This window comes from Triticum urartu, chromosome 1 (assembly GCF_003073215.2).
Source record: "Triticum urartu cultivar G1812 chromosome 1, Tu2.1, whole genome shotgun sequence".
Taxonomy (NCBI): Eukaryota; Viridiplantae; Streptophyta; class Magnoliopsida; order Poales; family Poaceae; genus Triticum; species Triticum urartu.
This window is the reverse complement of record NC_053022.1, coordinates 400,533,782-400,605,870: the sequence shown is the minus strand read 5'-3', so window position 1 is coordinate 400,605,870 and position 72,089 is coordinate 400,533,782. Positions and strand designations below refer to the sequence as shown.

The 72,089-nt window shown below is 44.3% G+C and overlaps 1 protein-coding gene and 1 long non-coding RNA gene across 6 annotated transcripts; one reads left to right on the top strand and one right to left on the bottom strand.

Annotated features, from left to right (window-relative positions):
- Positions 1–35,167: 35,167 nt before the first annotated feature.
- On the top strand, positions 35,168–39,079 carry LOC125514678. Of its 5 annotated transcripts, XR_007286558.1 has the most exons (5): positions 35,168–35,675; positions 35,787–37,963; positions 38,275–38,406; positions 38,552–38,578; positions 38,694–39,079. It is a non-coding gene; the product is annotated as an uncharacterized LOC125514678 (long non-coding RNA). The 5 variants fall into 5 exon arrangements; XR_007286559.1 differs by having other exon boundaries at positions 35,787–35,967; positions 36,336–37,963; positions 38,275–39,079; XR_007286560.1 differs by having other exon boundaries at positions 35,787–37,575; positions 37,675–37,963; positions 38,275–39,079.
- Positions 39,080–40,557: 1,478 nt separating this feature from the next.
- Positions 40,558–64,555, bottom strand: LOC125514668 (kinesin-like protein KIN-7L). Its single transcript, XM_048680012.1, has 14 exons — positions 64,237–64,555; positions 63,921–64,129; positions 63,165–63,278; positions 63,006–63,087; positions 62,854–62,921; positions 62,690–62,752; positions 62,462–62,604; positions 61,652–61,754; positions 61,471–61,551; positions 47,454–47,522; positions 47,315–47,374; positions 47,045–47,194; positions 46,621–46,848; positions 40,558–41,252 (listed from the first exon to the last, which is right to left on the bottom strand). Exons 1-14 carry the CDS (start codon positions 64,415–64,417, stop codon positions 40,884–40,886), a joined length of 1,920 nt encoding a protein of 639 aa, XP_048535969.1. The 5' UTR covers positions 64,418–64,555; the 3' UTR covers positions 40,558–40,883.
- Between the last annotated feature and the right edge of the window lie 7,534 nt (positions 64,556–72,089).

The window sequence follows — 72,089 nt, the reverse complement described above, 5'->3', positions numbered from 1 at the left end:
GTGTTCCCGGCGAGGGATCGGCTTTTATAGCCGCGGCCGGGCGACGAGAGCCTGCATGCCAGGCGACACGTGGCGGGAGCGGGTGGGACGCGCGTTGGTGGCGCCTTCACTGCGCCGCCCGTGAGGCTTCAATGGAGGCTGACCGACGCGGCAACCTTGGCCAGCCTTCGCATTAATTCTCGCGAGAACCGAGGCGATGAGGACGACGAAGCGGCGTCTCGTTGACGAGGCGGGCAAATCCCTGTTCGCTCCAAAATCGCTTACCCCGGCACCCTCGGGCGTCCCCCAACGCGCCGGGTTCGGCCTGGGTCTGTCGGCGCCAGTTTTGGCCAAAACCGGCGAAAATCGGGCTCCTGGGGGCGCGACTGGGCCGATTTTCGGCCACCGGTGACAAAAAAAAGCATGGGGGCCTGTTGGGGGCGCGGCTGGAGATGCTCTAAGTTTATGAGAGCTCAAAAATAAAAATAAGTGGGTGTGCATCCAACTTGCTTACTCAGGAAGACCTAGGGAAATTTGAGGAAGCTCATCATTGGAATATACAAGCCAAGTTCTATAATGAAAGATTCCCACTAGTATATGAAAGTGATATCATAGGAGACTCTGTATCATGAAGATCATGGTGCTACTTTGAAGCACAAGTGTGGCAAAAAGGATAATAACGTTGTCCCTTCTCTTTTTTCTCTTTTTTTATTTAGGCCTTCTCTCATTTTTTGGCCTCTTTTTTTCGTCTGGAGTCTCATCCCGACTTGTGGGGGAATCATAGTCTCCATCATCCTTTCCTCACATGGGACAATGCTCTAATAATGAAGATCATCACACTTTTATTTACTTACAACTCAAGAATTACAACTCGGTACTTAGAACAAAATATGACTCTATGTGAATGCCTCCGGCGATGTACCGGGATGTGTAATGAAAAATCAAGAGCGACATGTATAAAAAATGATGAACGGTGGCTTTGCCACAAATACGATGTCAACTACATGATCATGCAAAGAAATATGACAATGATGGAGCGTGTCATAATAAACGGAATGGTGGAAAGTTGCATGGCAACATATCTCGGAATGACTATGGAAATGCTATAATAGGTAGGTATGGTGGCTGTTTTGAGGAAGGTATATGGTGCGTTTATGGTACCGGTGAAAGTTGCGCGGTACTAGAGAGGCTAGCAATCGCGGAAAGGTGAGAGTGCGTATAATCCATGGACTCAACATTAGTCATAAATAAGGATGGCAATTTTACCCATGGACATTGATACCCATGGATATCTGACCCGTATGGATAGGGTTTGGATATGCTTTTGCGCCCATGGGCGGTTCCCAAACCTGACCCGATTACTCATGGATAGGGCATGGACATAATCTTGTACCCATGGATATATCCAAGCCAGACCCAATAGTATGACTTAATGGTGATATTTTTCTATCCCTACCCCATAGTCACATGTCCCACTGTAATTTCACCCATTATAATCTAAAACATTCAAAGCAAATTGCACAATCTCCGTCATAACTTTTGTTAGTTGACATTCAATCCCCACCTTAATATTACTTCAGCCCCCTTCAGATTTTTCATGTTGTTGTTAAATGACTCATCATTAAGTATCAGCCCGGTCTCCTCTTCTTACTCCTCTTGCATCCCGAGAGATGGTAGACACTATCAGCCACTATCTCCATGTTGGAGCACTTCAACAGCCAGCACCACTGGCCTATGACAACACAACTAAGTATCCCCTCGACCCCTCCGTCTTTGCCTTTTCACATGTGCATTGATGCATGGGTGCAACATCTTATGTGCACGTTGTGTTGTGTCTTATGTATATGTCTTGAGAGGACCCCATGGATATCCAACGGATATGGATATCCATCGGGTTTGGACATGGACACAATTTTTTGCCCATGGATTTTTTCATGGGCGGGCAGAGACTGTCTTCATGGATATGGAAGTGGATTCGATATTGTTCAACCCGACCCATTGCCATCCATAGTCATAAAGAACTCACATACTTATTGCAAAGATCTATTAGTCATCGAAACAAAGTACTACGCGCATGCTCCCAGGGGGATAGATTGGTAGGAAAAGACCATCGCTCATCCCCGACCGCCACTCATAAGGAAGACAATCAAAAAAATCTCATGCTCCAACTTCGTTACATAACGGTTCACCATACGTGCAAGCTATGGGACTTACATACCTTAACACAAGTATTTCTAGAATTCACAACTACTCACTAGCATGACTCTAATATCACCATCTTCATATCTCAAAACAATAATAAGGAATCAAACTTCTCATTGTATTCAATGCACTTTATATGAAAGTTTTTATTATATCCCTCTTGGATGCCTATCATATTAGGACTAATTTTATAACCAAAGAAAATTACCATGTTGTTTAGAGACTCTCAAAATAATATAAGTGAAGTATGAGAGTTCATCAATTTCTATAAAATAAAACCACCGCCATGCTCTAAAAATATATAAGTGAAGCACTAGAGCAAATTTTGCCTAGCTCAAAAGATATAAGTGAAGCACATAGAGCATTCTAATAAATCATGATTCATGCGTGTCTCTCTAAAAGCTGTGTACATCAAGGATCATTGTGGCAAACTAAAAGGCAAAGAATCAAATCATACAATACGCTCCAAGCAAAACACATATCATGTGGTGAATAAAAATATAGCCTCAAGTAAAGTTACCGATAGACGAAGACGAAAGAGGGGATGCCTTCTCGGGGCATCCCCAAGCTTAGGCTTTTTGACATCCTTGAATATTACCTTGGGGTGCCTTGGGCATCCCCAAGCTTAGGCTCTTGCCACTCCTTATTTCATAGTCCATCAAATCCTTAACCAAAACTTTAAAACTTCTCATAGGTTTCTTAATAGTGGAATCCGCAAGATGCAAATTTAAGAAACAATCATCAAATTCACGGAAACCTAACACGTCACATAAAGTTTTCGGTATCGTGGAAACACTAGAACCCAAATCACACAAAGCATAGAATTTATAATCTTTAATTTTAATCTTAATAGTAGGTTCCCACTCATCATAAAGTTTTCTAGGCATAGAAACTTCCAAATTAAGCTTTTCCTCATAAGATTGCATCATAGCATCAATGATGTGTTTAGTAAAAGCTTTGTTTTGATTATAAGCATGAGGATAATTCAACATGGATTGCAACAAGGAAATATAATCTATCAAAGAGCAATTATCATAATTAAAATCCTTGAAATCCAAAATAGTGGGTTCATTGCTATCTAAAGTTTTGACCTCTTCAATCCCACTTTTATCAATTTTTGCATCAAGATCTAGAAACTCTGAATCATTGGGATGCCTTCTAACTAAAGTTGACTCATCTTCAGTCCCATCTTTATCAAGATTTACATTGGAAAATAAAGATTCAATAGGAGTCACATCAATCACTTTTAGAACTTCATCATTATTTTCACGGAAACTGGAAGAACACACTTTTATAAACCAATCTTTCTTAGCATGCATTTTAGCGGTTCTTTCTTTGCATTCATCGATGGAAATTCTCATGGCTTTGAGAGACTCATTGATATCATGCTTAGGGGGGATAGATCTAAGTTTCAAAGAATCAACATCAAGAGAAATTCTATCCACATTCCTAGCCGAATCATCAATCTTCAGCAATTTTTCTTCAATCAAAGCATTGAAATTCTTTTACGAACTAATAAATTATTTAACATTATTCTCAAATTCAGAGGGCATCTTATTATAATTTCCATAAGAATTGTTGTAGGAATTACCATAATTATTAGAGGAATTACTAGGAAACGGCCTAGGATTAACATTACCTCTATACGCGTTATTACCAAAATTGTTCCTACCAACAAAATTCACATTCATAGATTCATTATTATTTTCAATCAAAGTATACAAAAGAATATCATTAGGATCAATAGGATCACTCTTACTAGCAAACAATTTCATAAGTTCATCCATCTTTCTACTCAAAACATTTATTCTTTAATTGCATGCACTTTTTTACTAGTGGAAGATTTTTCGGTATGCCATTGAGAATAGTTAACCATAATATTATCTAGGAGTTAAGTAGCTTCTCCCAAAGTAATTTCCATAAAAGTGCCTCCCGCGGCCGAATCTAAAAAATTTGTAGAAGCAAAATTCAATCCGGCATAAAAAATTTGTATAATCATCCATAAATTCAAACCATGAGTAGGGCAATTTCTAATCATCAATTTCATCCACTCCCAAGATTGTGCAGCATGTTCATGATAAAGTTGCTTAAAATTCATAATATCGTTTCTAAGGGAGATGATCTTAGCGGGAGGAAAATACTTGAAAATAAAAGGATCTTTACACTTATTCCATGAATCAATACCATTTTTAGGCAAAGATGAAAACCAAGTTTTAGCGCAATCCCTAAGCGAGAACAGAAATAACTTCAACTTAACAATATCATTATCCACATCTTTTTTCTTTTTCATATCGCACAAATCAACGATATTATTAAGATGGGATGCGGCATCTTCATTGGGAAAGCCGGAAAATTAATCTTTCATAAAAAAGATTCAGCAAAGCAGTATTAATCTCACAAGATTTCGCGTTAGCATCGGGAGCAATCGAAGTACTAATAAAATCATTATTGTTGGTATTGGAAAAGTCACACAATTTGGTATTATTTTGAGCCATCGTGACAAAGCAAGCAATCCAACACACGAGCACAAAAGAAGAAAACGAAGAAGACGAACAGAAGAGGGGTGAAGAAAAGACGAATCTTCTTGAAAATCGTTTTAGAAGTGGGGGAGAGGAAGATGAGAGGCGAATGGCGAATAATGTAATGGAGAGATGAGAGTTTATGATGGGTACTTGGTATGTCTTGGCTTGGTGTAGATCTCCCCAGCAACGGCGCCAGAAATCCTTCTTGCTACCTCTTGAGCTTGCATTGGTTTTTCCTTGAAGAGGAAAGGGTGATGCAGCAAAGTAGCGTAAGTATTTCCCTCAATTTTGAGAACCAAGGTATCAATCCAGTAGGAGACTACGCAACAAGCCATCGAATACCTGCACAAACAAACACCAACTTGCAACCAACGCGACAAATGGGTTGTCAATCCCTTCACGGTTATTCACAAAGTGAGATCTGATAGAGATGGATAAACGATAAAGTAATATTTTTAGTTTATGGAACGGAAAGTAAAAGATTGCAAAGTAAGGGAACAGCGATAGAAATTGGCAAGTTGACGGGAAACTAATATGATGTAAAATAGACCCGGGGCCATAGGTTTCACTAGAGGCTCTCTCAAGATAGAAGTTATTAAGGTGGGTGAACAAATTACTGCCAAGCAATTGATAGAAAAGCGCAAAGTTATGACGATATCTAAGGCAATGATCATGAATATAGGCATCACGTCCGTGTCAAATAGACCGAAATGATTCTGCATCTACTACTATTACTCCACACATCGACCGACTCCTGCCTGCATCTAGAGTGTTAAGTTCATAAGAACAGAGTAACACATTAAGCAAGATGACATGATGTAGCGGGATTAACTCAAGCAATATGATGAAAACCCCATCTTGTTATCCTCGATGGCAACAATACAATATGTGCCTTGTTGTCCCTACTGTCACTGGGAAAGGACACCGCAAGATTGAACCCAAAGCTAAGCACTTCTCCCATTGCAAGAAAAACCTATCTAGTTGGCTAAACCAAATCAATAGTTCGAAGAGACTTGCAAAGATATCAAATCATGCATATAAGAATTCAGAGGAGATTCAAATAATATTCATAGATAAGCTGATCATAAATCCACAATTCATCGGATCTCGGCAAACACACCACAAAAGAGTATTACATCAAATAGATCTCCAAGAACATCGAGGAGAACTTTGTATTGAGAATCAAAGAGAGAGAAGAAGCCATCTAGCTACCAGCTATGGACCCATATGTCTGAAGTAAACTACTCATGCTTCATCGGAGAGGCAATGGTGTTGATGTAGAAGCCCTCTGTGATCGATTCCCCCTCTGGAGGGATGCCGGAAAAGGCCCCAAGATGGGATCTCACGGGTATAGAAGGTTGCAGCGGTGGAAAAGTGGTTTTGTAGCTCCCCTGGATGTTTTGGGGGTATAAGAGTATATATAGGAGGAAGAATTAGGCCAAGAGAGCTACAAGGGGCCCACAAGGTTGGGGGCGCGCCCTCCACCCTTGTGGCTGAAGGAAATATGCCCTAGAGGCAACAATAAAGTTATTATTTATTTCCTTATATCATGATAAATGTTTATTATTCATGCTAGAATTGTATTAACCAGAAACATAATACATGTGTGAATACATAGACAAATAGAGTGTCACTAGTATGCCTCTACTTGACTAGCTCGTTGATCAAAGATGGTTAAGTTTCCTAACCATTGACATGGGTTGTCATTTGATTAACGGGATCACATCATTAGGAGAATGATGTGATTGACTTGACCCATTCCGTTAGCTTAGCACTTGATCGTTTAGTTTGTTGCTATTGCTTTCTTCATGACTTATACATGTTCCTATGACTATGGGATTATGCAACTCCTGCTTACCAGAGGAACACTTTGTGTGCTACCAAACGTCACAACGTAGCTGGGTGATTATAAAGGTGCTCTACAGGTATCTCCAAAGGTACTTGTTGGGTTGGCGTATTTCGAGATTAGGATTTGTCACTTCGATTGTCAGAGAGTTATCTCTGGGCCCTCTCGGTAATGCACATCACTTAAGCCTTGCAAGCGTTGCAACTAATGAGTTAGTTGCGGGATGATGTATTACGGAACGAGTAAAGAGACTTGCCGGTAACGAGATTGAACTAGGTATTGAGATACCGATGATCAAATCTCGGGCAAGTAACATACCTATGACAAAGGGAACAACGTATGTTGTTATGCGGTTTGACCGATAAAGATCTCTGTAGAATATGTAGGAGCCAATATGAGCATCCAGGTTCCGCTATTGGTTATTGACCGGAGATGTGTCTCGGTCATGTCTACATAGTTCTCGAACCCGTAGGGTCCGCACGCTTAATGTTTCGATGACAGTTATATTATGAGTTTATGAGTTTTGATGTACCGAAGGTTGTTCGGAGTCCCGGATGTGATCACGGACATGACGAGGAGTCTCGAAATGGTCGAGACATGAAGATTGATATATTGGACGACTATATTCGGACACCGGAATGGTTCCGGGGGTTATCGGATAAATACCGGAGTACCGGGGGGTTACCGGAACCCCCCTCCCCCGGGGGGGGGGGGGGCTATTGGGCCTCATGGGCCCAAAGTGGTGGAAGAGGAGAGGCAGCAGGAGGTGGTGCGCGGCCCCCCTTGCCCCAATCCGAATTGGGAAAGGGGAGGGGGCGCGGCCCCCCTTCTCCTTCCTTCTCTCCACCTCCTCCTTCCCCCTTCTCCTAGTTGGAATAGGAAAGGGGGGCGAAACCTACTTGGAGTAGGATTGCCCCCCCTTGGGCGCGCCTCCTCCTCTTGGTCGGCCCCCTCCTCCTCCCCCCTTTATATACGGAGGAGGGGGCACCCCATAGACACAACAATTGATCAAGTTGATCTTTTAGCCGTGTGTGGTGCCCCCCTCCACCATAGTCCACCTCGACAATACTATAGCAGTGCTTAGGCAAAGCCCTGCGTTGGTAGAACATCAACATCGTCACCACGCCGTCGTGCTGACGAAACTCTCCCTCGACACTCGGCTGGATCGGAGTTCGAGGGACGTCATCGGGCTGAACGTGTGCTGAACTCGGAGCTGCCGTGCGTTCGGTACTTGATCGGTCAGATCGTGAAGACGTACGACTACATCAACCGCGTTGTGCTAATGCTTCCGCTTTCGGTCTACGAGGGTACGTAGACAACACTCTCCCCTCTTGTTGCTATGCATCACCATGATCTTGCGTGTGCATAGGAATTTTTTTGAAATTACTATGTTCCCCAACAGTGGCATCAGAGCCTGGTTTTATGCATAGATGTCATATGCACGAGTAGAACACAAGTGAGTTGTGGGCGATATAAGTCATACTGCTTACTAGCATGTCATACTTTGGTTCAGCAGTATTGTTGGATGAAGCGGCCCGGACCGACATTACGCGTACGCTTACGCGAAACTGGTTCTACCGACGTGCTTTGCACACAGGTGGCTGGCGGGTGTCAGTTTCTCCAACTTTAGTTGAACCGAGTGTGGCTACGCCCGGTCCTTGTGAAGGTTAAAACAGCACCAACTTGACAAACTATCGTTGTGGTTTTGATGCGTAGGTAAGAACGGTTCTTGCTAAGCCCGTAGCAGCCACGTAAAATTTGCAACAACAAAGTAGAGGACGTCTAACTTGTTTTTGCAGGGCATGTTGTGATGTGATATGGTCAAGACATGATGCTAAATTTTATTGTATGAGATGATCATGTTTTATAACCGATTTATCGGCAATTGGCAGGAGCCATATGGTTGTCGCTTTATTGTATGCAATGCAATCGCCCTGTAATGCTTTACTTTATCACTAAGCGGTAGTGATAGTCGTGGAAGCATAAGATTGGCGAGACGACAACGATGCTACGATTGAGATCAAGGTGTCGCGCCGGTAACGATGGTGATCCTGAAGGTGCTTCGGAGATGGAGATCACAAGCACAAGATGATGATGGCCATTGAAGGAAATATGCCCTAGAGGCAATAATAAAGTTATTATTTATTTCCTTATATCATGATAAATGTTTATTATTCATGCTAGAATTGTATTAACCGGAAACATAATACATGTGTGAATACATAGACAAACAGAGTGTCACTAGTATGCCTCTACTTGACTAGCTCGTTAATCAAAGATGGTTATGTTTCCTAACCATGGACAAAGAGTTGTTATTTGATTAACAGGATCACGTCATTAGGTGAATGATCTGATTGACATGAACCATTCCATTAGCTTAGCACCCGATCGTTTAGTATGTTGCTATTGCTTTCTTCATGACTTATACATGTTCCTATGACTATGAGATTATGCAACTCCCGTTTGCCAGAGGAACACTTTGTGTGCTACCAAACGTCACAATGTAACTGGGTGATTATAAAGGTGCTCTACAGGTGTCACCAAAGGTACATGTTGGGTTGGCGTATTTCGAGATTAGGATTTATCACTCCGATTGTCGGAGAGGTATCTCTGGGCCCTCTCGGTAATGCACATCACATAAGCCTTGCAAGCATTGCAACTAATGAGTTAGTTGTGAGATGATGTATTACGGAACGAGTAAAGAGACTTGCCGGTAATGAGATTGAACTAGGTATTGAGATACCGACGATCGAATCTTGGGCAAGTAACATACCGATGACAAAGGGAACAACGTATGTTGTTATGCGGTCTGACCGATAAAGATCTTTGTAGAATATGTAGGAACCAATATGAGCATCCAGGTTCCGCTATTGGTTATTGACCGGAGACGTGTCTCGATCATGTCTACATTGTTCTCGAACCGTAGGGTCTGCACGCTTAACGTTACGATGACAGTTTCATTACGAGTTTATGTATTTTGATGTACCGAAGGTTTTTCGGAGTCCCGGATGTGATCATGGACATGACGAGGAGTCTCGAAATGGTCGAGACATAAAGATCGATATATTGGAAGCCTATATTTGGATATCGGAATCGTTCCAGGTGAAATCGGGATTTTACCGGAGTACCGGGGGGTTACCGGAACCCCCCGGGGGTTATTGGGCCTACATGGGCCCTAAGGAAGAAGAGGAAAGGAGACAAGAGGTGGCCGCGCGCCCCTCCCCTCCCTAGTCCGAATAGGACAAGGAGAGGGGGGCGGCGCCCCCCCCCCCTTTCCTTTCCCTCTTCCTCCTCTTTCCCCCTTCTCCTTCTCCAACTAGGAAAGAAGGGAGTCCTACTCCCGATGGGAGTAGGACTCCCCCTTGGCACGCCCTCCTTGGCCGGCCGCCCCCTCCCCTTGGCTCCTTTATATACGGGGGCAAGGGGGCACCCTAGGACACACAAGTTGATCTTCGTGATCGTTCCTTAGTCGTGTGCGGTGCCCCCCTCCACCATATTCCACCTCGGTCATATTGTAGCAGTGCTTAGGCGAAGCCCTGCGACGGTTGAACATCAAGATCGTCACCACGCCGTCGTGCTGACGGAACTCCTCCCTGAAGCTTTGTTGGATCGGAGCCCGGGGAGCGTCATCGAGCTGAACGTGTGCCAAGAACTCGGAGGTGCCGGAGTAACGGTGCTTGGATCGGTTGGACCGGGAAGACGTACGACTACTTCCTCTACGTTGTGTCAATGCTTCCGCTTCGGTCTACGAGGGTACGTAGACAACACTCTCCCTTCTCGTTGCTATGCATCACCATGATCTTGCGTGTGCGTAGGAAATTTTTTGAAATTACTACGTTCCCCAACAGTGGCATCAGAGCCTAGGTTTTATGGTTTGATGTTATATGCACGAGTAGAACACAAGTGAGTTGTGGGCGATATAAGTCATACTGCTTACCAGCATGTCATACTTTGGTTCGGCGGTATTGTTGGATGAAGCGGCCCGGACCGACATTACGCGTACGCTTACGCGAGACTGGTTCTACCGCCGTGCTTTGCACACAGGTGGCTGGCGGGTGTCAGTTTCTCCAACTTTAGTTGAACCGAGTGTGGCTACGCCCGGTCCTTGCGAAGGTTAAAACAGTACCAACTTGACAAACTATCGTTGTGGTTTTGATGCGTAGGTAAGATTGGTTCTTGCTTAAGCCCGTAGCAGCCATGTAAAACTTGCGAAAAAAAAGTAGAGGACGTCTAAATTGTTTTTGCAGGGCATGTTGTGATGTGATATGGTCAAAGCATGATGCTAAATTTTATTGTATGAGATAATCATGTTTTGTAACCGAGTTATCGGCAACTGGCAGGAGCCATATGGTTGTCGCTTTATTGTATGCAATGCAATCGCCCTGTAATGCTTTAGTTTATCACTAAGCGGTAGCGATAGTCGTAGAAGCATAAGATTGGCGAGACGACAACGATGCTATGATGGAGATCAAGGTGTCGCGCCGGTGACGATGGTGATCATGACGGTGCTTCGGAGATGGAGATCACAAGCACAAGATGATGATGGCCATATCATATCACTTATATTGATTGCATGTGATGTTTATCTTTTATGCATCTTATCTTGCTTTGATTGACGGTAGCATTATAAGATGATCCCTCACTAAATTATCAAAGTATAAGTGTTCTCCCTGAGTATGCACCGTTGCGAAAGTTCTTCGTGCTGAGACACCACGTGATGATTGGGTATGATAGGCTCTACATTCAAATACAACGGGTGCAAAACAGTTACACACGCGGAATACTCAGGTTAAACTTGACGAGCCTAGCATATATGGCCTCGGAACACTGAGACCGAAAGGTCGAGCGTGAATCATATAGCAGATATGATCAACAAAGCGATGTTCACCATTGAAAACTACTCCATTTCACGTGATGATCGGTTATGGTTTAGTTGATTTGGATCACGTGATCACTTAGATGATTAGAGGGATGTCTATCTAAGTGGGAGTTCTTAAGTAATATGATTAATTGAACTTAAATTTATCATGAACTTAGTCCCTGATAGTATCTTGCTTGTTTATGTTTGATTGTAGATAGATGGCCCGTGCTGTTGTTCCGTTGAATTTTAATGCGTTCCTTGAGAAAGCAAAGTTGAAAGATGATGGTAGCAATTACACGGACTGGGTCCGTAACTTGAGGATTATCCTCATTGCAGCACAGAAGAGTTACGTCCTGGAAGCACCGCTGGGTGACAGGCCTGCTGATGATGCAACTGACGATGTTAAGAACGTCTGGCAGAGCAAAGCTGATGACTACTTGATAGTTCAATGTGCCATGCTTTACGGCTTAGAACCAGGACTTCAACGACGTTTTGAACGTCATGGGGCATATGAGATGTTCCAGGAGTTGAAGTTAATATTCAAGCAGAATGCCCGGATTGAGAGATATGAAGTCCCCAATAAATTCTATAGCTGCAAGATGGAGGAGAATAGTTCTGTCAGTGAACATATACTCAAGATGTCTGGGTATTGTAATCACTTGATTCAACTGGGAGTTAATCTTCCGTATGATAGCGTCATTGACAGAATTCTCCAATCACTTCCACCAAGCTACAAGAGCTTCGTGATGAACTATAATATGCAAGGGATGGATAAGACAATTCCCGAGCTCTTCGCAATGCTAAAGGCTACGGAGGTAGAAATCAAGAAGGAGCATCAAGTGTTGATGGTCAACAAGACCACTAGTTTCAAGAAAAAGGGCAAAGGGAAGAAGAAGGGGAACTTCAAGAAGAACAGCAAGCAAGTTGCTGCTCAGGAGAACAAACCCAAGTCTGGACCTAATCTTGAAACTGAGTGCTTCTACTGCAAGCAGACTGGTCACTAGAAGCGGAACTACCCCAAGTATTTGGCGGATAAGAAGGATGGCAAGGTGAACAAAGGTATATGTGATATACATGTTATTGATGTGTACCTTACTAGAGCTCGCAGTAGCACCTGGGTATTTGATACTGGTTCTGTTGCTAATATTTGCAACTCGAAACAGGGACTACGGATTAAGCGAACACTGGCAAAGGACGAGGTGACGATGCGCGTGGGAAATGGTTCCAAAGTCGATGTGATCGCGGTCGGCATGCTACCTCTACATCTACCTTCGAGATTAGTATTAGACCTAAATAATTGTTATTTGGTGCTAGCGTTGAGCATGAACATTATATCTGGATCTTGTTTAATGCGAGACGATTATTCATTTAATTCAGAGAATAATGGTTGTTCTATTTATATGAGTAATATCTTTTATGGTCATGCACCCTTGAAGAGTGGTCTATTTTTGATGAATCTCGATAGTAGTGATACACATATTCATAATGTTGAAGCCAAAAGATGCAGAGTTGATAATGATAGTGCAACTTATTTGTGGCACTACCGTTTAGGTCATATCGGTGTAAAGCGCATGAAGAAACTCCATACTGATGGACTTTTGGAACCACTTGATTATGAATCACCTGGTACTTGCGAACCGTGCCTCATGGGCAAGATGACTAAAATGCCGTTCTCCGGTACTATGGAGAGAGCAATAGATTTGTTGGAAATCATACATACAGATGTATGTGATCCGATGAATGTTGAGGCTCATGGCGGATATCGTTATTTTCTCACCTTCACAGATGATTTAAGTAGATATGGGTATATCTACTTAATGAAGCATAAGTCTGAAACATTTGAAAAGTTCAAAGAATTTCAGAGTGAAATTGAAAATCATTGTAACAAGAAAATAAAGTTTCTACGATCTGATCGTGGAGGAGAATATTTGAGTTACGAGTTTGGTCTACATTTGAAACAATGCGGAATAGTTTCGCAGCTCACGCCACCCGGAACACCACAGCGTAGTGGTGTGTTTGAACGCCATAATCGTACTTCACTTGATATGGTGTGATCTATGATGTCTCTTACAGATTTACCACTATCGTTTTGGGGTCATGCTTTAGAGACGGCTGCATTCACGTTAAATAGGGCACCATCAAAATCCGTTGAGACGACGCCTTATGAACTGTGGTTTGGCAAGAAACCAAAGTTGTCGTTTCTTAAAGTTTGGGGCTGTGATGCTTACGTGAAAAAGCTTCAACCTGATAAGCTCGAACCCAAATCGGAGAAATGTGTCTTCATAGGATACCCAAAGGAGACTGTTGGGTACACCTTCTATCACAGATCCGAAGGCAAGACATTCGTTGCTAAAACTGGATCCTTTCTAGAGAAGGAGTTTCTCTCGAAAGAAGTGAGTGGGAGGAAAGTAGAACTTGATGAGGTAACTGTACCTGCTCCCTTATTGGAAAGTAGTACATCACAGAAACCGGTTTCTGTGACACCTAAACCAATTAGTGAGGAAGTTAATGATGATGATCATAGAACTTCAGATCAAGTTGATACTGAACCTCCTAGATCAAACAGAGTAAGATCCGCACCAGAGTGGTATGGTAATCCTGTTCTGGAAGTCATGCTACTAGATCATGATGAACCTACGAACTATGAAGAAGCGATGGTGAGCCCAGATTCCGCGAAATGGCTTGAAGCCATGAAATCTGAGATGGGATCCATGTATGAGAACAAAGTGTGGACTTTGGTTGACTTGCCCGATGATCGGCAAGCAATTGAGAATAAATGGATCTTCAAGAAGAAGACTGACGCTGACGGTAATGTTACTGTCTACAAAGCTCGACTTGTTGCAAAAAGTTTTCGACAAGTTCAACGGGTTGACTACGATGAGACCTTCTCACCCGTAGCGATGCTTAAGTCTGTCCAAATCATGTTAGCAATTGTCGCATTTTATGATTATGAAATTTGGCAAATGGATGTCAAAACTGCATTCCTGAATGGATTTCTGGAAGAAGAGTTGTATATGATGCAACCAGAAGGTTTTGTCGATCCAAAGGGAGCTAACAAAGTGTGCAAGCTCCAGCGATCCATTTATGGACTGGTGCAAGCCTCTCGGAGTTGGAATAAACGCTTTGATAGTGTGATCAAAGCATTTGGTTTTATACAGACTTTTGGAGAAGCCTGCATTTACAAGAAAGTGAGTGGGAGGTCTGTAGCATTTCTGATATTATATGTGGATGACATATTACTAATTGGAAATGATATAGAATTTCTGGATAGCATAAAGGGATACTTGAATAAGAGTTTTTCAAATAAACACCTCGGTGAAGCTGCTTACATATTAGGCATTAAGATCTATAGAGTAGAACAAGACGCTTAATTGGACTTTCACAAAGCACATACCTTGAAAAAGTTTTGAAGAAGTTCAAAATGGATCAAGCAAAGAAAGGGTTCTTGCCTATGTTACAAGGTGTGAAGTTGAGTAAGACCCAATGCCCGACCACTGCAGAAGATAGAGAGAAAATGAAAGATGTTCCCTATGCTTCAGCCATAGGCTCTATCATGTATGCAATGCTGGGTACCAGACCTGATGTGTGCCTTGCTATAAGTCTAGCAGGGAGGTACCAAAGTAATCCAGGAGTGGATCACTAGACAGCGGTCAAGAACATCCTGAAATACCTAAAAAGGTCTAAGGATATGTTTCTCGTATATGGAGGTGACAAAGAGCTCATCGTAAACGGTTACGTTGATGCAAGCTTTGACACTGATCCGGATGATTCTAAATCGCAAACCGGATACGTGTTTACATTAAACGGTGGAGCTGTCAGTTGGTGCAGTTCTAAACAAAGCGTTGTGGCAGGATCTACATGTGAAGCGGAATACATAGCTGCTTCGGAAGCAGCAAATGAAGGAGTCTGGATGAAGGAGTTCATATCCGAACTAGGTGTCATACCTAGTGCATCGGGTCCAATGAAAATCTTTTGTGACAATACTGGTGCAATTGCCTTGGCAAAGGAATCCAGATTTCACAAGAGAACCAAGCACATCAAGAGACGCTTCAATTCCATCCGGGATCTAGTCCAGGTGGGAGACATAGAGATTTGCAAGATACATACGGATCTGAATGTAGCAGACCCGTTGACTAAGCCTCTTCCACGAGCAAAACATGATCAACACCAAGGCTCCATGGGTGTTAGAATCATTACTGTGTAATCTAGATTATTGACTCTAGTGCAAGTGGGAGACTGAAGGAAATATGCCCTAGAGGCAATAATAAAGTTATTATTTATTTCCTTATATCATGATAAATGTTTATTATTCATGCTAGAATTGTATTAACCGGAAACATAATACATGTGTGAATACATAGACAAACAGAGTGTCACTAGTATGCCTCTACTTGACTAGCTCGTTAATCAAAGATTGTTATGTTTCCTAACCATGGAACAAAGAGTTGTTATTTGATTAACGGGATCACATCATTAGTGAATGATCTGATTGACATGACCCATTCCATTAGCTTAGCACCCGATCGTTTAGTATGTTGCTATTGCTTTCTTCATGACTTATACATGTTCTATGACTATGAGATTATGCAACTCCCGTTTGCCGGAGGAACACTTTGTGTGCTACCAAACGTCACAATGTAACTGGGTGATTATAAAGGTGCTCTACATGTGTCACCAAAGGTACATGTTGGGTTGGCGTATTTCGAGATTAGGATTTATCACTCCGATTGTCGGAGAGGTATCTCTGGGCCCTCTCGGTAATGCACATCACATAAGCCTTGCAAGCATTGCAACTAATGAGTTAGTTGTGAGATGATGTATTATGGAACGAGTAAAGAGACTTGTCGGTAACGATATTGAACTAGGTATTGAGATACCGACGATCGAATCTCGGGCAAGTAACATACCGATGACAAAGGGAACAACGTATGTTGTTATGCGGTCTGACCGATAAAGATCTTCGTAGAATATGTAGGAACCAATATGAGCATCCAGGTTCCGCTATTGGTTATTGACCGGAGACGTGTCTCGGTCATGTCTACATTGTTCTCGAATCGTAGGGTCCGCACGCTTAACGTTACGATGACAGTTTCATTATGAGTTTATGTATTTTGATGTACCGAAGGTTGTTCGGAGTCCCGGATGTGATCATGGACGTGACGAGGAGTCTCGAAATGGTCGAGACATAAAGATCGATATATTGGAATCCTATATTTGGATTTCGGAATTGTTCCGGGTGAAATCGGGATTTTACCGGAGTACCGGGGGGGTTACCGGAACCCCCCGGGGGTTATTGGGCCTACATGGGCCCTAAGGGAGAAGAGGAAAGGAGACAAGAGGTGGCCGCGCGCCCCTCCCCTCCCTAGTCCGAATAGGACAAGGATAGGGGGGCGGCGCCCCCCCCCCCTTTCCTTTCCCTCTTCCTCCTCTTTCCCCCTTCTCCTTCTCCAACTAGGAAAGAAGGGAGTCCTACTCCCGATGGGAGTAGGACTCCCCCTTGGCGCGCCCTCCTTGGCCGGCCGCCCCCTCCCCTTGGCTCCTTTATATACAGGGGCAAGGGGGCACCCTAGGACACACAAGTTGATCTTCGTGATCGTTCCTTAGCCGTGTGCGGTGCCCCCCTCCACCATATTCCACCTCGGTCATATTGTAGCGGTGCTTAGGCGAAGCCCTGCGACGGTTGAACATCAAGATCGTCACCACGCCGTCGTGCTGACGGAACTCCTCCCTGAAGCTTTGTTGGATCGGAGCCCGGGGAGCGTCATCGAGCTGAACGTGTGCCAAGAACTCGGAGGTGCCGGAGTAACGGTGCTTGGATCGGTTGGACCGGGAAGACGTACGACTACTTCCTCTATGTTGCGTCAACGCTTCCGCTTCGGTCTACGAGGGTACGTAGACAACACTCTCCCCTCTTGTTGCTATGCATCACCATGATCTTGCGTGTGCGTAGGAAATTTTTTGAAATTACTACGTTCCCCAACAGCAATATCATATCACTTATATTGATTGCATGTGATGTTTATCTTTTATGCATCTTATCTTGCTTTGATTGACGGTAGCATTATAAGATGATCCCTCACTAAATTATCAAAGTATAAGTGTTCTCCCTGAGTATGCACCGTTGCGAAAGTTCTTCGTGCTGAGACACCACGTGATGATTGGGTATGATAGGCTCTACATTCAAATACAACGGGTGCAAAACAGTTACACACGCGGAATACTCAGGTTAAACTTGACGAGCCTAGCATATAACAGATATGGCCTAGGAACACGGAGACCGAAAGGTCGAGCGTGAATCATATAGTAGATATGATCAACATAGTGATGTTCACCGTTGATACTACTCCATCTCACGTGATGATCGGACATGGTTTAGTTGATATGGATCACGTGATCACTTAGAGGATTAGAGGGATGTCTATCTAAGTGGGAGTTCTTAAATAATATGATTAATTGAACTTAAATTTATCATGAACTTAGTACCTGATAGTATCTTGCTTGTCTATGTTGATTGTAGATAGATGGCATGTGCTGTTTGATGACCCACAAGTATAGGGGATCTATCGTAGTCCTTTCGATAAGTAAGAGTGTCGAACCCAACGAGGAGCAGAAGGAAATGATAAGCGGTTTTCAGCAAGGTATTCTCTGCAAGTACTGAAATAAGTGGTAACAGATAGTTTTGTGATAAGATAAATTGTAACGAGCAACAAGTAACAAAAGTAAATAAAGTGCAGCAAGGTGGCCCAATCCTTTTTGTAGCAAAGGACAAGCCGGAACAAACTCTTATATAAGGAAAAGCGCTCCCGAAGACAAGTGGGAATATCGTCAAGCTAGTTTTCATCATGTTCATATGATTCGTGTTCGATACTTTGATAATTTGATATGTGGGTGGACCGGTGCTTGGGTGCTATTCTTACTTGAACAAGCATCCACTTATGATTAACCTCTATTGCAAGCATCCGCAACTACAACAAAAGTATTAAGGTAAACCTAACCATAGCATGAAACATGTGGATCCAAATCAGCCCCTTACGAAGCAACGCATAAACTAGGGTTTAAGCTTCTGTCACTCTAGCAACCCATCATCTACTTATTACTTCCCAATGCCTTCCTCTAGGCCCAAATAATGGTGAAGTGTTATGTAGTCGATGTTCACATAACACCACTAGAGGCTAGACAACATACATCTTATCAAAATATCAAACAAATACCAAATTCACATGACTACTAATAGCAAGACTTCTCCCTTGTCCTCGGGAACAAACGTAATTACTCACAAAGCATATTCATGTTCATAATCAGAGGGGTAATAATATGCATATAGGATCTGAACATATGATCTTCCACCAAATAAACCAACTAGCATCAACTACAAGGAGTAATCAACAGTACTAGCAACCTACTAGCACCAATCCCAGACTTTGGGACAAGAATTGGATACAAGAGATGAACTAGGGTTTGGAGATGAGATGGTGCTGGTGAAGATGTTGATGGAGATTGCCCTCTCCCGATCAGAGGAGCGTTGGTGATGACGATGGTGATGATTTCCCCCTCCCGGAGGGAAGTATCCCCGACAAAACAGCTCTGCCGGAGCTCTAGATTGGTTCCGCCAAGGTTCCGCCTCGTGGCGGCGGAGTCTCGTCCCGAAAAGTTCCTTCTCGTTTTTTCTCATCGAAAGACTTCATATAGGAGAAGATGGACGTCGGAGAGCCACCGGGGGGGCCATGAGGTAGGGGGCGCGCCCTAGGAGGGGGGGCGCCCCCCACCCTCGTGAGCAGGGTATGGGCCCCCTGGCCTTCATCTTTGGCGAGGATTTTTCTTTATTTATTTTAAGATGTTCCGTGGAGTTTCAGGACTTTTGGAGTTGCGCAGAATAGGTCTCTAATATTTGCTCCTTTTCCAGCCCAGAATTCCAGCTGCTGGCATTCTCCCTCCTTATGTAAACCTTGTAAAATAAGAGAGAATAGCCATAAGTATTGTGACATAAAGTGAAATAATAGTCCATAATGCAATAAATATCGATATAAAAGCATGATGCAAAATGGACGTATCAACTCCCCCAAGCTTAGACCTCGCTTGTCCTCAAGCGAAAAGCCGATAACAATAAATATGTCCTCATGTTTAGAGGTAGAGGCGTCGATAAAAATAAAATACGAACATGAAGGCATCATGATTATTCTCATAACAGCAACATATATAGATTTTGTCATATGATTACTTATGTTCAAGTGATGATCTATTCACAATGCAAAAGTATAAATCATAAACCTTATTGGGCTCCGACAAACTATAATCTCAGTCATTGAAGCAATTGCAATTTGTCATAACATCGGAAAGAGTCTATGTCAGAGCTAAAAAGCAAGTCCACATACTCAACTATCATTTAGTCCTCCATAATTGCTAACACTCACGCAATACTTGTGGTTACAGAGTTTTAATCGGACACAGAGAAAGATAGGGGCTTATAGTTTTGCCCCACAACCTTTTACCTCAAGGGTAATGTCAACAATAATGGTTCATGCTCCCCTACATCCAATTAGATATATATATATATCATGTTCTTTCCAACATGGTGAGCTTGCCGAAGGATAAAATGAAAAAGGAAAGGTAAAGATCACCATGACTCTTGCATAAGGTAGAAGATAATAATAAAGGATAGGCCCTTCGCAGAGGGAAGCAGAGGTTGCCATGCGCTTTTATGGTTGGATGCACAAAATCTCAATGCGAAAGAACGTCACTTTATATTGCCCCTTGTGATATGAACCTTTATTATGCAGTCTGTCGCTTTTATTACTTCCACATCACAAGATTGTATAAAGCTTATTTCTCCCACACCAATCAATCATACATATTTAGAGCAATTTTTATTGCTTTGCACCGATGACAACTTACTTGAAGGATCTTACTCAATCCATAGGTAGATATGGTGGACTCTCATGGCAAAACTGGTATAAGGGTATTTGGAAGCACAAGTAGTATTTCTACTTGGTGCTGAGAATTTGGCTAGCATGAGGGGGAAAGGCAAGCTCAACAAGTTAGAGGATCCATGACAACATACTTTATCTCAGATATAAGAAAGACATAACTCATTACGTTGTCTTCCTTGTCCAACATCAACTCTTTAGCATATCATATTTTAATGAGTGCTCCCAATTATAAAAGATGTCAATGATAATATATCTATATGTGAAACCTCTCTTTCCTTATTACTTCCTATTAATTGCAACAATGACCAAAGCTATGTCTGCCAACTCCCAACAACTTTTAATCATCATACTCTTTCTATGTGAAGTCATTACTCTCAATAAGATCAATATGAACTTTTTGTTTCTTTTTATTCTTTTTCTCTTTTCTTTTATTCACCCAAGATCATGGCAAAATAATCAAGCCCTTGACTCAACACTAATCTTTATTATATATAACTCACGGACTCGATTACAAAGAAAGATCACAAAGCAAACTCAAAACTAGATCATGCCATAAATTTTATTCTACTAGATCAAGATACTACTAATAGGATCAAACTGAGAAAAAACGGTAAAGATAGGAGTTGTGATTGTGATACGATACCGGGGCACCTCCCCCAGGCTTGGCAGTTGCCAAGGGGAGTGCCCATACCCATGTGATTATATCTCCTTTATCGGTGAAGAAGGTGGAGGTAACGGATAATCGCACATCGAGCGTAAGAGGTCCTCCAGCTTGCGAATAATGCCCTTGAGTGCGACAATATGCTCCTTCAACAAAATATTTTCTTGTGTGAGATACTTGTTTTGTATACGAGCTAACTCAATCATCTTGAAAGCTTCGATCTCAGTTGGGGTAAGAAGGTTATGATCAATTTGAAGGATATCTTTTGCTGCTGGAGCTTGATCCTCCGTGGCCTTCTTGATCCTTTCATCCTTGTTGACCCTCGTGGGTTCTTCCCTCTTCAGATCTATCTTCATTAGCCAAGCATCGTTGTCACCATTGTTGGAGGAGGGAGACGACATGATGCCTAGCCTGGAAAACCCTGACAGAAAACAGCTCGAAACAAGAACAGAGGAGGTTTGCATGATACGGGAGTCAAAACCTTCGGGAGGTTATATAATGAATTTTTACCGAGCAAAATACGTATCGTGCAAGAAAACGGAGTCCGGAAGGCACACGGGATGCTCATGAGGTAGGGGGCGCGCCCACCACCCTCGTGGGGCCCTCGTGTCCTTCCCGGACTGCTACTTATTTTTCTATTTTTCTAAATATTCCAAAATGGAGAGATATTGCCTTAAAAATTGTTTTGGAGTCGGTTTACTTACCGTACCACATACCTATTCCTTTTCGGAGTCTGAAACGGTCTGGAAGGTGTCCCTTATGTATTCCTCTGGGGTTACGGTTTCAATAATATTGGTTTCAACATTTATGGGATTGCCTGAGATATAATGTTTGATTCTTTGACCGTTTACCACCTTCGGATTTGTGCCCTCGAAGTTGTTGTTTTTTATGGCACCGGAACGATAGACCTCTTCGATAACGTAGGGGCCCTCCCATTTAGAGAGAAGTTTTCCTGCAAAAAATCTTAAACGAGAGTTGTATAGCAATACATAATCACCTACATTAAACTCACGCTTTTGTATCCTTTTGTCATGCCATCTTTTAACTTTTTCTTTAAACAACTTGGCATTTTCATAAGCTTGGGTTCTCCATTCATCAAGTGAGCTAATATCAAATAACCTCTTCTCACCGGCAAGTTTAAAATCATAGTTGAGCCCTTTAATAGCCCAATACGCCTTATGTTCTAGTTCGAGAGGTAAGTGACATGCTTTTCCATAAACCATTTTATACGGAGACATACCCATAGGATTTTTGTATGCAGTTCTATAAGCCCATCATGCATCATCAAGTTTTTTGGACCAATTCTTTCTAGACCTATTAACAGTCTTTTGCAAAATTAATTTGAGCTCTCTATTTCTCAATTCTACTTGACCACTAGACTGTGGGTGATAAGGAGATGCAATTCTATGATTAACATCATACTTAGCAAGCATTTTACGGAAAGCACCATGAATAAAGTGTGAACCACCATCAGTCATTAAATATCTAGGGACTCCAAACCTCAGAAAAATAACTTCCTTAATCATTTTAATAGAAGTGTTATGATCAGCACTACTAGTTGGAATAGCTTCTACCCACTTAGTAACGTAATCAACATCAACTAAAATATGAGTATATCCATTAGAGGCAGGAAAAGGTCCCATATAATCAAAGCCCCAAACATCAAATGGTTCAATAACGAGTGAATAATTCATAGGCATTTCTTGACGTCTACTAATATTACCAATTCTTTGACATTCATCACAAGACAAAACAAACTTACGGGCATCCTTGAAGAGAGTAGGCCAATAAAACCAGATTGCAATACCTTATGTGCAGTTCTATCTCCAGCGTGGTGTCCTCCATAAGACTCGGAGTGACACTTGCGTAGGATCTGTTCCTGTTCATGCTCAGGTACACAACGTCTAATAACACCATCTACTCCTTTATAAAGATGTGGATCATCCCAAAAGTAATGTCTTAAATCATAGAAAAACTTTTTCTTTTGTTGGTATGTGAAGCTAGGTGGTATAAATTTAGCAACAATATAATTAGCATAATCAGCATACCAAGGAGTACTATGAGAGGTACTTATAACATTTAATTGTTCATCAGGAAAGCTATCATTAATAGGTAGTGGGTCATCAAGAACATTCTCTAACCTAGACAAGTTGTCTGCAACGGGGTTCTCAGCTCCCTTTCTATCAACAATATGCAAATCAAATTCTTGTAGCAAGAGAACCCATCTAATAAGTCTAGGTTTAGCATCTTTCTTTTCCATAAGGTATTTAATAGCAGCATGATCAGTGTGAATAGTTACTTTAGAATCAAGAATATAAGGTCTGAACTTATCACAAGCAAATACAACTGCTAAAAGCTCTTTTTCAGTAGTAGCATAATTTCTTTGAGCATTGTCTAGAGTCTTACTAGCATAATGAATAACATTTAATTTCTTATCAACTCTTTGCCCTAGAACAGCACCTACAGCATAATCACTAGCATCACACATAATTTCAAAGGGTAAATTCCAATCAGGTGGCTGAACAACAGGTGCAGAGACTAATGCTTTCTTAAGTATTTCAAATGCTTCTACACAATCATCATCTAAGACAAATGGTATATCTTTTTGCAATAAATTAGTCAGAGGCTGAGAAATTTTTGAGAAGTCCTTAATGAACCTCTTGTAAAATCCGGCGTGACCAAGGAAACTTCTTATACCTTTGGTGTCCTTGGGACATGGCATCTTTTCAATAGCATCAACCTTGGCTTTATCAACTTCAATACCTCTTTCAGAAACTTTGTGCCCTAAGACAATACCTTCATTAACCATAAAGTGGCACTTTTCCCAATTCAAGACAAGATTAGTTTCTTCACATCTCTGCAAAACTCGATCAAGATTGCTCAAGCAATCATCAAAAGAGGAACCATAGACAGAAAAATCGTCCATGAAAACCTCACAAATCTTTTCACAAAAGTCAGAAAATATAGCTATCATGCATCTTTGAAAGGCAGCGGGTGCATTACATAGACCAAAAGGCATACGCCTATAAGCAAAAGTACCAAAAGGGCATGTAAAAGTAGTTTTTGATTGATCTCTAGCCGACACAGGTATTTGAGAAAAACCAGAATAACCATCTAGAAAGCAATAGTGTGTATGTTTGCATAATCTTTCTAGCATTTGATCAATAAAAGGTAAGGGGTAATGATCTTTCTTAGTAGCCTTATTTAATTTACGGAAATCAATTACCATTCTATAACATGTGATAATTCTTTGTGGAATCAATTCATCTTTATCATTAGGAACAATAGTAATACCTCCCTTCTTAGGTACACAATGGACAGGACTTACCCACTGACTATCAGCAACGGGATAAATTATACCTGCCTCCAGAAGCTTGAGTATTTCTTTTCTTACCACTTCTTTCATTTTAGGATTCAGACGTCGTTGAGGATCACGAACTGGTTTGGCATATGCTTCCAAATTTATTTTATGTTGACATAGAGTGGGACTAATGCCCTTAAGATCATCAAGAGTATATCCAATAGCAGCACGATGCTTCCTCGGAGTTTTCAATAATCTTTCTTCTTCATGCTCTGAAAGGTTAGCACTAATAATAACGGGATATATCTTCTTTTCATCAAGATAAGCATATTTAAGATTATCAGGCAACGGTTTAAGCTCGAACACGGGATCACCCTTGGGTGGAGGAGGATCCCCTAAAATTTCAACAGGCAAATTGTGTTGCAGAATAGGTTCCTGTTTAAAGAATACTTCATCTATTTCCCTTCTTTCATTCATGAACATATCATTTTCATGGTCTAGCAAATAGTGTTCTAAAGGATCACTACGGCAATAGAGGCAAGACCAATAATCTCATCCTTACTAGGTAATTCTTCCTCACGATGTTGTTTACTAAATTTAGAGATATTAAACTCATGAACCATATCACCTAAGCCAATGGTAACAAGATTCTTTTTGCAATCTATCCTAGCATTAACAGTGTTCAAGAAGGGTCTACCAAATATAATGGGACAAAAGCTATCTTGCGGAGAAGTAAGAACAAGAAAATCAGCAGGATATTTAGTTTTCCCACACAAGACTTCAACATCTCTAACAATTCCAATTGGTGAAATAGTATCTCTATTGGGAAGTTTAATTGTGACATCAATACCTTCTAACTCAGCAGGTGCAATTTCATTCTTAATTTCTTCGTATAAAGTATGTGGTATAACACTAGCACTCGCACCCATATCACATAAGCCATGATAACAATGATCTCCTATTTTAACAGAAATAACAGGCACGCCTACCACAGGTCTATGTTTATCTTTAGCACAAGGTTTAGCAATTCTAGCAGTTTCACCTTCGAACTGAATAACATGCCCATCAATATTATCAGACAAGAGATCTTTAACAATAGCAATATTATGTTCTACTTTAACTTGCTCAGGGGGTGTATAAGTTCTAATATTGCTTTTACGAACAACAGTTGAAGCTTTAGCATGATCCTTTATTCTAACAGGGAAAGGTGGTTTCTCAACATAAGAAGTAGGAACAACAGGATCATTATAAGTGACAGTCTTTTCTTCAACTTTAATAGGTGCAGCTACTTTTACTTCTATGAGAGGATGATATTTAAACCACTTCTCCTTAGGGAGATCAACATAAGTAGCAAAAGATTCACAGAAAGAAGCTACCATCTCAGAGTCAAGTCCATATTTAGTGCTAAACTTACGAAAAATATTGGTGTCCATAAAAGATTTAACACAATCAAACTTAGGTGTCATACCTGACTCCTAACCTTCGTCGAGGTCCCAATCTTCAAAGTTGCGTTTAATTCTATCCAATAAATTCCATCTGAATTCAATAGTCTTCATCATAAAAGATCCAGCACAAGAAGTATTGAGCATGGTGCGATTGTTTTCAGAAAGCCAAGCATAAAAACTTTGCATAATTATTTCTCTCGAGAGCTCATGATTGGGGCATGAATATAAAATTGATTTAAGCCTCCCCCAAGCTTGAGTGATGCTTTCTCCTTCGCGAGGCCAGAAATTATATATATAATTGCGATCACGATGAACAAGATGCATAGGGTAATACTTTTGATGAAATTCCAATTTCAATCTTTTATAGTTCCATGATTTCATATCATCACATAGCCTATACCATATCAATGCGTCTCCCATAAAAGATAAAGGGAACACCTTCTTCTTAGCAACATCATCGGGTATACCTGCAAGCTTAAATAATCCACAAACTTCATCCACATACATTAAGTGCTCATCAGGATGTTTTGTTCCATCTCCAGTAAAAGGGTTAGCTAGCAGTTTTTCCATCATATCCGAAGGAAATTCAAAAGGAGTTTCATTTTCAATAGGTTCAGTAGGTTGAGGAGAAACTCTTTGCTCTACTGGACGGGGTGAAGATACCCCGAACAAACCCCTCAGAGAATTACTTTCCATAGTAGCAAGTGACAGTAAATTTCAGCACACTGTATAAATTTTTCCTTACCAAATTCCACCTACCAAAGGCGCTACACTCTCCGGCAACGGCGCCAGAAAAGAGTCTTGATGACCCACAAGTATAGGGGATCTGTCGTAGTCCTTTCGATAAGTAAGAGTGTCGAACCCAACGAGGAGCAGAAGGAAATGATAAGCGGTTTTCAGCAAGGTATTCTCTGCAAGTACTGAAATAAGTGGTAACAGATAGTTTTGTGATAAGATAAATTGTAACGAGCAACAAGTAACAAAAGTAAATAAAGTGCAGCAAGGAGGCCCAATCCTTTTTGTAGCAAAGGACAAGCCGGAACAAACTCTTATATAAGGAAAAGCGCTCCCGAGGACACGTGGGAATATCGTCAAGCTAGTTTTCATCACGTTCATATGATTCGCGTTCGATACTTTGATAATTTGATATGTGGGTGGACCGGTGCTTGGGTGCTATTCTTACTTGAACAAGCATCCCACTTATGATTAACCTCTATTGCAAGCATCCGCAACTACAACAAAAGTATTAAGGTAAACCTAACCATAGCATGAAACATGTGGATCCAAATCAGCCCCTTACGAAGCAACGCATAAACTAGGGTTTAAGCTTCTGTCACTCTAGCAACCCATCATCTACTTGTTACTTCCCAATGCCTTCCTCTAGGCCCAAATAATGGTGAAGTGTTATGTAGTCGACGTTCACATAACACCACTAGAGGCTAGACAACATACATCTTATCAAAATATCAAACGAATACCAAATTCACATGACTACTAATAGCAAGACTTCTCCCTTGTCCTCAGGAACAAACTTAATTACTCACAAAGCATATTCATGTTCATAATCAGAGGGGTAATAATATGCATATAGGATCTGAACATATGATCTTCCACCAAATAAACCAACTAGCATCAACTACAAGGAGTAATCAACACTACTAGCAACCTACTAGCACCAATCCCGGACTTTGGGACAAGAATTGGATACAAGAGATGAACTAGGGTTTGGAGATGAGATGGTGCTAGTGAAGATGTTGATGGAGATTGCCCTCTCCCGATAAGAGGAGCGTTGGTGATGACGATGGTGATGATTTTCCCCCTCCCGGAGGGAAGTATCCCCGGCAGAACAGCTCTGCCGAAACTCTAGATTGGTTCCGCCAAGGTTCCGCCTCGTGGCGGCGGAGTCTCGTCCCGAAAAGTTCCTTCTCGTTTTTTTCTCATTGAAAGACTTCATATAGGAGAAGATGGACGTCGAAGAGCCACCAGGGGGCCCACGAGGTAGGGGGCGCGCCCTAGGAGGGGGGGCGCGCCCCCCACCCTCGTGAGCAGGGTGTGGGCCCCCTGGCCTTCATCTTTGGCGAGGATTTTTCTTTATTTATTTTAAGATGTTCCGTGGAGTTTCAGGACTTTTGGAGTTGCGCAGAATAGGTCTCTAATATTTGCTCCTTTTCCAGCCCAGAATTCCAGTTGCCAGCATTCTCCCTTCTTATGTAAACCTTGTAAAATAAGATAGAATAGCCATAAGTATTGTGACATAAAGTGAAATAACAGTCCATAATGCAATAAATATCGATATAAAAGCATGATGCAAAATGGACGTATCACTGTTATTCCGTTGAATTTTAATGCTTTCCTTGAGAAAGCAAAGTTGAGAGATGATGGTAGCAATTACACGGACTGGGTCCGTAACTTGAGGATTATCCTCATTGCTGCACAAAAAAATTACGTCCTGGAAGCACCGCTAAGTGCCAAGCCTGCTGCACGAGCAACACCAGATGTTATGAACGTCTGGCAGAGCAAAGCTGATGACTACTTTATAGTTCAGTGTGCCATGCTTTACGGCTTAGAACCGGGTCTTCAACGACGTTTTGAACGTCATGGAGCATATGAGACGTTCCAGGAGTTGAAGTTAATATTTCAAGCAAATGCCCGGATTGAGAGATATGAAGTCTCCAATAAGTTCTATAGCTGCAAGATGGAGGAGAATAGTTCTAACAGTGAACATATACTCAAAATGTCTGGGTATCATAATCACTTGACTCAACTGGGAGTTAATCTTCCTGTTGATAGTGTCATTGACAGAGTTCTTCAATCACTGCCACCAAGCTACAAAAGCTTCGTGATGAACTATAATATGCAAGGGATGAATAAGACAATTCCCGAGCTCTTCGCGATGCTAAAGGCCGCGGAGGTAGAAATCAAGAAGGAGCATCCAGTGTTGATGGCCAATAAGACCACCAGTTTCAAGAAAAAGGGCAAAGGGAAAACGAAGGGGGACTTCAAGAAGAACAGCAAACAAGTTGCTGCTCAGGAGAAGAAACCCAAGTCTGGACCTAAGCCTGAGACTGAGTGCTTCTACTGCAAGCAGACTGGTCACTGGAAGCGGAACTGCCCCAAGTATTTGGCGGATAAGAAGGATGGCAAAGTGAACAAAGGTATATGTGATATACATGTTATTGACGTGTACCTTACTAATGCTCGCAGTAGCACCTGGGTATTTGATACTGGTTCTGTTGCTAATATTTGCAACTCGAAACAGGGACTACGGATTAAGCGAACACTGGCAAAGGACGAGGTGACGATGCGCGTGGGAAATGGTTCCAAAGTCGATGTGATCGCGGTCGGCATGCTACCTCTACATCTACCTTCGGGATTAGTATTAGACCTAAATAATTGTTATTTGGTGCCAGCGTTGAGCATGAACATTATATCTGGATCTTGTTTAATGCGAGACGGTTATTCATTTAAATCAGAGAATAATGGTTGTTCTATTTATATGAGTAATATCTTTTATGGTCATGCACCCTTGAAGAGTGGTCTATTTTTGATGAATCTCGATAGTAGTGATACACATATTCATAATGTTGAAGCCAAAAGATGCAGAGTTGATAATGATAGTGCAACTTATTTGTGGCACTGCCGTTTAGGTCATATCGGTGTAAAGCGCATGAAGAAACTCCATACTGATGGACTTTTGGAACCACTTGATTATGAATCACCTGGTACTTGCGAACCGTGCCTCATGGGCAAGATGACTAAAATGCCGTTCTCCGGTACTATGGAGAGAGCAATAGATTTGTTGGAAATCATACATACAGATGTATGTGGTCCGATGAATGTTGAGGCTCATGGCGGATATCATTATTTTCTCACCTTCACAGATGATTTAAGCAGATATGGGTATATATACTTAATGAAGCATAAGTCTGAAACATTTGAAAAGTTCAAAGAATTACAGAGTGAAGTTGAAAATCATCGTAACAAGAAAATAAAGTTTCTACGATCTGATCGTGGAGGAGAATATTTGAGTTACGAGTTTGGTCTACATTTGAAACAATGCGGAATAGTTTCGCAGCTCACACCACCCGGAACACCACAGCGTAATGGTGTGTCTGAACGCCATAATCGTACTTCACTTGATATGGTGTGATCTATGATGTCTCTTACAGATTTACCGCTATCGTTTTGGGGTCATGCTTTAGAGACGGCTGCATTCACGTTAAATAGGGCACCATCAAAATCTGTTGAGACGACGCCTTATGAACTGTGGTTTGGCAAGAAACCAAAGTTGTCGTTTCTTAAAGTTTGGGGCTGTGATGCTTACGTGAAAAAGCTTCAACCTGATAAGCTCGAACCCAAATCGGAGAAATGTGTCTTCATAGGATACCCAAAGGAGACTGTTGGGTACACCTTCTATCACAGATCCGAAGGCAAGACATTCGTTGCTAAAACTGGATCCTTTCTAGAGAAGGAGTTTCTCTCGAAAGAAGTGAGTGGGAGGAAAGTAGAACTTGATGAGGTAACTGTACCTGCTCCCTTATTGGAAAGTAGTTTCATCACAGAAACCAGTACCTGTGACGCCTACACCAATTAGTGAGGAAGTTAATGATGATGATCATGAAACTTTAGATCAAGTTACTACTGAATCTCGTAGATCAAACAGAGTAAGATCCACACCAGAGTGGTACGTAATCCTGTTCTGGAAGTCATGCTACTAGATCATGATGAACCTACGAATTATGAAGAAGCGATGGTGAGCCCAGATTCCGCAGAAATGGCTTGAAGCCATGAAATCTGAGATGGGATCCATGTATGAGAACAAAGTGTGGACTTTGGTTGACTTGCCCGATGATCGGCAAGCAATTGAGAATAAATGGATCTTCAAGAAGAAGACTGACGCTGACGGTAATGTTACTGTCTACAAAGCTCGACTTGTTGCAAAAAGTTTTCGACAAGTTCAACGGGTTGACTACGATGAGACCTTCTCACCCGTAGCGATGCTTAAGTCTGTCCGAATCATGTTAGCAATTGCCGCATTTTATGATTCTGAAATTTGGCAAATGGATGTCAAAACTGCATTCCTGAATGGATTTCTGGAAGAAGAGTTGTATATGATGCAACCAGAAGGTTTTGTCGATCCAAAGGGAGCTAACAAAGTGTGCAAGCTCCAGCGATCCATTTATGGACTGGTGCAAGCCTCTCGGAGTTGGAATAAACGCTTTGATAGTGTGATCAAAGCATTTGGTTTTATACAGACTTTTGGAGAAGCCTGTATTTACAAGAAAGTGAGTGGGAGCTCTGTAGCATTTCTGATATTATATGTGGATGACATATTGCTGATTGGAATTGATATAGAATTTGTGGATAGCATAAAGGGATACTTGAATAAGAGTTTTTCTATGAAAGACCTCGGTGAAGCTGCTTACATATTGGGCATCAAGATCTATAGAGATAGATCAAGACGCTTAATTGGACTTTCACAAAGCACATACCTTGACAAAGTTTTGAAAAAGTTCAAAATGGATCAAGCAAAGAAAGGGTTCTTGCCTGTGTTACAAGGTGTGAAGTTGAGTAAGACTCAATGCCCGACCACTGCAGAAGATAGAGAGAAGATGAAAGATGTTCCCTATGCTTCAGCCATAGGCTCTATCATGTATGCAATGCTGTGTACCAGACCTGATGTGTGCCTTGCTATAAGTCTAGCAGGGAGGTACCAAAGTAATCCAGGAGTGGATCACTGGACAGCGGTCAAGAACATCCTGAAATACCTGAAAAGGACTAAGGATATGTTTCTCGTTTATGGAGATGACAAAGAGCTCATCGTAAATGGTTACGTTGACACAAGCTTTGACACTGATCCGGACGATTCTAAATCGCAAACCGGATACGTGTTTATATTAAACGGTGGAGCTGTCAATTGGTGCAGTTCTAAACAAAGCGTCGTGGCGGGATCTACGTGTGAAGCGGAGTACATAGCTGCTTCGAAAGCAGCAAATGAAGGAGTCTGGATGAAGGAGTTCATATCCGAACTAGGTGTCATACCTAGTGCATCGGGTCCAATGAAAATCTTTTGTGACAATACTGGTGCAATTGCCTTGGCGAAGGAATCCAGATTTCACAAGAGAACCAAGCACATCAAGAGACGCTTCAATTCCATCCGGGATTTAGTCCAGGTGGGAGACATAGAAATTTGCAAGATACATACGGATCTGAATGTTGCAGACCCGTTGACTAAGCCTCTTCCACGAGCAAAACATGATCAGCACCAAGACTCCATGGGTGTTAGAATCATTACTGTGTAATCTAGATTATTGACTCTAGTGCAAGTGGGAGACTGAAGGAAATATACCCTAGAGGCAATAATAAAGTTATTATTTATTTCCTTATATCATGATAAATGTTTATTATTCATGCTAGAATTGTATTAACCGGAAACATAATTCATGTGTGAATACATAGACAAACAGTGTGTCACTAGTATGCCTCTACTTGACTAGCTCGTTGATCAAAGATGGTTAAGTTTCCTAACAATTGACATGGGTTGTCATTTGATTAACGGGATCACATCATTAGGAGAATGATGTGATTGACTTGACCCATTCTGTTAGCTTAGCACTTGATCGTTTAGTTTGTTGCTATTGCTTTCTTCATGACTTATACATGTTCCTATGACTATGGGATTATGCAACTCCCGTTTACCAGAGGAACACTTTCTGTGCTACCAAACGTCACAACATAACTGGGTGATTATAAAGGTGCTCTACAGGTATCTCCAAAGGTACTTGTTGGGTTGGCGTATTTCGAGATTAGGATTTGTCACTCCGATTGTCGGGGAGTTATCTCTGGGCCCTCTCGGTAATGCACATCACTTAAGCCTTGCAAGCATTGCAACTAATGAGTTAGTTGTGGGATGATGTATTACGGAACGAGTAAAGAGACTTGCCAGTAACGAGATTGAACTAGGTATTGAGATACCGACGATCGAATCTTGGTCAAGTAACATACCGATGACAAAGGGAACAACGTATGTTGTTATGCGGTTTGACCGATAAAGATCTCCGTAGAATTGTAGGAGCCAATATGAGCATCCAGGTTCCGCTATTGGTTATTGACCGGAGACGTGTCTCGGTCATGTTTACATAGTTCTCGAACCCGTAGGGTCCGCACGCTTAACGTTTCGATGGCAGTTATATTATGAGTTTATGAGTTTTGATGTACTGAAGGTTGTTCGGAGTCCCGGATGTGATTACGGACATGACGAGGAGTCTCGAAATGATCGAGACATGAAGATTGATATATTGGACGACTATATTCAGACACCAGAATGGTTCCGGGGGTTATCGGATAAATACCGGGGGGGGGGGGTTATTGGGCCTCATGGGCCCAAAGTGGTGGAAGAGGAGAGGCAGCAGGAGGTGGCGCGCGGCCCCCTTGCCCCAATCCGAATTGGGAAAGGGGAGGGGGCGCGGCCCCCCTTCTCCTTCCTTCTCTCCACCTCCTCCTTCCCCCTTCTCCTAGTTGGAATAGGAAAGTGGGGCAAAACCTACTTGGAGTAGGATTGCCCCCCCCCCTGGGCGCGCCTCCTCCTCTTGGCCGGCCCCCTCCTCCTCCCCCCCTTTATATACGGAGGGGGGGCACCCCATAGACACAACAATTGATCAAGTTGATCTTTTAGCCGTGTGCGGTGCCCCCCTCCACCATAGTCCACCTCGACAATACTATGGCAGTGCTTAGGCGAAGCCCTGCGTTGGTAGAACATCAACATCGTCATCACGCCGTCGTGCTGACGAAACTCTCCCTCAACACTTGGCTGGATCGGATTTCGAGGGACGTCATTGGGCTGAACGTGTGCTGAACTCGGAGGTGCCGTGCGTTCTGTATTTGATCGGTCGGGTCGTGAAGACGTACGACTACATCAACCGCGTTGTGCTAACGCTTCCGCTTTCAGTCTACGAGGGTACGTAGACAACACTCTCCCCTCTCGTTGCTATGCATCACCATGATCTTGCGTGTGCGTAGGAAATTTTTTGAAATTACTATGTTCCCCAACAGTGGCCGCCTCGAGGCTCCTCTGACTTGCACTCCAAGTCTCCTGGGTGTCTTCTGGTCCAAGAAAAATCATAGCGAAAGTTTTATTCCATTTGGACTCCGTTTGGTATTCCTTTTCTGTGAAACTCTAAAACAAGGGAAAAACAAAAACTAACACTGGGCTCTAGGTTAATAGGTTAGTCTCAAAAAACATATAAAATAGCATATTAATGCATATAAAACATCCAAAACAGATAATATAATAGCATGGAACAATCAAAAATTATAGATACGTTGGAGACGTATCAGAGACTCCTGACCTGAGTGACCGGAATACCCCGGGCGGAACCCCTAGAGCTGCCTACGCAGCTCGTCCTCGCGCCGTTGCACCGTCGGAGAGGGGACTCGGGTGTCCCGGCAGCGTCGAGGTTGTGCTTGGGCCGGCTGTCGTCGTCGCCCCATTCCCGAGGCATGGCCGGGGCGGGCGCCGAGGGGAGGCGGGCAGGTGGCGCGAGGTCTGGATAAGGACGCGGTCGTGCGAAAGGAGGGATTGTAGGAGGGGTGTGAGCGGAGGCGGCTCAGCCGAATCGAGGGAGTGGGAAACCCTTAGGCAGCCAGATGCTCCTGATCCTGAGGTGAGTGGTGGACCAATTGGGCCCCTCCAATGCCGATGCGAAGGCCACCGAGGGCCCATATGGTAGGCTAGGGGCCCGAGACATGGCCCAGCTAGAGGATGGCCGGAGCGGCCCCGGAGCAGTTATGTGGCCCGTTAGGGAGTGCCGAAGCCCATCCGAGCCACCCCGGTAACGACGGGGCCTAGGGTTGCAGGTGCTCCCTAGGATGGCGGTGTCGCAGCCGTCGTGTGGCGCCTATCAACGCGAGGGAAGGGAGTCGGAGGGGGCACGACGGCCGCACCGGGCAACGGGATGGGGCTAGGGCTTCGATGAACGGCCGGAACGGGGATCAATCCCAGGAACGACAGGCCGGGAGTCGAATCAGGGGCAAACAGATGGACGGAGGAAGTCGACGCGGGCGAGGAATCCGCGTGCCAGGAGATACGTGCAAGCTACATTATATACGCTTTCACCCTAAATGATACTTATTTGGAACTCAAGTACATTAGAGATAGGAAGCTAAGAAAATACAGTATATAACAACTTTAGACATACTACAATACATTCGTAAATAAATTCATCTTGTTTATCTTTCACTAATAATAATAATATAATAATAATAATTTAAAACGATTATCGCTTCTGCCCGCTCACCATCGCGGCGCTTTAGACTATCGCATCTGCTCGCTCACCATCGCGGCGCTTTTGCTAAAAAAAACCCTGTGTTTTTAGTTAGTAATACAACCCACGGTTCCTCTTTTACTGAGAACGGTTCGTTTTTTTTAAAAAACCTGCGTCTTATCACGCTCTCGCTTCCTTTCCGGACGCAGCAGAAAGGAGAAGGTGAGGTGCGGACGGCGGAGCAGCAGAAGTTCAGGGGCGGCGCGGCGGAGAGAAGTTGAGTGGCCGAGCCCTTGCCGCCGGACGGCTACAGCCGTCTCCTGCTTCCTTTCCAGCCGCGGCAGAGCAGGAGAAGTTGAGGGGCGGGCGGAGCAGGAGAGGTTCAGGCGCGGCGCGGCAGGCGGAGCAAGAGAGGTTCAGGCGCGGCGCGGCGGAGCAGGAGAGGTTCAGGGGCGGTGCCGACGGAGCAGCAGTGGTTCAGGGGCGGTGCCCTTGTCGACGGACGGCTACAGCCGTGGCGGAGCACAAGGCGGGAGAGGTTCAGGGGCGGGTCGGCACTGGCCTGGCCGGGAACGCGGGCTGCCTGGAGGTGCTCATCGCCTCGCCGTGGTCCTGAAGCCCCTCAAGCATCTCCTGCCCGCGTGGCCGCCATAGCACTGTTGTTGGATGTGAGTCTGCATCAAAATCGGAATCAGCATGCACGCTAATGTGGCATTTTCTCCCCTTTGCTATACTGTGATTCGACTGATGGTTGATGTTGCATTCTCATGATGTCTCAGGGGTGTGGCTTCTGCTGAATTTTCGTCACCCTGAGCTTCTGGCGAGTTTGCTCCCCTGAGCCATAACAGAGGGAGTGAGAAGGGAGAAGAGGAAAAAAGACCTTGCTGATCGAGACGATATTGACACCATTTTTTGTGTGTTGGAGCGATTTGAACCATGGCAACCAGAGTGATTTGTTAGGTGTGTATCTATATTGCATTCTGTACAACAAGAGATTTGGTTACTTCTCTTTTACAAAACTAGATTATGTGGGACGTTGCCATTTGCTGAAACAATTACGGTAGAGTATTACTGTACATCACTATCACTTTTAGTAACTTCATTCATGACACCTTTGAACCATTCAAATGAGCCTTGTTCCCTGGCTAATCCAATTGAAGTTTGGTCGGCTTGGCCCGTTGCTCTTGAAGGTGTTGCCAAACTCCTCTTCATGCATGCTTTACTGCTCCTGTTGAATCCAATTCATTTTGGACATTGTGCATCTATACTCATGTATGAGAAAGAGCTTTCAATGATTTAGTTACTTTATTGGACTTTATGTTGTTCAGGAGATCCTTCACTATGCTGATGAAAGAGTTGCACCAATTCCAAAGCTGATAAGCAAAAGGATGACATATTTTTTGCAATTTTGAGATGGTGCACTGAAAGGGCCATCAATAAAAATCTAGCAAATCTAAATGAAGACAGCCAAGTCACTTAGGTTAGTGAGGAGGTGCAACAGCATGAGTTCGGATTTTCTCCACTTGCATATGTTTTTCTATTGATTTATTGTATCAAAATTGTCAAGTAGTCAATTAGTGATGGCACATGTTTTCTGATTCTTGCATATTTGAGAGAGGCAAACTGCACGTGGGATTGATGATCAGGCATTAATTCAATGCCAGCCTCATTGCCATTAGTTTTGGGTAGAATTTTTATTAGCTGAACATTCCTTCTGATTAGGACCTGATGATGATCCAAGACGGTGTAACAAGATAATGTAGTACGAGAGTATTTCACAAATCACAATCTCTGAAGAAGACTATGCACTACTACACAGAATTATATAGACTGGCACTTGATCTATACAGTACTGAATAATTCATTCAGTTCAAGCTATGTATCTACGGAACAAGAATTATCTCGTAACAAAAAATAGTTGGTACAAAGTTGTCATCTTGGTTATTATTACCCTTAATGGCATTAACGATGTTAGTAGCTACAGCCTACATATGTGTGCCATAAGAGAGTGTAAGCCTCGTGGTGCGTTGATACTGTAGCTGCCACTCCAAAAGGTTCCATTGACCTTATACATCACTTCCATCTGTTTGATTCATTTTGGTTCATGACAACTGGCCTCTAAAGCTTGTGTCATGTAGTCCATCAACTAAATGTGCTGTATTAGGATGTCTAATTCTTAAGTGTAACCAGGGATCAGTTTTATTTGATTTGAATTAACAAGATGGCTTGTACATTATTTATAATGATTATAGATATTATGATCTCAGTCGCTTGATTTGAAGGCCGCAAATTTATTATCCCGTTGCAACGTACGGGCCATTTTGCTACTGTTTGCCGACGAGAATATGCCAGTCACAAGTTACATGTTGCTGCCGTCGGCTGGTGATTCTTTTGCTACTTCAGGGGCCACCAGCGGCACCTGCTGCGAACTATTGCATTGCTGGTTTGTGTCTCTGGGACTGTTTCGCAAATCATGTCAATGAGACTAGCAATTTGAAGAGACATGGTCTGAAGATATTTGCATATACAGTGCTGTAGATTCTCCCACTGAACATATCAAAATAGCAGGTTCCCTGATCTTATAAATAAACAATATTAGTTAATTGTTGATAATGTACTAATAACCTCATTTGCATGTGCCTAACGCCCTAATCTTTGATCCAGCAGCATTTTGGTAAGCATATCTTTGGCCCAAGTAAAAAAGAAGAGTTGAGCTTTCACTCTCTCTGGTTGGCTGAAGGTATCTGGAGTTTAGCCCTGCTGCAGTGTAAGGAAAGCCATGACCTCCAAATAGACTGTGCATATGAACCAAGGATAACAGAAACAAGCTATGCTTGCAACTCAGTTTTCAGGTATCTTCCCCAACGAATATTGCCCTGGTACTGACAGGTTGTCAGTACATATCTTGGTGTGGACTTCACCAGCCGTTCAACTTTTCACTCCATTATATATTCAGGTATGTTTTTTTCCTCCTGATTAATTACCTAGCGATTATAAAATTAAAATCCTCAAGGTATTGAATCCTCAAACTGGTCGCTCTACGCGCTGACGCTTCTTGCTTCGGTTATGGATTGCCTGAAGCTTCTGAACAATTTTCAGTTATTTCTCTCTTATATATTTCACTTTCAGCACTAATTCATTGCCTGAAGCTTGCAGAGTATTACTAATTACTTGCTATTCATTATTGCCTGAAGCTTCTGAATAATTTAGTTATTTCTCTGGTAATGGAAAGTTGTTATATATGTTCTTGTGTTTTCTTTACTGCAGAGACCACTGATTACTCACCCCAGCCAATATATGGTTCACTGGATCATTGATAGGTCACGATTGACAAAGATCAAACATTTTGTGGAGAACTAGGGAAGAGAGAAATGTTGCACTGTAGTTTGATTGACACAGGTTCGCACATATACAACTTCGCTTATAGCTTTGATACTACTCAAATATTCATGAATGATTTGCTTTCATTTATTTCTGTCGGGTTGAATGTGAGGAACTTGATTTATTGATAATTTGATGTATGTGTGTTTACATTGCAATGAAGGCCATGATAGGCATGTCATATGTTCAGGTATGCGTAATGAAAACTATTTTTGTAGCAAGTTTCTATGGATGATTACGAGCAATCTTATTCAAAATCAAATGTTCTCATGTATCATTTTTGTTGTTATGCATGTATATTGCAGAGTATGGCGGCCCCTATTTTCAAGAATTCATACCTGAGAGCAGATGTGTTAGTTACTACTGTAGTATTTAAATTCTTCAAATTTAAAGGTGGATATCTAGCGGAAGGACGAGACATTGCCGGTGGAGAGTATTGTCAGGCCAAAGACCCATATATCGTGGCATTAGTTGTCGATTAGGAAGTTTAGTATGCAGGTGGAGATGACATGATTTTTTTTCTTCTTTATATTGAAATCGTCTAGCGGCATTTTACATGTTAACCATGTTTTTTTGCTGAATCTGTTCAAATCTTCGATCAGAATTTTGTGGAAAGAAAAGGTGAACCATTATTCCATCTATATAGGATTGTAGAATGTTGTTCAGTTAATAATATTTCATTGTTGTTGTAGCAAGGCTGGTTAAACCTTCACTGATTTAGTTTCAAATTCTTCATATATTTTACATTTGGCATATGTGGTTGAGGATGGTAACTATAGCTGCACTGCATATACAGATGAAGATCATAATGCCAAGGTAATGTACATGTGTAATTTGACGTATCCCTCTTGCCTACGATAGATAGAATGTATATTCTTAGAGCCTGTTCGGTAATCCACCGGCTCCCCAAAATCCTACGCTTCGGCTCCTCCATCAATCGTGAGAGCGAGGAAACTGTTCGGCTTGATCACTCCACTCTGGTTCATGAGATGGGCCAAAAGCTCAATCTGGCCCGGGGCCCATACGGAGGGGAGGTGGTAGGATAGAAAAGGCACCAGAGACAGAATGCGACCGAATCAGTATGCCACTTATCGGTGGCAGTCTGCCATAAATTTGATGAACTCCTTCATTTTTAGGATATGCGGAGCACCTCATTCCTCGCTCTATGATTTTCATCCGCAGATCGCTCTGCTCCGCTCTCTTGACTCCACGGAGTTGCAGCGTTCGGGTCGGCTCCGCCCACTCCCGGAGCAGAGTTGTGGAGTGGAGTGGATCCGAACAGGCCCTTAGTTTGATTAAGAGCACATATAGAGGTGTCTTTTCCCATAATTTACTTGTGTGTAGAGTGCCTTTGAAGCTTACATGTAATTTTATTTTTTTTTGCTTACACGGTTCCCTTTCAGAAACTAAGCAACCACATTACATGTATCAAAAAGCATTGACAAATTCCCTCAGAAAAATAATCACTGACAAATTGCCTTTGGATCATTCCAAATTTTAGTGGCCATATCGCTTTTCACACTCTGGCTTTATTTCTTGGTATATTTTCATATTTCTCTTGCTTTGTCAGTGTCTTACATAAATTCATACAAATCATTGATCGTGATTTGCACCACTTATGTATGACATTCTCTATACGTCCTTTTCATTATATATTATAGTATTTCTGCATAAGAAAAGCTTACTTTATATTACTCAATATGTTTGACCCGGTCTTGATTGTTTGCATGAATAGAAATGAACATATCTATTAGTAATATTTTTGAAGACTACCCATTATAGATAGCTAGGAGTGACATTGATTGACGGGAAATTGTTAAAACTTGATATATTTGGAAATTAAAGACTATAGTTTCTTGATATTTCAGAATATAATAATGAAAATTATTGTGTCAATGTAAAGCCTCATGTTAAGAATATATATTTATTCTGTATAGTTCATGTTTCATGCTCCATGTTTGAAAGCAAAGTGACAACAGAGTTCTCAAAATACTTAATTTGGATATTTATTTTTAAAATTATTGAAACGCCTGCCCCATGTGGCATGTCGAGTTGGTCAACACAGGTCTATATAGTTTGTTTTTTAGGAAAAAACGTGAAGAAAAAAGCTGAATAGTACTAAATGGCTGCTTTGGTGATGTTATGCTTCACATCAGCAAAGAGAAGTGATACGACAGCACGTAAGCATTTGTTTCTTCCGTAGTAACGCAGGGGCACATTTGCTAGTTACATTAACTAACATAGGACAATCATGTGTCAACTACATTTGACACTTTTCAGATTCCTAATGACAAATAAAACCGATGCCCTTTTCCTAGGTATACCCACACCGGTTTCCAGATCTTGCTTCCACACACTTAATGATAACGACTGAATTAGAAAACCCAGCACACTGCACACACACGACACGCACACTTGTATTACAAGCACCACGAAATCTACAGTAAAGCAGTGTTGCAGAAATGGGAAAACTTCCACAGCAGCTGAGGCTCTCATCAGGGCAATGCCACCCGAGAGGCCTTGCAGTTCTCCACTATGGCCTTGGATTTGGTGTGCAGGGACGTCAGATGACCCTGCCTCTGTGAGAAGGCCTGGCTAAAGAGCCTGATATCCTGCTTGAGCTCCTCCATCTTGGACCTCTCGGTCTCCAGCTCCTTAATCAGTCCCTCTTTCTCATGATCTGTGTCGTGCTTCGACTTGGAGAGCTCTTGTCGCAAGGATGAGTTTTCCTCCTTGAGCAGCTCAAGCTCCTTCTCGAGAGTTGTGCATCTTGCTTTTGAATCCTCGAGCTGTTGCCTATCGGAGCTGCATGCAGTTTCTAGCCTAAGGCATCTCACGTCAATAGGCTCCTCTAATGGCACAACCTGTGCGGACAAGACAAGTGTTGGCAGCAACAAAAGTGTTACTCTGGTGGCCAAATTTAGCAGCTCAATGAAAAATTATCATTTGCAATCAAAAAACAAAAACTAGCAAAGGCCAATGGAGTTCATCAGTCTTCAGTTTGGACACTAGGGAAACCTGAGTCAATTTGATACTTGAGGATGATTTTAACACTTTTTTTGGAGAATTCAGAATATACCACCTGCTAGATGGAGAAATTACACCTTCTATAAATCAGGCACCTGCATTAGTACAATCAAATCTTTAAATGGCATCACCGAGTAACTTGCTCTGGAGTTGAACCTGTGCCTTGATTCAAACCTGTGGTTGGATGGTTAGGAAGGTGGTTGTACCCCAGCCCACCATGGATAAAACCCCAAGTTTGACACTTGTGTCTCATAAATGCAGAATATTCTTTGTGCGAGGCAACATTCCTGTCTATAGCAAGGTGCATGTGGTGACTTCGTCAATGTCAAGACCCGCCGGCTAAGTCTCTTGAAGGTGCTCATAGGGGAAGGGTGTCGGTGTGTGCCCTTCATAAGGGTGAATGTATGTGCGTGCATGTAAGCGTCTGCCTCTCTGTTGTGTTTCTCAAAGAAAAAAGGCAGTCTTTGGTTGTGTGAGTGCTACACATGTTGAGTAAGAAATTCTTAGAGCATGGAAAAAAATGGGCCCCGACCACTTTTTTATCGCCAGCTCAAAGAAAAATGGCCCAGTTAAGGCCGAAATTGGCGCCGGTGGACCTAGCGCGCTGGGGGCCGACCGGGGGCGCCGGGGGAAAGAAAAATGGTGCCAAAACTTCCCGCGCCAGATTCCCACCCCGTGGGCCCGCCGAGTCAGCGACTAGGCATCATCGTCCTCATCTCATTGCCTCGGCTCCCGTGCGAATCAATGCCAAGGCTGCCGCCGGTCGGCCTTCCATTGATCACAGGCGGCGTAGTGAAGGCGAGCCGTCGCGTGTCCTGCCCTTTCCCGCCACGCGTCCGCACTGCTGCCGCCCCCTCGCCGCTATAAAAGTCGCCTTCGTCGCCACTGGCCGCACACTCGCCACGCCACATCCATCTCCCTCTCTCGCTGCCGACCACCTTCTCTCCTTCGCCGTCCTTGCTCTCGCCCTCTCTCCTTCACCGTCAAGCCCGAGCCCATGGCGAAGAGGTTCCTCGGTGACGGAGCGGCGGCCAATGACTTCGGCTGCCGTCATCTGCAAGAGTGGGAGGCACGCGTTCTCCAGGAGGTCAACTACCCGGCGCCACCCAACATGCGCGTGTTGGACGCTTGGAGGCTCAGCGCCGGAGGCGTCCCCATGCCCCCACTGCCCTCCAACGCGGAACGCGCGGCGAGATCGCGCAGATCCGGGCGTCCTTGCCGGAGGAAGCGCGGCAGCATCCGAGTATGCTGCTGACAACCACCCTATGCGGACGGTGTATTTCCAGCGCCGCCACGCCGACCAGCTCGCTTCCACCAACGGCGCTCCGGCGCCAAGGGGGCGCCACAACTCCGACGGCCATCGTCAGTGGTGGGGCGTCCCCGGGCACACGCTCCGCGCCATCCTCGAGCACATCGAGGGCAGCAACGAGCCGCCGTTGAAGTACCCGGCGCGGTCGTTCTCGCACCGGAGCGGGAGCTCGTGGCTGTCGAGGTGCATCATGGGGTCGTCCTCCGACTCCCGCTCCCCCCGCACGACGCCGCTCGCCGCCGTCAAGCCCGAGCCCCAGGAGACGCCGGAGCGCCAACGCAGCCGCGGCGGCAACCTCGTCATAAACGAGGGCCGCCGCCAACCTTCACCTCCCCGCGGCCATCTTCGCTTGGTCAGGCCGAAGGAGCCGGTGACGCCCGTGGTCGTCAAACAAGAACACGTGGAGATGGCCGCCGACCTCGACACCAACCTGAAATGGTCACGCAACGACTATGTGCGGGAGAAGATGGAGCGATAGCGCCGCGCTTTGGAGGAGACCGCCGAGCGACGCCGCGGCCACGACGAGGATGGCGTCATCGTCCTCTACAGCGACGACGAGGCGCCGACACCGACCAACCCCGTCCGCAGCGGTGATCCAGGGCAGGGTTGTGGCAAGGATGGCAGCATGCAGGACGATGACGGCGGCGACTACACTGCCTTCTACAAACTCATCGGCATGAACTAGGCTCGGGGCGGCGGCGTAGTTTTTTTAAGTTTTTATGTATGTCTTTAAATTTGTACAAATATGAATGAAACCGCCTAAATTTTGTCCAAAATCGAGTCATTTTCTTTGAATTTGAGCCCAGTTTGCATTTGAAAAACGGTGTTTGGGTGCCAACTTGGGGCGGTGGTTGGGAATCTGAGCGCCCCCATGGCGAAAATATCGCCGGTTAGCCCCGATGAGGCGCTATTTCAGTGTCCCTTGGGGGACTGAACGGCTGGAGATGCGCAAACATCAAACAGCCAGTCCAATCAAGTATGTGTGCTAATAGTTCCCTAAAAAAAGTGTGTCAACAGCTGTAACTTACTTTACTATTGTTTCCCTTTTACTGTTTTCTGCAACAAAATCCAGAACATTTCTTTGTTAAGGAGTATCAGTATTGGTCTAAAAGTCAGTATTAGTCTATAATTCCTTTCTTGTACCTCATGTCTTGTGTAATATGCTCCTTGGGCTATATAATAGAGATATGTTGCACATTCCTAACATGGTATCATGAGCCCTTTGAAGTTGAGGAGGTGGGGACTAGCTACCCAGGATACTCCGCTGTGAGAGCAGAGGCTCAACGCGGTGATAGCGGTGATGCGTGCGGCAACCACAGGGCACGACGACAGACACACTTATGATTAGACATGTGGGGTCATGCAAAGTGCGAAGAAGGTGCTAAAGCAGTGCTGGCGAGTATTAGATTCATGTTAGTGTGGCGCATCAAATAGATTAGTGATGGAAAGTCTGAAATGTCAAAAAGCTAGAAGAGTACATGGTCGTATATTCTATGGTATTCGGTGCACATGGCAAAGTGTGGATGACAAGTACAGAAGGAGGTGGAGTGCTATAGCTATGGGGCATGTAAAAAGACTATCAGGTAAAGAAGGTGAGACAACTACGAGGTTGACCTACGGTGACAATGAAATTCCTTCCAGTGTCCGACAACAATAAAGAAAGAGCAACTATAGTGAGTTTAGGTAACTCTTAAATGTGGCGTCAAATATTGAGTTGTTCATTTTTACGCATATCAGGGAATAAGCTGCCAAGATGATAACAATACAACAATACTGTCAGATATGATGACTCAATGATCAACGAGTAATGGCATTAAAAGGATACTCCACAAATTGGGAGCACAACTAAAGTGAAGAACTTTATTTCGCTAGAGCATTGACTATGAAGAAGCAAGTACACTTGCAAGTGGACTCACGTGGAGTATGGTAGTAGTAGCGGTACTCCTAGTATAACCTCAAGTCCAAGGTAGGGTTTGTTATGTGTCGAATATTTCATACAAGGTAGGTTACAATTGCACTTGGAGTCACATGATGTGTAGACAGGTACGAAGTAGTGTTTGAGTAGGATACTTGTATCTCGGGCCTCCATATAATGTGGGAGTTGACACATGATGTAATATATGCCAACATAATAGCACATGCACACAGGGAGAGCTGGCGACATGTTCCGATGCCCGAGTGGCCGGTGTGCAGTATTGTAGCGGTATCAAGGGGGGGGAGCGTCCGCAGTCATGTCTCCGGGATTAGCCAATGTTCGTTGAACATTGCTAGCAAATCTCGGTGCCATGCCTCGTGTGTTGCTTGGTCCTCCATAGATCGACTATGCGCCTTGGATTATTCTAACACCGACTATCAGATTTGATTCCGGTTTATGTCGCCATCGGCTTGGGTCCGCAACGCCAGCAGCAGTTCCCCACCCGCCACCAGTCCCAGCAACAGCCTATTACTATAGCTGTCTGCTCCCACGCAAGCTTGCAGGCCTGCTCATTGTGGCAGTTTGTGCGGCTTGCTTCCCCCCTTGCATGATGCCCCTGCTCTGTTGTTGCCTGCGGTTGCTGCTTACTCGCCCACGTTATTGTTGTTGTGCCACTACTCTACCTGGGTCTCGGTGTTGCGCGGGTGCTCCTGTTAACTTTTAACATGATGTGTGATGAATATCTACTAGCATGATGCTTGCCTCCTGCTGTTGCTAGTGCGCTACTCTCGGAGGTTCGCTTCTCTGGTTGCTGCTGTGAGCCACACAGTTCAGGGCCCTGTCAGCGCCTCATCTATCCATGTCATTGACTGTCTGTGTGTTCGGTTTATCGAGAGAAAAACAAATCAAAAAATACAGTGTCATCCGGTATCATTTCTCTTGTTGTCCGGTGATTTTGACGGGGTTCCCTCCGCCGACTCTGTCTTGCACATGCGCTTTCCATCAGTGTTGTCGATCAGCCGTTAGTTCCTATTCCTCGTTGCTCCTCGCTGGCATTCCACCTGCATGGCCTCCTCTGTGCTTCTCATGCGTACATGATGGCTCTTGCATCTTTGTCTTGTGTGCTTCTAGCATTATATTTTCCGTTGTGTCCACCAAATCTGTTGCTCTTTCATGTTTCTCATGCCATGTGAGTCCACCAAACCTTTATCCGCAGCATTGATAATTTCTATGCAGCTTTTGTGGCCTTTCTGGACCGTGTTGTTTTCTACAGGATATTGGTGACCTCCTTTTGCATTATCGTTCATCTACGTCCATTCTCTTATTCCCGAGCTTCTTTCACCTTTGTTTTCTTGGGCTACAATCTTTTGGGCAATGTCTCGTTCTCTTGATATGCCATCTTCTTTTGACAACCAATCTTCTCTACTTATCTTGTATCTTCTACTAATGTGGTGTCTTCCTCTGACGCGTCACAAGTTTTGAAGATTGTCCATGCTACGACGACACTCTCAAGATGCAGATTTTTTATCATTATTTTTTTCTCTAGTGTTACACTTCTTGAAATGCAATGTTATTGCATACACTTAGCATTTGAGGGGGCTGTTGAGGAGTATTATTATTGGTCTAGGAATCTGTATTAGTCTGTATTTCCTTTCTTATACCCCCAAGGCTTGTGTAAAATTCCCTTGGGCTATTCAATATAAAAATGTCACACATACCTAACATTCTAATCTTACAAGTTTTTAAGCTCCCTAAGGATAGAACCCCATGGCAGCTTTGATGTATTTTAAGCCTTATAATTGTTGGTTATTCCACACCAGTTCCAAAAAATCATATGGATCTTCACAAATTTACAAGAAAAATGATTTGGCGCAGCAAAGCGCACGTTTGCTTCTAGTCTATAAACATATACCACCTAAAATACCTGTAGACAAACATGTTTGCTGAATCATCAAAGAAAAATAATTGAAACTGGACTTACCGCTGTCGTATCTTCTGGGAACGGAGGACATTTAAAATCAGATGTCATTTCAAGCATATCAAGATCAGTGATGCATCCTTTATTCAATTGCATCCAGAGATCCTCATCAGCTACAGAACCTAAATTTTCAGGTATTGGGCTGAACTCTGCATCCTTCAAATAGCGTGAGCGGCTAGCAACAAATCCATCTGGTGTCCGCTTAGAATCTGGAGTTTTTAATACGTCTAGCTGCAAAAGGTCAACCGATAGTTGTGAATTTCACCAACATCTGGTCTTGAGTATTAACAAGCAGGTTGAAAGGAAGAATGTGATGTGGTTCCAGAGGACCAGGACGAAGATGTGCAAAAATTGAAAATATGAAACTTGAATTGACTACACGTTGAACTAACAAAAGTTTTACATGTTGCTGCCTCACCAAGCATACCTGGCTAGAATCAGCAAATTGCTCTACTGATATGTCAGTATCGTTGTGGTTCTGTGACATCTTTTGCTCAGCCAACCGGTGCTCTAATGTCTCCCTTAACCTCCTTTCCTCTTCAAGTTCCATTGCTAGACGATCACGCTCGAGTTCAGACTGCAAGAGATAATCAGCATAACTTTATATGTTAAAAACAGTTGTACAATGCATCCATAAGAGGAAGTTCATAATGAATAGGAAACACCTGTTCTACTGGAAATGTTAGTCTTTACATACCTTATGCATGTCATTGCGTTGCTTTAGGATAAGCTGCTCCAAGACTTCAGAATGGGAACCCTGAAATTTAAACAAAAAACTTGAAGTAACAGTAACACACGTCACATACGGAGAGCAACATCAAACAAGCAGGACAAACCTGCAGCTTTTTGCGAAGTTCCTCTATTTCCAGTTTTTGCCTCTTCAGCAGAGCAGCATCTGTTAGAATCTGAAATACCAACATTCATAATTAGGTTCTCAGATTGTCGCTACTTATAGACAAACTGAGCTCAAATAAATGATACTTATGCTGAAGATGCAAGTACATATAAACACCAGACCATTGTCATAGACATATTCTAGCAATTTGTGCCAAATATTTTCATGCATAAAGAAATAACAGAACATGAATGTTGTTGCCATAAAAACAATGAATCATTAAGGAGTGTCATTAGTAACGTGGTCAAGACAAAGCTTAGCGGGGGTGTGTGCCTTGTCCGACAAAAGTGACACAAAGATATATTTGTGAATAGGTCCAGTCACCTTAAGGAGCGCGACCCAGTCCTATGTTAGGAACGCATCAAAAGGGAGGTTTGGTCGCAGGCCCGAGTCGTTCACGTTTCCTGGGAACCCTCTCCAAACCTCTCCTTCTCGATACATGAGAGCCATCCGTAACTCCTCAGACTCAACACTAGAGCTCCTCGGTCTTTACCTAGGAGAGCAAGTGCCCTTCCTTTGAGTTTATTCAAATGAGAGCTAACGGAGTACATGGCCATGGGGGACTTATATAGGTGAGAGTCCTTACAAATGAGCAAGGTTAACCATGGTGGTGGTAGGTAGGTAGGAGGGGTAGGATGGTAAAACTTGGTCCAAGGGTCCATGGTCCATACTCGATAGCCACCATTCCTTCTCTGTTGGAATTATTGGCCTTTAGCCCATTTATTTTATCCAATAATTCCTAGGAAAATCACAGAGGTCCATATAGCCAATCCATGCATGACAAGGGATGTGGAAAGTTTAGTCCCACCATGCTAGTGGAGGGTGTGGGAGACCAACTTATAAGGTGAGTTGTTCCACACACCACTAAGAGCATCTCCAGCAGTTGGCCCCTCCAGGAGGCTTAAAAATCGCCGCCTGGGGGCGAGCCGGCGCTAGAATTGGCTCTGGGGGCGATTGGGTTCCCAGCCGCCGCCCCCAGGTCACCCCGAGGCACCGATATCGGCCCATTTTTGGCGCAAATGTGCCCGCTTTTCGGCCCACTTTCGGCCAAAAATCGGCCCGATATCGGCGCAAATCGGCCCATATTCGCCGTGGTTCGGCGCAAATTCAACAAAAGTAAAAAAAATTATCACATAGTTCATCACAGAAAATCAATAGAAATCAAAAGTTCAACAAATAGGTCAACAACAAATAGTTCAATACAAATTATATAGTTCAACAAATAAAAACTCATATTTCATCACACGTCAAGCTAGGCGTTGCCCTTGAGCCTCCATAGGTGCTCCACCAGATCCTGCTGCAGTTGTTGATGCACCTGTAGGTCTCAGATCTCCTGACGCATATTGAGAAAGGCAGTCCAGGTTGCCGGTAGCTGATGATCAACTTGCGCAAGAGGACCCTGCCTGTAATATGGTTCAGTGTCAAACACTGGCTCTTTTTGCTCGCTCTCAATGATCATGTTGTGCAAGATGACACAACAAGTCATGATCACCCACATTTGATCTTTCGACCAGGTCTGAGCAGGGTACCGGACAACATCAAATCGAGATTGGAGCACACCAAATGCCCGCTCGACATCCTTCCTGCAAGCCTCCTGAACCTTCGCAAAGTGGGAGTTCTTGCCTCCTGGCACAGGGTTTGAGATAGTCTTCACAAATGTAGACCATCTTAAATAGATGCCATCAGCTAGGTAGTACCCCTTGTTGTAGTGCCGCCCATTGACCTCAAAGTTCACCGGAGAATGACCTTCAACAAGCTTGGCAAAGACAGGGAGCATTGCAGCACGTTGATGTCATTGTGAGTTCCTGGCATACCAAAGGAGTGCCAAATCCAGAGGTCCTGTGTGGCCACTGCCTCAAGTACCACACTGCAACCGCCTTTGGCGCCTTTGTACATCCCCTGCCAAACAAATGGACAGTTCTTCCATTTCCAATGCATGCAGTCGATGCTTCCAAGCATCCCAGGAAATCCTCTTGCTGCATTTTGTGCTAGGATCCGAGCAGTGTCTTCAGCATTGGGTGATCGCAAGTATTGCGGTCCAAACACTGCCACCACTGCCCTGCAGAACTTATAGAAACACTCAATGGTCGTGGACTCGACCACGCGCCCATAGTCGTCGAGTGAATCACCGGGAGCTCCGTATGCAAGCATCCTTATAGCTGCCGTGCACTTCTGGATTGAGGTGAATCCAAGTTTGTCGGTGCAATCCTTCTTGCACTTGAAGTAGCTGTCGAACTCCCGGATGGAATTCACAATCCTGAGGAAAAGCTTTCGGCTCATCCGATAACGGCACCAAAATAATGTCGCCGTGCAATGGAGCGTCGGCGAAGTAGTCAGAGTAGAGCATGCAATAGCCTTCCAGACGATGCCGGTTCTTTGCTTTCAGCCGCCCCGGCGCCGAGCCACCTCGCCGCGGCTTTTCATTGCTCGCGAGCAAGCCGGCGAGGGCGGCGAGGACCATGAGATGCTCCTCGTCCTGGACGTAGACATCGGCTTCCTCCTCCAGCAACGCCCGAGCACCTCCTCGTCGTCCGAATCCATCGCCGCACAGACAAATCGCCGAACACCTGGCGGGCGCGGTGGGCGCAGAGCCATCGGTATACCGCCCTACACGGCGCCGGAAAACTTGCTCAGAAGGTGGTGGAGAGGTTGCCGCGGCGAAACCTTCTCTCTTTTCCGACGGGGAATGGCCTATCTAGCGGTGTTGGGCGGTGGGATCGGCCGGGTGGTGGCCGAGCGCGCGGGGGTGGGGGCGAATCTGGACGATTGCCTTGACTTTTCGCCTGACAATGTGGCCCAGGCATGTTTTCCCCTTCCGCCGGAGCCCCCGAGCGCCCCCCAGTGCGCTGGGTTCGGCCTGGGATCACCGGGCCCAAAAACAGGCCGAGCCGGCGGATTTTGGTGTCTTGGGGGTGGGGGGGGGGGGGGGGGGGGGGGGGGGTTCGGTGCCGGCGCGAAAAAAGTCACCCTGGGGGGCCTGTTGGGGGCACGGCTGGAGATGCTCTAAGAGTTTGAGAAGAGAGCACTTCTCCCCGCCTCGCCACGCCTCACACGCGTGTCGTGTTTCGTGATCGAGCCAATCCAAGCCATGCTAGGACCTTTGAAACGTGTCTGCTCTACCTTAACTTTTTATTCCTCTCCCTAGTGGGTCAGTTCGAGACTTATATAAGAGGTCGCTCCTCTTCCACCAAACAAAATACACAACTCCCTCACCTTGTTCCAAAACCTTGCACCTCCTACTGCTGCCTCTTGCGATCCTATATGGAGAGAGGCAATCAGGTTTTTGGGGAGCACTCTAGCACGACTGTTGGATCTTCATCGTGGCTGACAACGACAACTTCTTCCCCGACGTTGACCACCTCCTCAATGACATGACAAACTTCGCACATGCATCTTCTTCCAGAGCACCGCACGTCTTCTCTCTTCTGTTAGGGTTTGCGTCCAGTCTACTGCTTTTACCTATCGATGTGGATATGATGTTTGTCTGTTATGTACCCAATTGCATGACAATTACATCACTTTGCTACTTGATTCATTATCATCTCTATTATGATTATCACGTTTTATCTACCATCTTTCTAGAATAAACTTAATGGAAAATTGCTCAAATATTCAACAGACCAAAAACCTGATATGTGTAGGCAATTTTCTCTAATTGCTTTTGGTACGACCCTCAAGCCTCCTCCGTTTGAGGATGTGTACTATAAGACGTGGCATGCAAGTTCTTTTGGTTGTGTCATGCTAAGGGCCAGTTCTTTTGGTTGCATGACGCGGCCAACAAATTTGAGTTTAATCCTGAAATTCACAATTGTCAAAGGTTCTAAGTGTGTGTGCAAGCAAAGCAACCTCGCAAGTCTCATACGACAGTTGAGTCGAGATATTTGGCACCATTAGAACTCATACATTCATATCTTTGTGAGATCAATGGTGTGTTGACAGAGGGTGGAAAAAGATATTTCATGACTTTGATCGATGACTACTAGATATTGCATGATACATCTGTTGAAAACAAAAGATGAGGCTTTGCACTACTTTAAAATATATAAAGCCGAAGCAGAGAATAAACTTGATCGAAAGATCAAGAGGCTTAGATCAGATCGTGGTGGAGAGTATTTTTTTCAACGAGTTCAATTTATTATGAGAGGAACATAGTATAATCCATGAGAGGACGCCTCCCTACTCGCCCCAGTCAAACGGGTTGCCGAACGGAAAAATCACACTAACTGATTTGGTTAACACCATGTTAGACACAATGGGATTTTCCAATGAATGATGGGGGTAGGCTTTGATGACTGCAAGTCATGTCCTAAACAGAGTTCCCACGATGAATAAAGAGATTAACACATTAGAGGAATACAAAAGGGAAAGGCTTGAACTCTCTTATTTATGAACTTGGGGTTGCTTGGCGAAAATCAACGTGCCAATTCCCAAGCGTCAACTTGGACCAAAGCCGTTGATTGTGTTTTTCTGGGCTATGCTTTCCATAGCATTGGCTACATATCTCTAGTGGTCAAATCTAAGGTTCCCTAACATGAATGTTGGTACAATTATGGAGTCGAATGATGCGAGCTTCTTTGAGGATATTTTCCTATGAAAATATGTGTAGCTCATCTAGTCGGAGGTTAGAGGCAACTCCTACACCTTTTGTTCCATTGGAACATTCTAAGCGGAAACACACTGAGATTCCTAAGGAGGATGACAATGAAGCTCCTAGAAAGAGCAACAGACAAAGGACGGCAAAGTCATTTGGTGAAGATTTCATTGTGTACCTCATGAATGACACTCCCATTTCTATTTCAAAAGCTTATGCATCTCTTGATGTTAAATACTGAAAAGAAGTTGTATGTAGCGAAAGGGATTCCGTCATGGCTAACAGGACATGGGAGGTCACTGATCGTCCTTATGGGTGTAAACCTGTAGGATGTAAGTGGGTGCTCAAGAATGTTAAGAGTATTATATATATAGCCATGTAACCTTTCGTATTTACCCTATTGTATAAGGGGTTTCCTGCATATATTCCACACTTTATATGTATATATACTGGCCTATGGCCTTTTGGAAATACAAGTTGCATATTTCCTAACATGGTATTAGAGCTAGGTCAATTTTTTGCACGCTGCAACTCGTGTTATTGATCTCCGTGGCCGTCACCGCTGCCTTTTTTTTCTCTCCATCATAGCAGCCGGTCAACCCAAGGCCGCTCCTCTCCTTCCCTGCTGCCGTTCAACTCCCTCCCGTCCAGATCACGCCAGCTCCAGGTCCTACCCGCGATCGATCCAAATCAAGTCAGCACAGGAGCCTCCGCCCGCGATCGATCTTCCGCAGCCGGCCTGGTTTTTCGCTGCCCCTCGTCGGATCCGGCCGCCAATCGCTGGTCTTCGTCACCCTCGTCCGGTCCGGCCGCCTCTCGCCGGAACCGGCCGCCAGTTGCCGATCTTCGTCGCCCGCGTCCGATCCGGCCGTCCCTTGCCGGATTTCGCCCCTGCTGCTGGCTCCCGTCCCATCCATCTGCTGCCGCCGCGAGCACTGACTGCGGCTGATCGTCAGGAGCCTCTGTCTGTACTGCTGTCTGCCCGGTGATTGCAAAAAAAAAATGTCTACACCGTCAGGCTATGTCGCAATTCCTCATTGTCTGGTGATCTTTGATGGCACTAACTATATCGAGTTTGTTGGCTTCATGCGCATTCATATGCGTGGCATTCGTCTTTGGGGCATTCTTTCTGGCGAGGTCTGTTGTCCGCCGTGTCCGGTTCCACCTGTGGCCCCTACTCCGTCGACGCCACCGGTTCTTGCTACTGATGCTGATCAAACTGCGAAGGATGTAGCTAAGCTTGCAGATGACATTGTCGTCCATGCTTATGATGCGCAAGTTTTGACTTATGAGGCTCTTCAGACTTATCATGAGGCTCTTTTTGCTTACACTCAGTGGCTTGATGAGGATGCCCGTGCATAGCTGTTCTCACTGCTAGTGTTCTGCCTCAATTTGCCTCTGAGTTCTTGGGGCTCCCTACCGTATCTGAGACGTGGACCCGTCTCCGTCAGCGCTATCAGCCCTCTAGTGATGCCTTATATCTGTTTGTGGTCCGGCAGGAACATGCTCTTCAGCAGGGTGACTCCAGTGTTGACGATTTCTATGCTCAGAGTTCTGCTATCTGGCGTCAGCTTGATTCTCTCCGCACTGCTGGTTGCCGTACTTGTCAGTGTTGCCAGGCTGTGCGGGCTGATTTGGAGTTTCATCGTGTCTATGAGTTCTTATCTCGACTCCGTAAGGAGTTTAGCCCCGGCGTGCTCAGTTGTTTGCTCGTGGTCGTATCTCCCTCATGGAGGCGCTTTCTGAGATTCGTGATGAGGAGACTCGCCTACGTGGTGCTTGTCTACTTGAGGTTCCCTCTGTGCTCGCTGCTCGAGTTCCTGTTATATCGCCTGCTGCACCAACTCCATCCCGCTCTAGTGCTCCTCCGCTCTTGCCTACTCCTACGGGCGGCCAGGGTCGGTCTCGTCCTCACTGCGGCTACTGCAATATGGATGGTCATGTTGAGTCTCAGTGCTTCCAGAAGAAGAAACACCTGCGTAAGGCGCAATCATCAGCTCCAGGGACTTCTTCTACTTCGACATCTTCAGCCACCGCCTTGATTGAGCAGGATATTCTGCGACTTAAGCGTCTGCTTGCCGCTTCAGGTTCTCCTTCGACGGGTACTGCAGGTTCTATGACTGATGCTTCCCGCACTGAGCAACCACCCTCTACACAGTCAGGTACATCCTCGTGGGTTCTGGACTCCGGAGCTTCTTTTCATATGTCTTCTCATTCTTCAAATTTGTCCTCTCTTAAATCGCTTGATTTTCCTGTTCACGTACTCACTGCCGATGGTACTCCTCTTTCTGTTGCTAGTCAAGGCAATCTTACCAGACCTTCTTACTCTGTTTCTGATGTTGCTCATGTTCCTCGACCTACCATGATCTTTTTTCTGTTGGTCAACTTACTGATTCTGGTTGTCGCGACATCCTTGACATTGACTCTTGTTTTGTTCAGGATCGTCGAACGCACACTTTGGTTGGGGCTGGCCCTCGCCGCCGTGACTCTCAGGGTCTTTGGGAGCTAGACTGGCTTCATGTTCCTTCCGCTACCACCACTATCGCCAGTCCATCCGCTTCTGTCGCTTCAGCTACCGGCTCCTTCCAGCAGTGGCATCATCAATTTGGTCATCTTTGTGGGTCTCGCTTGTCGTCATTAGTTCGTCGAGGTCTCCTGGGGTCTGTCTCAGGAGATGTCTCTTTAGAGTGTCAGGGTTGTAGACTAGGAAAACAGATTCAATTACCTTATCCTACTAGTGAGTCGGTGTCTCGGCGTCCTTTTGACTTAGTCCATTCTGATGTATGGGGTCCGGCTCTCTCGTTACACTTGGCTTTATTTTATGACTTCTCGCAGTGAGGTTCTTTCCATCTATAACTGTTTTGTTGCCATGGTTCACACTCAGTTCTCTTCGCCTATTCGTGTGTTCCGTGCTAACTCTGCTGGCGAGTATATTTCCAAGATGTTGCGTGGTGTTCTTGCTGAGCAGGGCACTCTTCCTCAGTTCTATTGTCCTGGTGCTCATGCTCAGAATGGCGTGGCTGAGCGAAAGCATCACCACCTTCTTGAGACGGCTCGTGCGTTGATGATCGCTGCTTCTCTTCCACCTCATTTTTTGGGCCGGGGCTATCTTCACCTCCACCTATCTCATCAACCTTCAGCCGTCCGCTGCTCTCCAGGGTGGTGTTCCTTTCGAGCGTCTTTTTTATCGTTCTCCTGATTATTCAACGCTTCGCTTGTTTGTGTTTGTTATGTTCTTCTTGCCCCTCGTGAACACACCAAACTTACCGCTCAGTCTGTTGAGTGTGTTTTCTTAGGCTATAGTGATGAGCATAAGGGCTATCGTTGTTGGGATCCTATCGGTCGTCGGATGCGTATTTCTCGGGATGTGACTTTTGATGAGTCTCGTCCCTTCTACCCGCGTCCATCTTCCTCGACCTTTTCAGTGGAGGATATCTCTTTCCTCACTTTTCCCGACACACCTATCACTCTAGTTGAACCCTTGTCTCTCTGTCCTGCTCACTCTACTTCTTCACCGCTTGCCGATTTGCCGCCACCATCTCCCACGGTTTCCTTACCTCGCATGTCACCGGATAGGCGGATACTGCACCTTCATCCCCGGTGATTTCTTCGTCTCCACCTCCTGGTTCTACCTCGGCTATTCCTCCTCGTATGCTTCCATATTTTCCTCAGTACTACACTCGTCGTTCACGTACTGTGGATGCGTCTGCTGATGTGCCATCCTCGTCTCAGCCTACCTATGGCTTGCGTCCTCGTCCGCTTCCGCTTGTTGATCGCCTTGGTTTTCCAACCGCTGGTGCTGCTGTTCTTGAGCCGACTTCTTATCATGAGGCTGGTGTTCATCCTGAATGGCAGTTTGCGATGGCAGAGGAGATTGCTGCTCTTGAACGCACTGGTACATGGGATCTTGTTTCTCTTCCTCCAAGTGTCTGTCCCATCACTTGTAAGTGGGTCTACAAGGTTAAGACTCACTCCGATGGTTCTCTTGAGCGTTACAAAGCTCGTCTTGTGGCTCATGGCTTTCAGCAGGAGCATGGTCGTGATTACAACGAGACTTTTGCTCCTGTGGCCCATATGACCACTATTAGTACACTTCTTGCCGTGGCCTCTGCACGCCACTGGTTTGTATCTCAGCTTGATGTTAAGAATGCCTTTCTTAATGGTGAGTTGCGTGAGGAGGTATACATGCAGCCACCACCTGGGTATTTGTTCCTGATGGCATGGTATGTCATCTTCGTCGCTCTCTCTATGGCCTTAAGCAAGCCCCCCACGCCTGGTTTGAGCGTTTTGCCTCTGTGGTGACTGTCGCTGGTTTTTCAACGAGTGCTCATGATCCAGCATTGTTTGTCCACCTTTCTCCTCGTGGTCGGACTCTTCTTCTTCTCTATGTTGATGACATGATCATCACCGGCGACAACCCCGAGTATATTGCCTTTGTAAAGGCCCGTCTTAGTGAGCAATTTCTTATGTCCGATCTTGGACCTCTTCGCTACTTTCTTGGGATTGAAGTCTCTTCTACCTCTGATGGCATTTTTATATCCGAGGAAAAGTATATACAGGATCTTGCTCGTGCTGCTCTTACTGATGAGCGCATTGTTGAGACTCCCATGGAGCTCAATGTTCACCTCCGTGATATTGATGGTGACCCCTTGCCTGACCCGACGCGTTATCATCATCTTGTTGGGAGTCTTGTCTATCTAGTTGTCACTCGTCCGGATATCTCTCATCCGGTTCATATTCTGAGTCAGTTTGTCTCCGCTCCCACTTCGGTTCATTATAGTCACCTCCTTCGTGTTCTCCGATCTTCGGGGCACGATCTCTCACCGTCTATTCTTTCCTCGCACCAGTTCTTTACAGCTTCAGGCCTATTCGGATGCTACGTGGGCTAGTGATCCCTCCGGTCGCCGTTCACTTTCTGCTTACTGTGTTTTTCTTGGTGGTTCTCTCATTGCCTGGAAGACAAAGAAACAGACTACAGTTTCCTGTTCGAGTGCAGAGGCCGAGTTACGAGCTATGGCTCTTTTGACGGCAGAGGAGACTTGGTTACGGTGGTTACTTCAGGATTTTGGTGTTTCTGTTACTACACCTACTCTGCTCTTATCTAACAGTACAGATGCTTTCTATGTGCGCGCTGGTGTGCAGGATCAAGTTATTGCTCTTCAGTATGTGCCTTTCGAGTTACAGTTGGCGGATTTTTTTATGAAGGCCCAGACTAGAGCGCAGCATGGCTTCTATCTCTCCAAACTCAGTGTTGTTAATCCACCATGAGTTTGAGGGGGGTGTTAGAGTATTATATATATAGCCATGTAACCTTTCGTATTTACCCTATTGTATAAGGGGTTTCCTGCATATATTCCACACCTGTATATATATATATACTGGACTATGGCCTCCTGGAAATACAAGTTGCATACTTCCTAACAAAGAAAAAGCTTAGGCCTGATGGTACAATTGAAAAGTACAAGGCACGACTTATAGCCAAGGGTTATACAAAAAAGAAGGTGAAGATTTCTTTGATACTTATGAGCATGTGGCCAAATTGACCACCATTCGAGTACTACTCTCATTGGCTGCCTCACACAATCTTCTCGTTCATCAAATGGACAAGACAGTTTTCCTAGATGGAGAGTTGGAAGAGGAAATATACATGGAACATCCTGATTGTTTGTAGTAGATGGTCATGAAGGAGAGGTGTGTAAGTTGGCGAAATCTTTGTATGGCTTGAAACAAGCACCTAAGCAATGGCACGAGAAGTTTGAAAGACCTTGGTGCAAATGAAGCCGACAAACGTGTGTACTATCGCCATGGTGGGGGCGAGGGAGTTATGTTGTGTTTGTATGTTGATGGCATACTTATATTGGACAAATTTCAAGGTCACTGAGGAAGTGAAATATTTTCTATCTCATAACTTTGAGATGAAAGACCTGGAGTAGTTGATGTTACATTGAACATCAAGCTTTTGAGAGGTGATGGTGGTGGGATCACTTTGTTACAGTCCCACTATGTGGAGAAGGTTCTGGGTCTCTTTGGATATTCAGATTGTAAACCTTCTGGAACACCTTAAGATTCAAGTTTGTTGATTCGAAAGAATGAAGGAGAAACCAAGGATCAATTGAGATATTCTCAAATCATCAGCTCGCTTATGTATCTAGCTAGCGCTATGAGGCTTGACATCTCGTTTGTTGTGAGCAACCTAAGCCGGTTTGTATCTAACCTGGGAGATGTTCATTGGCATGCTCAACAAAGGATAACGCGCCATCTAAAAGGTACTGTGATTAATGGACTTCACTTGATTGGCCGTTAGTGCAAGAGATAATCTTCAGAATGTGTTACAAGTTGGCTCTTTTAGCTTTGAGATTCCACCAACTAAACCGAAGAAAGATGAAGTTAAGCCAACCTTCAGAACTCCATGTGTTGACACGTTATGGTAGGAAATATACCAGTCAATTTTGATTCGGTTTGGCAACCTACTGTGAACATAGTATATCATGTTACATGAATCAAGTCTATTTCTTTTTGTCTAGTATACTAGTGAAGTTGTCAAATAGTTTCCTAGGTGATCAAGGTGGTTGGATATTTAATTAGGTAAATCTAGCTTAGTTTGAATAGGAGAGAGAGAGTCCGTACCAACTATGTTTGCTTGTGAGTCGGTTCCGATCGAATGTGGATACCTATATAAAAGGCTAACGACCGATCTAAGTCAGATTGGTTTGATCGTGACTTCAATAAAATTACAAAAGCGTCCCATGTCGGGAGACACCAAATATTGTCTTCGTTGCTGATCCATGGGGATTTAGTTGCAATTGCGCGTGGAGTCGATCTAATCTACTCGATGCAAGTTTTTGATTTTACATCTTGCACCTTTGCTAGATCGGAATTTCTTATTGCTACTGCTAGTACCATGAAAGATCGGACAGCAACTCGCGCAATTTATCATCTCACTATTTTGTGCCTCATCATCACTATATCGGGTACCCAAGGGTACTGGAGGGATATAACGATGCAAATTGGATATATGATCCTGATGGGCTTAAAGCCACAAGTGCTTATGTGTTTACACTTGGTGCTGGTGTTGTTTCCTAGAAGTCTTGCAAGCGGACCATCTTAACAAGACACAAGCACGATTGAAGTAGAGTGGCTTCCTGAGCTTTTGATGAACTTGTCGGTAGTTGAAAAAACAACACCGGCTATCCTATTGAACTGTGATAATCAAACAGTGATCATCAAGGTAAACAGTTCTAAGGATAATAAGAAGTCATCAAGACATGTGAGGAGACTGAAATCTATCAGATTTAAGGGAAACTCTAGAGTTATATCATTGGACTATATAAACACATCGAAGAATCTGGCTAATCCCTTCACAAAGGGTTTATCACGAAATGTGATAGACAATGCATCAAGGGAGATGGGATTGAGACCCACTACATAAGTTAGCCGTGGTGATCGGAGATCCCATTAATTAGAATTGGCAACACTATTGGGTAACTGAGAGGAGAATGTTTAATTTGTAAAGATCCACTCCGTTATGATGCAATTCCCTCCTAATCTATAAGGTAGGTTGATATTTATCTTAATGTGTTTTGAGTGGCTTGGGTAGGCAAAGATGTTGTCCTACAGAACATCTTGAAAGGACAGACCTATATAAGTTAGACTGTTAAACTTGCACTCTGTGAGAGTTGGGTGCTCTCTAGTAAACTCATGAAAAGGTCCCCGGAGTATGATATATACGCTTCTACCTGCGGGAAAGCTTTTCAGCGGTCCAGTATCGGTCAAGGCTTTACGTAAAACTTTTTTGCACAAAACTTGCAGTTCAAGGTCCACTGTCCAAGTTGTGAATGGGTGTAGCGTGGAGTTCTAGGTGGAAGTTCAACTTAACTGTTTCCAACTAAATACCGGTATATAAACAATGGTTTCGAACCATAGGCAAATTCTATGTGCCTCTGGGATCTAGTGGGATCTGGTGGGGGATTGTTGGAATTATTGGGCTTTAGCCCATTTATTTTATCCAATAATTCCTAGGAAAATCACATAGGCCCATATGACCCATTCATGCATGACAAGGGGTGTGGAAAGTTTAGCCCCACCACGCAAGTGAAGGGTGTGGGAGACCAACTTATAAGGTGAGTTGTTCCACACACCACTAAGAGCTTGAGAATAGAGCACATGCACGCGTGCTCCGCCCCGCCGCGCCATGCCTCACCTCACACGCGAGCGTGTTTCATGATCAAGCCGAGCCTCACTAGGATCTATGCAACGTGTGCTTGTTGCCTTAATTTTTGCCACGCAAGAAAAAGTTGAAACTTTTTGCCTCCAGTGGGAGACGAATCTCAACAGTCGCACGGACCGTTTCTCTTCCTCTCCCTAGTGGATCAATTTGAGGCTTATATAAGAGGTCGCTCTTCTTCCACCAAACAGAATACACAACTCCCTCACCTCTTCCAGAACCTTGTGCCACCTACTGCTTTTCCATCTCACTTCTCCGCGTGCACCGAGACATGAGACAGCAGGCCTCTGAAGCCCTGCATCTTGCAATCCTGTACGGGAGAGAGGCAATCAGGTTTTTGGTGAGCGCGACTGCTGGATCTTCCTCCATTGTGGCTACAACGACGACTTCTCGGACGACGACTTCTCGGACGATGACTTCTTTTCCTACATTGATCACCTGTCAGCGAAATGACGAACATCACACCTACATCTTCTTCCACCACACCGTATGTCTTCTTCTCTCTTTTGTTAGGGTTTGCGTCCGGTTTACATCTTTTATCTATCAGTGTGGATATGATGTCCGTCTGTTATGTACCCAATTGCATGACTACTTACATCACTTTGCTACTTGTTTCGATTATCATCTCTATGATGGTTATCATGTTTTATCTATCATCTTTCTAGATTAAACTTTATGGAAAATTGCTCAAATATTCACAACACTCATCACTCCACCATAATGGGCATTGGCTACTTGGGCCGTTGGGCCTCTTCTAGAGTTGGGCTGCTTTGTTGATTCCCTTCTGTGTTGACTTTATCTTTTAATTTTCTCTTCTCCTTTGACTTGTTGACCATGACAATTTGCTTGGATTTTTGTTGACTCCCTTAGACCTTGTTTACTGTCTTGGACTCTGTTGACCGCCTTGGACTTTTCGTTGACCACCTCAGACTTTCATTAGCCGTCCATGCAGTATTAGGTGGGTCCTCTGGGTATGATTATTTATTCCCAGTTTCCCACAACAGTAAATACAACAGAATAAGATAAAAATACATAGTTTCAGCTGCACTATTTCATATTTCTGCTTCCGAAATTAATGTGTCAGAGGTACTAACATCTGAAACTAAAACTCATCTGTTGCAATATAAAAGTTTCAATACTCACCTCATTTACTTGAGCACAATTGCTGACACATTTTGCTCTACTTGCAAATTGAAGAGTTCCTCTAGTTTCCTCAATATGAATCTGTAGTTAATTTTTTAGAAGATGTGATAGCAATGGTGGTAAGTGCATGAGAGTTTAAAACCATATAATTTACTTGGAAAACAATGTAAACATAACACACCTCTTCAGGTGCAGCCGTGCAAATGATTGATGTCTTTGCATTGCCTCCAAGTGCAGACTGGAGGATGCGAGTCAACTTACTATCACGATAAGGGATGTGCCCTCTGCATCAAAATAATTAACCACTTTAGTGCATCAACCAATCCTGGATCTTAGGAAACTTTTCACATAATTCAATAAGTAGGCCCAAGGAGTTCACAATAGATTTTATTTCCCTTGCATAAGGTTACCTTTTTATTAGGGATGAGCCCATGATTTTATAGGTTAAGGCTACAACATCTGTGGTGCCATAATCATTGGGCCTACCAAATTAGCCAAATAGGCAATAACAGGGCGATTCCATGATTGAATAAAATAAAATAATTTGGTTGTAGACTCAGATATTTCTTTCGCTCGAGTAAGTGTCTTTCTTTTCATTTGGTATATTACCATGACTTGGAACACTTGAAAGGATGGAAAGGGAAGCTCAAATAACTTCTGGGTGCCACATTCTTGGATAATAGATTAGCTATTACGTATAACCTAGTGATAGGATAAATGGTGATAAAGTATTAATAAAACCCATGTTTAATTTTCCATTAAAATTGGTGCTTGCAATTTGTTATCCATGTTCTAAACTAAATGAATAGCACTGCAAGCTGTTTATGATTGTTGGGCACTTGGGATAACTAACATATAATAATCAGCGCTATCGCATGCACCTATATTTTTGTTAGATTACTGTCATCTCGTGCTATATGTCAAAGCTTGCTACAGTTTAGTTAGAGAAAGTTACAGATTATTAAGTCAGGGTAATGCTCCATAGAAATACCTTTGCTTTCCATTCTCACTCAACTTATTGATGACATTACCGAGAATCATCAAGCTCTTATTAATATGCTTCCCTTCCTTAAGCCGCACACCATCAGCTCCTGTCTTGGCGATTCTTTCTGACCCAGCTAAATCGACCAAGTTCTACATGTAAAAAAGCAGTGTCAAAGCATTCTTTTTCTTGACACATTTACTTTATTTTGTAAGAGGGGGAGTCAAAAGCAGATACCAAAATAGACACACGGATTGCATCTTCAGAGTTCGTCTGGTGCTTAGCACTGCTTTCAATTACCTGAAACCAGCAGAACAACACAACTGAGTATTTTAGTTACCATGCCCATTCTATGTAAATGGACTGAAACCAGCTACAATCACTTGTGGCTTGCAATGTACCATCCGAAAAATAGTATGGGACCGGCTGCTCCGGACATTCATGTTTGTTTCTCCGAAATGTCTATTTGCTGAGAAAAAAGGAAGCTTATGAATTGGTGAAAATGAAAATATGCATTTGAACAAGTACGACGATAAATGGACAGAAATGGAACCTTCTCCAAGCTCAAGGAGTTGTAGCACTTGTTCAGCATTGTTAACAATTTCTTCCCGCAGACCCGACACATATACACCACGCTGTAGAAACAACACAAATCCTTACACAGTGTAACAGCAAGTAGAAGAAAGTTACTACAACCATTCCTAGCATTTACCTCGAGGCTCTCATGAATTGGCAGCTTCTCGCTCCCGAGTGTCAGGAGGTCATTGATCTCCTCATTATAAATCTCCATGTACGAGACCCTGATCAGGAACTCCCTGTCTGCAGCCTGTCCCAAAACAAGAATCAAACTGACAGCGCGTTTGGCAATATTTGGGAAGGGGATTGGGAGTTTAGTGTAGGGACTTGTATTGAGATTAGACATGTGATGAGTCGTTTTATTCCCTTGTTTGGTTCATGTGAATTGACGAGGGACTAGACCAGGGAAGTGAACATAAGTTATGATGAAGGGTTAAGATTGACTCACTAAAACAATTCCCTCCTAACTCCCACCCCCTCCCCTGCTAATAAAACCGTGGGAGTTGGAGTCTCACGTCTCATGCCTATTCCTTTATAAATTCCCAATCCCCCTAACCAAACAATAGATTTAAAGTCTTGTACCCCTTTAATTATCATTCCTTGACTCTAATTACTCCCAACCAAACACGCTGTGAGGACTCGACCAAATAAAAATCGTGTGCCCAAGTGGCTTGCCTCGGAAGTCAGAACACCTGATAAGGTACGGTCACCTTTGTGAATTTTTTCTACTAAAGCCTACTCCACCTAATGTACTAAACCTTGACATTTACTTGTAGCACGACCGGTCTTGATGTTCGAGTGTTTTTCCATGATGTTAACATACATAGTAAGGTGGGGAATTCAGACAACTGGCGCTCAAAAAGGAAATTGATCTAGTTGAGTAAGCAATTACCTCGGCCGCCGTGTCAAAGATGTCGCGAACAGCGAGCGGGATGATCCCAGGGTCAGCACCGGAGCCGTTCATGGTAAACGTCTTGCCACTGCTGGTCTGGCCGTAGGCGAAGGCAGTGCCGTTGAAGCCATCTACGGCACCACGGATGAGGGAGCGGACGAGCAGGCCGTAGATCCGCGCGTTGGTCACAGACTCGTTGAACACGTGGTCTTCGTGTGGGCAAGGAACCGACCAGCAAAACAGGAGAGCGCGCGCGAGTTAGAAATGGAGGGACAAAAGGTGGGAGGAGAGTGAGATAGAGGAAGGATCCTGGTACCGAAGACGAAGGAGGTGCCGGGGACGGGGACGGCGCGGTGGAGGAGGGAGATTCCGGAGTCGTCGATGCGCCACTCGCGGTTCCCGACAGCGCCGCCGCCCGAGAAGGAGGGCGAGTCGGCGTCGGCGTCGACCGAAGGCTTGGGCGGGCGGAAGCGGACGGCGACGGAGATCTTCTCCATGAGCGGATGGACGGCGAGTCGGCCGCTGCAATGGTTGGGGCAAAGAAGAGCGGATCTGAAATTTCGGCCTCAGGAGAGTTGTCTTCTTTCTTTTGAAATGAAATGCGGCCTCATGAGAGTTGGAGCCAAACCTGGCGGGCTCGGCCCCGCCGGGGTGGGGCACGCAAATTGGGGGGGAAGCATGATAAGTGCGACGCATGTGAGCATGTATCTGGAAACGTATCTGATGCATTAAGGTAATTGATGTTACCGGTGCACCGGATCTGATTGCATATTCAAAAATGTTCAAATAAATCTGAAAAAAAATCAATATATCTACACAACATCAATGTCGGTCAAACCACACGTCCTTTCAGCCACGAGGGAATTGCACAAACCACCACATATTTGAGCTAGTGTTGCACAAAACATCTATTCTACGGGTTTATTGCGGAGAACACCACATATTGATGTAATACATTACAGTTAGGTCTAATCTAGTGTTTGAATACATTGACATAATTTCGGACAAATGGTTCCCGCATGTAAATGCACATGTAACAATAAAAACCAGTCACATCAACCAACACATGTCAAAATTGGGCGCAAAACCTAAGTAATAACAATACAAACGCCCAAAAAATAGGATACTGAACAAAAATACGTTGATTGACGGCAAAATTTCTACCCCAAAGTGTATGGTTTCATGGGGAAAGAAGACCACAAAATTTCTGCCCCAGAGTGTACGGCAAAAATACGTCGATTGACGGCAAAATTTCTGTCCCGAAATGTATGGGAAAATTTCTGCCACAGAGTGTACCACAACAGTCAGAGGTAGGGGAGAGGAGAGAGCTTGGGTGGGCGAGGGGTGGGGCGCGCTTACCCGACAAAGGGAACGGCTGGCTCGACTCCATTGCTGGCGACCACTTCGCCAGTGATGACACGGTCGCTACCGCTTGCTCTTCCTATGTGGAGGCTCCGGTATGAGGCCTTACCTCTGCTCGATAGACTGAGATGGACTGTTTTTTTGGTGAGTCAGCTTTCAAGCCCACTTGTTCAACTATTTGTTTTTCACTCTGGTCCTCTTTTTCTCAGTCTAATATGTTGACTAATGTGGCCAATTTTATTGCCACGTCTTCACTTACAAGCGGGACACATATGTCTGGAATCATGTCAATAAACACTAAATTAGACCTAGTTGCAATTTATTACATCAATATGTGGTGTTTTTTGCAACAAACTTGTATTGTAGGTGTTTTGTGCAACACTAGCCCCAATAAGTGATGGTTTGTGCAATTCCCTCTTCTAGCCACCCATTATGACACGTTAACCTTTTTGTTTTCGGATTCTATCTAATGTTTCATGCCGAACGTTGTGTATGTCGTTTGATTAAATAGCACGAATCTTGACCCTAGTGTAGGTGGACTTCATCTTTCCATCTCATTTGGGATTTGCGCGACCGAAACGAACACTCGAGTCTTGTCCTTATCCTCTATCTCTCCCCTACTGCACCCCACTCTCCCCATGTATATGGCCAGGGGAACCAAACAAACCGGTTGATAAGAAGGTCGACCACACCCCATGGTACATGACTTAAACCATCGGAATTGGGGACTCCTGCTTCGAACAACTAAGGCGACTAAGAACCATACGGGCAGGTCATAGAACCCAAATTGTTGGGAAACATAGCATGCAATTTCAAAAAAAAAATCCTACGCTCACGCAAGATCTATCTAGGAGATGCATATCAACGAGAGGGGGAGAGTATGTCTACGTACCCTTGTAGACCGAAAGCGGAAGCGTTTGACAACGCGGTTGATGTAATTGAACTTCTTCTCGCCCTGACCGATCAAGCACCGAACGTACGGCACCTCCGAGTTCTGCACACGTTCAGCTCGATGACGTCCCTCGAACTCTTGATCCAGCAAAGTGTCGAGGAAGTAGTTGAGTTCCGTCAGCACGACGGCGTGGTGACGGTGATGGTGATGTGATCCATGCAGGACTTCGCCTAAGCACTACGAGAATGTGACCGAGGGTGTAATCTGTGGAGGGAGGCTCCGCACACAGCTAATAGAAGTTGATCCGTCTTCTAGGCACCTCCCCCCTCATATATATAGGTGGGAGGGAGAGGGGGCAGCCAAGGGGGCGCCCCAAGTAGGAAGAATCCTACTTGGGGGCCTTGTCCGGTTCGCCCCCCCCCCCTTTCCTTTTTCACCGGAGGGGGGAGGAAATAGGAGGGGGGAGGCCGAATCCTTCCCCTCCTTCTCTCTTTCCCCCTTTCCTTTCCCCTCTGGTGCGGCCCATATGAGGGGCGCAGCAGCCCCTGCTAGCTGTTGTGTTTCCCCGCTTGGCCCATTAGGCCCATATCTTTGTCGGGGGTGCCCGGAACCCCTTTCTGGTGACCTGATATATACCCGGTACCCCCGAAACACTTCCGGTGCCCGAATACCATCGTCCTATGTATCAATCTGTGTCTCTCGACCATTTCAAGACTCCTCGTCATGTCCGTGATCTCATCCTGGACTCCGAACAACATTCGGTCACCAAAACACATAACTCATATAATACAAAATTGTCATCGAACGTTAAGCGTGCGGACCCTACGGGTTCGAAAACTATGTGGACATGACCGAGACACCTCTCCGGTCAATAACCAATAGCGGAAACTGGATGCTCATATTGGCTCCTACATATTCTACGAAGATCTTTATCGGTCGAACCGTAATGACAACATACGTTATTCCCTTTGTCATCAGTACGTTATGATACATCTTCAACATATCTGTTATATTATCATTCTTGGATGTTTTAAAATCATTTTATAGTCATTTTATATCATTTTTTGGTACTAACTGCTACCTCTTGAGAATGCGTTGGTTTTTCCTTGAAGAGGAAAGGGTGATGCAGCAAAGTAGCGTAAGTATTTCCCTCAGTTTTTGAGAATCAAGGTATCAATCCAGTAGGAGACAACGCACAAGTCACCTAGTACCTGCACAAACAATCAAGAACCTCGCAACCAACGCGATAAAGGGGTTGTCAATCCCTTCACGGTCACTTGCAAAAGTGAGATCTGATAAAGATAGTAAAGTAAATATTTTTGGTATTTTTGTTGTATAGATTGGAAAGTAAAGATTGCAAAATAGTAAACAAGATGCGATGTAAATAAAAGAGATGCAATATGATAAGAAAGAGACCCAGGGGGGCATAGGTTTCACTAGTGGCTTCTCTCAAGATAGCATGTATTACGGTGGGTGAACAAATTACTGTCGAGCAATTGATAGAAAAGCGCATAGTTATGAGAATATCTAGGCAATGATCATGAATATAGGCATCACATCCGTGTCAAGTAGATCAAAACAATTCTGCATCTACTACTATTACTCCACACATCGACTACTATCCAGCATGCATCTAGATTATTAAGTCCATAAGAACAGAGTAACGCTTTAAGCAAAATGACATGATGTAGAGGGATAAACTCAAGCAATATGATATAAACCCCATCTTTTTATCCTCGATGGCAACAATACAATACGTGCCTTGCTGCCCCTACTATCACTGGGAAAGGACGCCGCAAGATTGAACCCAAAGCTAAGCACTTCTCCCATTGCAAGAAAGATCAATCTAGTAGGCCAAACTAAACCGATAATTCGAAGAGACTTGCAAAGATATCAAATCATGCATATAAGAATCCAAAGAAGAACCAAATAATATTCATAGATAATCTTGTTCATAAACCCACAATTCATCAGATCTCGGCAAACACACCGCAAAAAGAGTATTACATCGAATAGATCTCCAAGAACATCGAGGAGAACTTTGTATTGAGAATCAAAGAGAGAGAATAAGCCATCTTGCTAATAACTATGGACCCGAAGGTCTGTGGTAAACTACTCACGCTTCATCGGGGAGGCTATGGTGTTGATGTAGAAGCCCTACGTGATCGATTCCCCCTCCGGCAGATCGCTGGAAAAGGCCCCAAGATGGGATCTCAAGGGTACAGAAGGTTGCGGCGGTGAAAAGTGGTTTCGTGGCTCCATGTGATCGATCTAGGGTATAAGAGTATATATAGGCGAAATAAGTACGTCGATGGAGCTATGCGGGCCCACGAGGGTGGGGGCGTGCCTACCCCTCTGGGCACGCCCTCCTGCCTCGTGGCCGCCTCACGGAGTTCCAGACTTCCACTCCAAGTCTCCTGGTTTGCTTTCGGTCCAAGAAAGATCATCACAAAGGTTTCATTCCGTTTGGATTCCGTTTGGTATTCCTTTTCTGTGGAACTCTAAAATAGGCAAAAAAACAGAAACTGACACTGGATGTGACGCCCCCGATTCAATCATACACTAATCATACACGCAAACGTGTATGATCAAGATCAGGGACTCACGGGAAGATATCACAACACAACTCTATAAATAAAATAAGTCATACAAGCATCATATTACAAGCCAGGGGCCTCGAGGGCTCGAATACAAGAGCTCGACCATAGACAAGTCAGCGGAAGCATCAATATATGAGAACAGACATAAGTAACAAGTTTGCCTTAAGAAGGCTAGCACAAACTAGGATATAGATCGAAAGAGGCGCAGGCCTCCTACCTGGGATCCTCCTAAACTACTCCTGGTCGTCGTCAGCGGCCTGCATGTAGTAGTAGGCGCCTCCCGAGTAGTAGCAGTCGTCATCGACAGTGGCGTCTGGCTCCTGGACTCCAAGGTCTGGTCACAACAATCGGGTATAGGAAGGGGGAAAAGGGGGAGCAAAGCAACCGTGAGTACTCATCCAAAGTACTCGCAAGCAAGGAACTACACTACATATGTATGCATTGGTATCAAATGGAAAAGGGGTAACATATGTGGGCTGAACTGCAGAATGCCAGAATAAGAGGGGGATAGCTAGTCCTATCGAAGACTACGCTTCTGGTAACCTCCATCTTGCAACAGAAGAAAAGAGTAGATAGTAAGTTCACCAAGTATCATCGCATAGCATACTCCTACTCGGTGATCCTCCCCTCGTCGCCCTGTGAGCGAGCGATCACCGGTTGTACCTGTTGGAAATATGCCCTAGAGGCAATAATAAATTAGTTATTATTATATTTCCTTGTTCATGATAATCGTTTATTATCCATGCTAGAATTGTATTGATAGGAAACTCAGATACATGTGTGGATACATAGACAACACCATGTCCCTAGTAAGCCTCTAGTTGACTAGCTCGTTGATCAATAGATGGTTACGGTTTCCTGACCATGGACATTGGATGTCGTTGATGATGGGATCACATCATTAGGAGAATGATGTGATGGACAAGACCCAATCCTAAGCCTAGCACAAAGATCGTGTAGTTCGTATGCTAAAGCTTTTTCTAATGTCAAGTATCATTTCCTTAGACCATGAGATTGTGCAACTCCCGGATACCGTAGGAATACTTTGGGTGTGCCAAACGTCACAACGTAACTGGGTGGCTATAAAGGTACACTACAGGTATCTCCGAAAGCGTCTGTTGGGTTGGCACGAATCGAGACTGGGATTTGTCACTCCGTGTAGACGGAGAGGTATCTCTGGGCCCACTCGGTAGGACATCATCATAATGTGCACAATGTGATCAAGGAGTTGATCACGGTATGATGTGTTACGGAACGAGTAAAGAGACTTGCCGGTAACGAGATTGAATAAGGTATCAGGATACGGACGATCGAATCTCGGGCAAGTATCGTACCGATGGACAAAGGGAATTGAATACGGGATTGATTGAATCCTCGACATCGTGGTTCATCCGATGAAATCATCGTGGAACATGTGGGAGCCAACATGGGTATTCAGATCCCGCTGTTGGTTATTGACCGGAGAGTCATCTCGGTCATGTCTGCATGTCTCCCGAACCCGTAGGGTCTACACACTTAAGGTTCGGATGACGCTAGGTATAGGAAAGTATTGTACGTGGTACCGAATGTTGTTCGGAGTCCCGGATATCGACGTCAGAGTCCGAATGGTCCGAGTAAATTGTATATATGGGAAGTATGTTTTGCACGGAAGTGTTCCGCATCGGTTATACCGGGACACGGAGGGTCCGGGGTCCACCGGAGGGCCACGGGCGGGGCATACATGCCATAGTGGAAGAGGACCAGCCTAGGTGAACTGGGGCCGCCTCCCACCAAGCCAGGCTCCTAAGGGAGAGGGGGCAAACCCTGAGATGGCCTTAAGGCCCCTAGGTGGCCCCCTCTCTCTTCCCTTGGCCGACCTAGATGGTTGGGCTGCCGCTAGGGAGGAACCCTAGATGGCAGCTCCCCTTCCCCTATATATACTTGAGGTATTGGGGGCTGCACAACACGGCGAGATCATCTCCCTCTTGGCGCAGCCCTACCTCTCTCCCTCCTCGTCTCTCGTAGTGCTTGGCGAAGCCCTGCTGGAGTCCCGCACTCCTCCACCACCACCATGCCGTCGTGCTGCTGCTGGATGGAGTCTTCCTCAACCTCTCCCTCTCTCCTTGCTGGATCAAGGCATGGGAGACGTCGTCAGGCTGTATGTGTGTTGAACACGGAGGTGCCGTCCGTTCGGCACTAGGATCATCGGTGATTTGGATCACGACGAGTACGACTCCATCAACCCCGTTCACTTGAACGCTTCCGCTTAGCGATCTACAAGGGTATGTAGATGCACTCTCCTTCCCCTCGTTGCTGGTTTCTCCATAGATAGATCTTGGTGACACGTAGGAAAATTTTGAATTTTTGCTACGTTCCCCAACAGTGGTATCAGAGCTAGGTCTATTGTGTAGATTCTATGCATGAGTAGAACACAAAGTAGTTGTGGGCGTTGATTTTGTTCAATATGCTTACCGTTACTAGTCCAATCTTGATTCGGCGGCATTGTGGGATGAAGCGGCCCGGACCGACCTTACACGTACTCTTACGTGAGACTGGTTCCACCGACTGACATGCACTAGTTGCATAAGGTGGCTAGCGGGTGTCTGTCTCTCCCACTTTAGTCGGATCGGATTCGATGAAAAGGGTCCTTATGAAGGGTAAATAGCAATTGGCATATCACGTTGTGGTCTTTGCGTAGGTAAGAAACGTTCTTGCTAGAAACCCATAGCAGCCACGTAAAACATGCAAACAACAATTAGAGGACGTCTAACTTGTTTTTGCAGGGTATGCTATGTGATGTGATATGGCCAAGAAGAATGTGATGAATGATATGTGATGTATGAGATTGATCATGTTCTTGTAATAGGAATCACGACTTGCATGTCGATGAGTATGACAACCGGCAGGAGCCATAGGAGTTGTCTTTATTAATTGTATGACCTGCGTGTCATTGAACAACGCCATGTAATTACTTTACTTTATTGCTAACCGGTAGCTATAGTAGTAGAAGTAATAGTTGGCGAGCAACTTCATGGAGACACGATGATGGAGATCATGGTGTCATGCCGGTGACAAGATGATCATGGAGCCCCAAGATGGAGATCAAAGGAGCTATATGATATTGGCCATATCATGTCACTATTATTTGATTGCATGTTTATCATGTTTTTGCATCTTGTTTACTTAGAACGACGGTAGTAAATAAGATGATCCCTCATAATAATTTCAAGAAGGTGTTCCCCCTAACTGTGCACCGTTGCGACAGTTCGTTGTTTCGAAGCACCACGTGATGATCGGGTGTGATAGATTCTAACGTTCACATACAATGGGTGTAAG

What these genes read in the sequence shown, in the direction of transcription:
- LOC125514668 (XM_048680012.1), bottom strand. Translation starts at nt 64,417, where the DNA reads ATGGAGAAGATCTCCGTCGCCGTCCGCTTCCGCCCGCCCAAGCCTTCG. An exon ending in TCTTTGACACGGCGGCCGAG is followed by an intron (nt 63,279 to 63,920) that starts GTAATTGCTTAC and finishes GTTTTGGGACAG; the next exon opens with GCTGCAGACAGGGAGTTCCT. An exon ending in AGTGAGAATGGAAAGCAAAG is followed by an intron (nt 61,755 to 62,461) that starts GTATTTCTATGG and finishes ATTTTGATGCAG; the next exon opens with AGGGCACATCCCTTATCGTG.